General features: G+C 37.0%; 1 protein-coding gene and 1 long non-coding RNA gene across 4 annotated transcripts; one reads left to right on the top strand and one right to left on the bottom strand.

Moving 5' to 3' along the window:
• The first annotated feature begins 20236 nt into the window (after window positions 1-20236).
• On the top strand, window positions 20237-31429 carry SLITRK3 (SLIT and NTRK like family member 3). Of its 2 annotated transcripts, none has more exons than XM_043473830.1 (2): window positions 20237-20493; window positions 26111-31429. In XM_043473830.1, the coding sequence occupies exon 2, from the start codon at window positions 26129-26131 to the stop codon at window positions 29066-29068; it is 2940 nt and encodes a 979-aa protein (XP_043329765.1). In that variant the 5' UTR covers window positions 20237-20493; window positions 26111-26128; the 3' UTR covers window positions 29069-31429. The 2 variants fall into 2 exon arrangements, with proteins under 2 accessions (XP_043329765.1, XP_043329764.1); XM_043473829.1 differs by lacking the exon at window positions 20237-20493 and adding an exon at window positions 20922-21482.
• On the bottom strand, window positions 21874-51383 carry LOC122444971. Of its 2 annotated transcripts, XR_006270398.1 has the most exons (5): window positions 51255-51383; window positions 28994-29064; window positions 23734-23779; window positions 22322-22393; window positions 21874-22181 (listed from the first exon to the last, which is right to left on the bottom strand). It is a non-coding gene; the product is annotated as an uncharacterized LOC122444971 (long non-coding RNA). The 2 variants fall into 2 exon arrangements; XR_006270397.1 differs by lacking the exon at window positions 51255-51383 and having other exon boundaries at window positions 28994-29072.
• Between the last annotated feature and the right edge of the window lie 20706 nt (window positions 51384-72089).

A 72089-nucleotide genomic window follows, 5' to 3' on the forward strand; every position in this document is an offset into this window, starting at 1 on the left:
AAAGTGGCGATTACAATGCTGACCTTTATAGCTTATAGCATACCGAGGTCACTTTAGAAACGTTAATCCACTTCCATCTACAATTCCATTTTTTTCCTTTTTTATCTCCTTAAGCATGAGCCCATTTTAAAAGTCTTCTTTTAGCTTCTTTACTTATGAGTAGAAATGCATTACCACTTTTTAACAACCTTATGTTAATTAGTCATCTAAATATGATTATTTGGGAGGTACATCTGTTATGTAAACCACCATAACAAGCCTGTTCAAATAGGCTAAAATTGGAAACAATAGAATTTTCAAAATTAGGAGACTATTAAAGAAAGAGAAATTATTAATTAAAAGACCAGCCACACAGTGTAATAATATACAAGCACTAAATATTATAATTTGTAAAGAAATGCTGTCAAAATAATAGGCATAAAATAAGATGTGAATTACATGATTTCATTTTAAACTGTATGTACACATGCATGTGTATATATAAACATATATAATGGCAATTTTGCCAAAACATAGAAAGGAAATATCTCAAAGTAGTAATAGTAGTTATCTTTGGGTTTAATAATTATGTATTATTTTTGTTTTCTTCTTTGTAGCTTTTCTGATTTTATACATTTTCTACAAAATTATGTGTACATTTTACAGAGAGAAAAAGTAAACATTATTAAAATAAAATTTATAAGTAAGTTCAGTTCAGTCACTCAGTCATGTCTAACTCTTTGTGACCCCATGGACTGAAGCATGCCAGGCTTCCCTGTCCATCAACAACTTTACTTACTTATAAACCAAAAAATGCTTCAAAATATTAGAATGGGCCATGCAATCACTTGCTTCTTTTTATTCTGGCATCCATAACAAAAATACATTTCTTACAAGGGTTTTTTAGTTTCTGTTCTACCCAATACTGTAAAATACTTAATAAAAGATAAGGATCTTCTCTCAGATTATACACATTAGTTTTTCTCTGACCATATTTGGCTTCCATGAGAATTCTACAAATAAAATATCTGCAACAGAAGGCTCTGAAATCAGGGAACAAACTGTTCTTAACTGTGTGGGGTAATTTTTCATTTACATGAGAATCAGCCTTCCCAAAATAAAATGGCAATATTCACTCTCTCCTGGGCACTGTTCTTCTTTTCTTCTTCTTTTTTTTTAAATTATCCTCTCTGTGACCTTAGGCAAGTAATTTAACCTTTCTGTGTCTCTATTTCTTATATAGAATAGAATGATAATAGCATCAACTTGATAAGCCTTTTCATTTGAGAATTAAATCAGTTAATATTTAGAAAGCCCAGAAGAAAATGGTCATAAAATAGTAATAACAGATACTATTTTTAACCTTAACCACCTTTAAGAGGCAGGTATACCGCTGCCCCAGATAGTACATGGGGATTTGGAGACTAAGAAGCTGAGTTACTTCTCACCTTACACGTGACACTGAGAGTCAAATGCAACTTTTACTGACATCGAAGCCCACACGTGGTCATTAAACCATCAGGCGACAGACAATATTCATAAATATTAACCAGCCTATTGTAAGCCAGACACAGACACTGAACAATACTGTGCAAGGCTCAGCTCTTGCCTTCAGTCTAATAAGGGCTAGCAGGTCTTTGAGCATGAAGTGGGACGGCAACCATGAGGATATGAGGCCATAATAGCAGAGAGAAAGGTGTTAAGTGTATTCTAGAGAGGTCAGACAAAGCAAACTGGAGGAAGCAGCCCTTCAGCAGAGATCTGAAGGATGAGCTAGAGTTAGCCAGCAAGCTGGTGAGGAACAATAATCAGTTGGCATTTGCTCCCTGGCGTTCTGTGCTGGAACTCCGGAGACGCCAGCGTTAACTTCATGCCAGGTGAAAAATGATGTGAGTGCCCACAGCTGCAGCTGCGGCTTTATACTCTATCCCTCCTACTTCCATCGTTAATGAGCCTGAGACCAGAAAAGAACACATCTTAGTAACTAAGGGCTCTTCTGTTAGTCTTTGGTCCAGAGACAGAAGGAAGTTCTTCACTTCTGTTAACGAAACAGCCACAGATCCTTTGCTACTTTGCTTTAGTTCTTTCTAAAATAGAAGTTTGAGGCCACTAACTCTCATTTTTATACATCTTGGTGGCAGGTGGCTGTATGCTCATAAATATACTGATTATAAAAATACATGAATTTTTTTTCCCCCAGGAATGGTTCTAAAGCATGTCAAAACTTCTAAGGTTCCTTAGGTTAACTCCTGCTGTTAGGAATTCTTCTGATTTGCCTGAACTTTTAGCAGTTCTGACTACTTGTAGTTACACAACACCCCAGAGACACAGGCATGCCAGAAGGTATTTATTCCAGATGTAAATAACTTTACTGAGTCAAGGTAAGTTTGGGGCCTTTATAGATATCTCCATATTTCAAATATTATTTTTAAAAAGATGTCTCATTTCAAAGTTTTATTTGAGGAGAAGCAACTTTCTTTTTCTGTTGTGGTGTGTCAGATATAGCCTCGGTATACAAAGTTTAGAAAGATTTCCATTTTGCTTTTAGACGTCACTTCTATATGACTGCAACCACTTATTTGAATTTGTATAAAAAAAAAAAAGAATTTCATCTTTTCTTTACTTAATCATCAATAAACAAACTTCAGTGCTGTTCTGGGCTGACAGTGTGAAATAGGAAGATTCAAAGGAAACACAGGATTCATTTCCTTTCTTTAAGGAGTTTGCATTATGGTGGAAAAGCTAAAAATCATCTTAAACTGATTTGGGGCACTGACCACAGAAAAGAGTAATATCAGGACACCAGAGGAAGAAAACTTTTCTCTACACTAAGAGGAGCATAACATGGGATCCGGTAGCAGCAGTTTTCTACTGTTTATATATTTTTTGTATCTGTGTTTTTTGAATCCCTAGTTTTGCAAATAAAGAAAAGTTTCTAGTATATTTTTCAAGGCAACGTATCTTTCAAAATGATCACTTAAATAAATTTAAAAAATGTACTCTCCTGAAATAAGTTTTTAAAAATGTATGTTAGAGAATCTTCACCAAACTAGTTGCAACATACCAAGAAAAGTATATTTCAATTGTTACAAGAAACAGCAGCTTTAATTCAACCACTAGGGGGGAAATCCTGCAGTAGTCACTGCAGTATATTTCTCTGAAGCTGAATTTTTAGCTTTATTTGAACAAGGTATGCTTCCCCTAAGCCGTTATTCTCTAGCCAAGCCAAGCTCGAAGGCTTAAAATAAGGTGAAAGTCTTGGGTCACTATATCTTACTACTTCTTCTCATATGGATTAAAAATAAAACAGTAACAGCAGATTCAACTCCAAGGAATGGTGTGGAAATTTGTCTTTTGGACACTGAAGAGAAGGCGACTGACTCTGTGCAGATGAGTCCACAGAGAAATTCTGCATCCTCACTTCAACTGACACTTAAAAATACCAACAAATTTTTTTAAGTTGAAGAATTCCACTCTTGCATAAATTTGGAGACATTATATAAAATCAAAACAAAAATAGCATCATCAAAGAAGAGAGGTCTGTCTTGGACAAAAGGGGAAATTCCAGGTCTTTGTATAATTTTTAATGCCGTGGATCCAATGACATTGCTTTGTAGCCTCTTTATTTGTAAGATACTACCCATCTATCTATAATTTGAGTAGATAACATTTATGTTTCTTTAAAATGTTTGTTTTTATTTAGTGTCATCTTTTCAAATAACACAAGTTTTTCTTTACATATGCCTATTACTCTCCATACAAGGTATAGATATCATTACACAAAGACAAAGAAAAGGACAGCCTGTGTGTGGAGGCTGGGATCCCAAGAATGATACCTCAGTGCTCCCCAGAACTATGCAAGCCAATACCTAAGGATCTCCCAAGAAATTACTTTGGACTCCTACAATTGTAAAAGAGCTGTAGAGGGTATGACCTAAACCATGTTGTGGACAACCAGATATTTGATCTTCGTGTAAAAAGAGCTTTTATTACAGGATGCAAAAATAGTCCTCAAACTCTTCAACTGTTTCCTTAAATGTATTGCTTTAACATGTGTTATATATCTACTCTATGCCTACTGAAGAGATGTAAAGATGAGCTGGTGAATTCTGCCTGAATAATTATACAATTTATAACTGTCTTAATAACCCTTTTAAAACCATGAAGGTAAGACTGAATGGTTAAAGACAGAGTAAGATTAAACATCAATAGTGGCTATCCTAGCCACTATTCTAACTTGCTCTGCCTTACTTGAGCCATAAAAGCAATCAACTAGAACAACAGCTCCAAAGAGCTTGGCACATTTTGAGGTTGTCCATCATTATTGAGTATTAGGAAATCTACATGTAAATAACATAGAAACCTGGCCTTGTCTTCATGCTACCATTCATCCATTATGGTAGATAAACACTTTTCAAGAAATTTATAGGTTCTGTGGATATAATATTGAAATACTTTGTGTTTTGGAACTTACATTCCAATATGGTAGATACACAATAAATTAATTACAAAATTACTGTAAAAATCTCATATTGGCTCTCACTGTTATGCACAGCCCTGTGTTTCTAAAAGAGTACTGAATGCCTATATTGATAGTGGCACTGGGCACAAACTAGTGATAAAATCCAAAAATTTCAGCCCAATGTTCAAGGCCATCTCCAATACTGCCTCACCCACCTGTATGATATGATCTCTTGCTGCTCACATCTAAGACCAGTGGAGCAGGCAGAACCCAACACAAATGAAATGTACAATCAGACATTATCATTTTCACCCACCAAAATTGCTCTTTCTATCCATCCCTTGAGACGACAGCCTTCCAATGTGGTGTCTACTAAATCCCTAAGTCCAACTTTTCCCTCCATTTAAATATTATACACCTTGTGTAGACTGTTCTCTAGTAGCATTTATTTTGATTTGTAATTTAGTGGGTACTCATATTCATAAATATGCCCATCCTAGTCATTTGACTGACCACTTTTTGAGGACAGGGACTGCCTCTAACTTTTTTTTGGCATCTCAGGCTTTTTTTTAGCATACTACCTTACATAGTTATCTACAGTGAAACAGATCACCAGCCCAGGTGGTATGCATGAGACAAGTACTCGGGCCTGGTGCACTGGGAAGACCCAGAGGAATCGGATGGAGAGGGAGGTGGGAGGGGGGATCGGGATGGGGAATACATGTAACTCCATGGCTGATTCATGTCAATGTATGACAAAACCCACTGAAATGTTGTGAAGTAATTAGCCTCCAACTAATTAAAAAAAAAACTCTCATTTCATATTTTTCATGTTGAATTGTGTTATATTTGCTTTTGTGTAATGGAAGCACATAAAATTCAGTACCTGCTTCATGTTACACATCTATTACAAGGGAATACATACAAGTTTATAAGTGGTCTAACAGTTTTAGAGTATTAATACTAAGAGTAAAACCTCAGCAACTCAACATCTGATATTTCCAATTTAATTCTGAACTTTTGAATCTTTCATTTTCTAATATGAACTCCTAGTCAGAACTCTCAAGTTTTCAGAGTTTTTGTGCATTTTGGCCATCTCAATTCTAAGGAACCTGAATTTATATATCTGTGCATCCTCTTTTCATATAATCATGTCAGCCAATATTTTCTGTTCAAAATATAAAAAACAACATTTCCCCAAAGTTTAACAGCAGAAAAAACTAAGCATACAACTGAATGAAACAGTGAAACAAGTACATTCTTTAAATTTCATGTTTGTCAATAGATAATCTTCAGACTAAGTTATCTAGCTAGAAATAGGTATGTGTATATGAAGGTGCAAAAACTCATCTAATATCCAACAAATTCATTTTTATAACTGCAATATTTCTGCACCAGAGTCACGTATACATGCTACTGACTACACACACAACACACATTTACATGACTTATTAGACCACACAAAATGTATATACACAAAACACATATTTTCCATCTTCATTGTTTTCATAGTTACACAACATTCTTTCTGGCACACAAATGTGAAAATCACTCATATTTTACAGGTGTGTCCATGCCTACACCTACAGGTAAAAGTGACTTAATATTTAGTCCCTGGTAGTTAAACATAAATTTTTTTTTTGGTTTTTAAAAGTCGATCTGGTAAAATTACATGGTAATATGGTTTAGGCTTACTTCCTTCTTTTTTTCTCCTCTGACAAGGAAATATAAAAGTATTTCGGTGCCACTGTCATTGTGTTTCTTGAGACCATCATTCGGGTCATATTTTATCAACAAACAATGTTCTGTAAAGCTTTTATTATATCATGTTGGAAAAATTAAAGATTGTTATCCCAAGCCCCCATGATCCAGGTGAAAATTAAATGAGTGTAGACACACAGGCACAATTCAGGACAGAGAACGTTTGGTACACAAAGAATAATCAGATGGGTTCCTACCCAGCACAATTCCATTCAGTAGTTTCTCTTGCACGTACCAGCTCAGCTGCCCTCGATCCATGCTGCTTTTAGATACTACAAAGCAATTTTCACTCCAGTTGCCGCCCGCTCAAGTTCTTCCTTTTGCACTCAGAAACGGATATGCTTGGACAGTGAGTGATGCCCTGTTGCAGCTGCCTCCCGGAATCCTTCAGCAACCCACCTCAGAGTAGCGCCGGGTTAAGCCCTGCCGCTAGCTCAAAGCTCCTTCTCCCCGGCAGCTGGTGGTATTCGGTCGGCCACTGGGCGGAGAGATCGAGCACTAGGGCGCCATCTGGAGGCGTCTTTAGGCAGCCGCAGCCAGTTTAAAACAACTAGGTGGAACAAAAATGTCAGCAAATTCTTTGTTAAATAAGCACACCATTCTATACACTTTGCTGCGACCATTTTTTTAAAAGACAGAAGAATGTAAGAGAGCCTCATTCTGTTCCCTATGAGCATTCTCTTTCTTTTACACATCACAATAAAGTGAAAACTTCTATCTCATTTAGGCACAGATATCAAGAGATGCCAAATTAATTATCTGCTTCTTCTTGTCTTATCTCAAAAGAAAATAATCAACACTGGCTACTATCAGAAATGTTCAATATTTTAGTAGCTAACTCAAAGGCAGCTTTTCAAAAGAGAAACATATGCCTCTGAACTAACATAATGTAAGCATGTTAAACATGCTCTGCTACTTAAAAAATTACAAAACTTACCTCCGGAAATGTTTAGTGTGTTCCTTATCAATGCAATATATTGACTTGAGAATGATAACAAGGAAAACCAGTTTCGGTTCTAGTGCATGTGATAAGGTGTTCATATGACTTTAATATTTCAACAAAAGCTCTTTGAATTAATTTCCCTCTAAATATCTCCCTAAGCTTCTTTCCCTTAAAGAGGATAATTTGTATACCTGAATGAGATATAAGCTTAATTAATTAATTGAATGGAGCACTTAAAGTCTTATCTACTGTGATATGCATTTAGAAATGTGATTATTGGATGTTTCATTACTCCCTACAGATCAAAATGAATATGCATCACCATCCCCAATCTCCATCCAACCACTAGTCCTACTTCCACTAAGTATCATGATTTGGTATTTCACTTTTCCTTTAAAATTAAAATTTGACTTTGAAACTATTTAGTAATAGACACATCTACAGTGATTTATAGTTTTCCAAGCAAATGTGGACTAGAGCTTGATTATATACTCTGTGAGACCCCTGTGGGAAATAGAAATTCTTAACACTTCACTTTCAAATCAGTGTTTGAGAATTTCTGTCAGGGTAAACAGAGAATAAATTTGTTTCATCAGTAGTTCATCTTAATTTTTATTTCTGTGTGTATGATAAATGAATGTACTGGCTTTTCAAAGGCATACCATTAAACATATTCTTATGAAAAATGAGATTTTCTTTTTCTTTTAAACAGAGCATGTACCAAATAGTCAAGCCATAATTTCTGTGAGTTTGTAAAGTCTCTAAAAATTTATGTACTGATGAGATTAAAAAAAATGTTAATTCTTCATGTCTCTATATCCTTGATTCTTACTATTGTGGAATATGAAAACATATTCGTTAACTGATTCCTAAATTATATGACTTACATGTTGCACTATGGTTAGTGCTGCACAGAACTTCTTAGACAACAAGACACTGAAATATATAGTTTAAGACAACAAGCAGAAAAATAATGCTTGGAAATTTACAAATAATAAAGTAATAAGCACTGACCAAACACAGATATGCCCAACTTTTACCAAGTAAAATTTTATACATGAAAATGTAAATGTAAGAAAGAGATAAATTAGAGGATAAATTTTCCCAGCATAAATTTTTGAACTTACAAAATCATTCTTTATGTAAAAAATCCCCAGAATCTCAAGAATGACTTTATTACATGCATAAACAGAAAAAAAGAGATATTAATGAGAAGAGTAGATGTGTGAATTTCATAGCCAGAGTTACTTTATCTATCCACATCATCACCAAAAGCTAAAATTGATAGAAGATGGATGCTGCATGTAAAAGAGATGATTATGTGGCCAGAAGGAGAAGAAGAGTATTACAATCATGTGCTGTCCCCTGAAAAAAAGTCTAAAATTAATCTCAAGACACTGAGAAAAGAGAAAAATATAGGAAAAGACTAAGTCCCCAAATAGGAGTATACTAAGGAAGTCAATTATTTCAATTTAGCATGTAAAACTTATAGAAAGCAAAAAGGTCCAAGTCAAAGTCACACATTGGAGTCTAAAAATGCAGGCAACATGTGGAGTCTAAACATCTGTCTTTTACAATGAACTAAGATAAAAGGTCTGCATTAGTGTTCTACTGCTATGTAACAATAACAAGTTAAATTTATTACCTGTCAGTTTTTGTAGGGCAGCCATCCACAGACAAAACTTTGATGAGTACTCAGCTCAGAGTCTCACAGGCTGCATCCAGGTATCAACTGGGCCATATTCTTGTCTGGAGACTTGATTGGGGAAGAATGTTTCTAAATTAAATCAGGTTATTGACAGAATTCATTTCCTTGACTTCTTCAAGGCCACCAGGAAAACATGTCTCCATTTCAGGGAAGCAGCGGTGTCTCTTTTAAGGGCTTTCACCTGAATAAGTCTGACTGACTCAGAATAACCTCCTTTTCAAGGAATTCAAGATCAACTAATTTGTGACTTTAACTACATCTGCAAATATCTTAGGTTTTCTTTTTTTTTTTTATTGGGTAGAAGCAAGTCACAGGTTCCAGTCATACTAAAGAAGAGGGAACTGTGTAAGGGTATTTACACATTGAGGGTCACCTTAGGGTGTGTCTACAATAGGATCTAGGTAGACACACTTGAGTTTTCTTGCTTACTGTCCAAAAACATGAGTGAAACAGCCTGATAGGAATGGGGGTGCATTTTGTTGCCTTTAGGATCAGGGCAGAAGCATATCATAGAGGTTTTGTAGATGCATGGTTATATCTAACAAAAAAATATAATAGCAACAACAACAACAAAAAAAACCTAGAGCAGTCATTTGATCAAGGACATGGAGGCAGAACGTAGGAGCCTTGAATTGAGGCGTGATATCAGACACATAAGCACGACTTGGGTCCGGGAAGAGCCCTGCTGCTGATGCAGTTTCAATGGTTATTTGTACTAGATCTTTTGTGTTGCCTGTTTGCCTGTCCACATCTCCTCACATCTAGTCATCCATACTCAGAAGTGACTCAGTCTTGTTAGACCAGGAATATATGCCTGAAGAGAGAAAACATCCAGAGATGGGCCAGAAACTTATGGGAAAAATATAAACCTGTCCAATTAGATTTTCAGGAATTTGAACTAAAGTAAAAGGGAGAAGTTGCCAGTTGGTGGAGAACACTGCAGCTGAAAGGCCACAGAGCAGTTAAGAACCATGTGTTAGCTGATGCAGAGAAAGAAGCTTAGCATAAAGGGAAAAAAAAAAAATGGTGCAGACTCAAAAACAAGTAGAGATTAGAGAAACCATTCATTCTCTTAATTCCTCTAATACATTCATATGGAGTTCCCACTGTGTACTAGGCACTGTTCTAGGTGCTAGGAATACCACAATGACTAAAGCAAAGACCCTGTTTTTGTGAAGCTTATTCTTGTAGTGGGAGATAGATGGTAAATATGTCCCAGCATATAAGTTATATTTCATTAGTTGAAAAAACTGTAGAAATAAAAACAAAGCAGGGAATGCAGTTTAAAAGTAATGGGGGAAATGCTACCTGGGGAAATGGTCAGGGATATTTGATCATGTGTCTTTTGAATGGAAACTTGAATGCCAACGATGGTGCCAGCCATGCTGATATTTGTGGAAAAGGGATATTGGGCAGAGTGCACAGCAGGGTACAAAAGCACTGAGACAAATGTGTGCTTGATGAGTCAAAGCAATAGCAAAAGCGGAAAACTGCCTGCTATAGTGAAAGCGAGAGAGCTGGCCATCGGATATGAAGTCAGATGTGGAGTGAGCAAGATCACACAGGGCTTGGGAACTTGTGTCAGAATGCTAGCTTTTACCTAGAGAGGCGAGGGTTACTAGAAGATAACATCAAGCTTACATTTTTATGTATTATTCTGGCTATTGTACAGAACAGATGGGAAGTGTGGTAGGTGACTAGGAGGCCATTTGGACCCTGAGACAGATGAAGTCTGGCCTAATTTCCAATTATGTTTCCCATGAGGTCTATATATTTGTTTCAGTCTTTGAATTTCCATGAGCCAACACTATATCCTTTTCTTCCAGAAAAAGAAGAAAAACCCTTTTCTTAAACTACATTGCTAAAGACTCTAAGGAATGTTAAAAGCATTCAAGACTTGGATATTTTGAATTTTTATATGCTTTGGCATAAGAGCTAAAAGGTACTAGTACTTTAAAATCATGATACCTTTTTTTTTTTTCTTTCTTTTATAAATGATAGAAAGTGCTTGCACATGGGCAGGTGATGTCAACCTATTGTTGAACAGAGTTATTTTTCCAGGGCATTGGCTTAAGCCAGAGAAAGGTCAGTTCCTAAAAATTATCTTCTGATTCTTTGTGGCATGAGTGTTTCAAGAGTTTTCAACACCATGGATATTATCATCCAATATCAATAAAAGAGTATATAAGATGTATATCTGAATTTTAATATTTTATGGATAACTATTTTGTTTGTTATATTGCGTGTATGCTAAGTTGCTTCAATTGTGTCTGACTCTCTGTGACGCTATGGACTATAGTGCATATAATGCACCAAGCCCCTCTGTCCATGGGATTCTCCAGGCAAGAATACTGGAATAGGTTGCCATGCCCTCCTCTGTGGGGTCTTCCCAACCCAGGGATTGAACCCATATCTTTTATGTCTCCTGCATTGGCAAGTGGGTTCTTTACCAATACTGCCACCTGGGAAGCCCTTGTTATATTATAGTTTTTAAAACTAGGTATGCCTTCCTTTTAGAAATAAAATAATTTTAGAGACAAAACAATTCAAATATTTTCTAAAGACTCTATTAATTTCCAATTGTATATCCTAATTCACACAAATACAGAAATACATGCAGATATGGGTCATTTGAATATGTGTAGACATATTTTGGCTACTTTTCATGCATTTCAAATGAAATTCTACAAAATCAGTCATAAAGTATTTCAAAATGAGAGGAAGTTGGGCAGTTAGCAAACACTCTGTCACTGTATTAAGCACATGAGACATCTCATCACTACCCTTTCAATAAAAATGTCCAGTTAAATCAAAAAATAAGAAAATTAGTGTTCAGATTATCTTTTGGAAATATTAAGAGTGCATTACATTAAAATACATGCTTAAATATACAAAATTCTTATATTTTATTTATATTTTTGGTGAAGCTTTCTAGAAGGTATTTAATTGTATTTTTTAGAGGGGAGTAAATTTATAGCCTCATCAGTTCCACATTGTTTGATAATCTTCTCATCATTAAAAACAGTGAATGATATCTTAGCTCTGCCACAAATGTTTATCTAATTTTTATTCTTATTTAAAACATTTCCTAAAGTAACATTCATAATAAACATTTCCCACTCATCAAGTTCTTAAAAATACCAACCATTAGAAGAAATAAAATTTAGACCACTATCTGTGAAAGAAGAGAATTTTGTTGGTACAAAGGTAAAAAAATAGCACCCATGCAATCATATATTTATTCTAAGATTTCCAAATGTAGAAGCAGACACAAAACATCAATTTTAACATAAAAAAGACAGACTTATAGATACAGTAATCAACTAAACATTGATTGGGGCCTTCCAGGTGACACTGTTGTAAGGAATTGGCCTGCCAGTGCAAGAGATGCAAGACCTCTGGGTCATGAAGATCCCCTGGAGTAGGAAATGGCAAGCTACTCCAGTATTCTTGCCTTGAAACTTCCATGTTCAGAGGACCCTGATGGGCTACGATCCATGAGCTCACAAAGAGTCAGACATGACTGAGCACACGGCACACACACCAAACACTGACTGGCAACAGAAATGTGAAGGGAGACTCATTAATAGATAGAACACAAAAATAGATATATTAATAGGACAAAAAAGATATCGTTATCATTACAGGGAACTAAAATGCAAAAGTACAAAGTCAAGAGACATCTGGAGTAACAAGCAAGTTTGGCCTTAGAGTACAACATGAAGCAGGACAAAGTCTAATAGAGTTCTGCCAAGAGATTGCACTGGTCATAGCAAACACTCTCTTCCAACAACACAAAAGATAACTCTACACATGGATATCAGCAGATGGCCAATACTGAAATCAGACTGATTATATTCTTTGCAGCCACAGATGGAGAAGCTCTATACGGTCAGCAAAAACAAGTTCTGGAGCTGACTGTGGCCCAGATCATTAGCTCCTTATTGCAAAATTCAAACTTAAATTGAAGAAAGTAGGGAAAACCACTAGGCCATTCAGGTATGATCTAAATCAAACTCCTTATGGTTATACAGTGGAGTTGACAAATAGGTTCAAGGGATTAGATCTGGTAGACAGAGTGCCTGAAGAACTATGGATGGAGGTTCATAACATTGTACAGGAGGCAGTAATCAAAACCATCCCCAAGAAAAAGAAATGCAAAAAGGCAAAATGGTCATCTGAGGAGGCCTTACAAACAGCTAAGAAAAGAAGGAAAGGAAAGATATATCCATCTGAATGCAGAGTTCCAAAGAATAGCAAGGAATGCAGAGTTTCAAAGAATAGCAAGGAGAGATAAGAAAGCCTTCCTCAGTGATCAATGCAAAGAAATAGAGGAAAATAATAGACTGGGAAAGACTTTCTCTTCAAGAAAATTAGAGATACCAAGGGAACATTTCATGAAAGATGGGCACAATAAAGGACAGATATGGTATGAACCTAACAGAAGCAGAAGATATTGAGAAGAGGTGGCAAGAATACCCAGAAGAACTATACAAAAAAGATCTTCATGACCCAGATAATCACCATCGTGTGATCACTCACCTAGAGTCAGACATCCTGGAATGTGAAGTCAAGTGGGCCTTAGGAAACATCACTATGAACAAAGCTAGTGGAGGTGATGGAATTCCAGTTGAGCTATTTCAAATCCTAAAAGATGATGCTGTGAAAGTGCTACACTCAATATGCCAGCAAATTTGGAAAACTCAGCAGTGGCCACAGGACTGGAAAAGGTCAGTTTTCATTCCAATCCCAAAGAAAGGCAATGCCAAAGAAGGTTCAAATTACCATAAAATTTCACTCACTTCATGTGCTAGCATGATTATGCTCAAAATCCTTCAAACTAGACTTCAGCAGCACTTGAACTGAGAAATTCCAGATGCACAAGTTGGATTTAGAAAAGGCAGAAGAACCAGAGATCAAATTGCCAACATTTGCTGGATCATAGAAAAAGCAAGGAAATTCCAAAGAAAAAAATCTACTTCTGCTTCATTGATTACACTGAAGTCTTTGACTGTATGGATCACAGCAAACTGGGAAATTCTTAAAGAGATGTGAGTATCATCAGACCACCTTACCTGTCTCCTGAGAAACCTGTATGCAGGACAAGAAGCAACAGTTAGAAATGGGTATAGAACAAAGGACTGGTTCCAAATTGGGAAAGGAGTAAGTCAAGGCTGTATGTTGTCACCCTGATTATTTAACTTATGTGTAGAGTAAATCATACAAAATGCCAGACTGGATGAATCACAAGCTGGAATCAAGACTGATGGGAGAAATATAAAAAAACCTCAGCTATGCAGTTAATAACACTTTAATGGCAGAAAGTAAAGAGGAACTAAAGAGCCTCTCGATGATGGTGAAGTGAGAGTGAAAAAGCTGGCTAAAATTCAACACACAAAAGCCAAGATCATGGCATCTGGTCCCATCACTTCAAGGAAAATAGATGGGGCAAAAGTGGAAACAGTGGCAGATTTTATTTCTTAGGCTCCAAAATCCTTGCAAATGGTGACTACAGCCAAAAAATTAAAAGACACTTGATCCTTGGAAGAAAAGCTATGACAAACATAGCATATTAAAAAGCAGAGACATCACTTTGCCACCAAAGGTCTATCTAATCAAAGCTATGGATTTTCCAGTGGTCATGTATGTTGTGAGTGTTGGACCATAAGGAAGGCTGAGTGCTGAAGAATTGATGCTTTCAAACTGTGGCACTGGAGAAGACTCTTGAGAGTCCCTTGTACAGCAAGGAGATCAAACCAGTCAATCCTAAAGGAAACCAACACTAAATATTTATTGGAAGGACTGATGCTGAAGCTGAAGCTCCAATATTTTGGTTACCTGATGCAAAGAGCCAACTCACTGGAAAAGTCTCATGCTGGGAAAAACTGAGGGCAGGAGAAGAAGGGGTGACAGAGGATGAGATGATTGGATGGTATTATGGACTCAATGGAGATGAGTTTGAGCAAGTTCTGGGAGATAGTGAAGGAAAGGGAAGCCTATCATGCTGCAGTTCATGGGGTTGCAAAGTTGGACACAACTTAGTCACTGAACAAAACAATAACATAAAAGCTAAAAGAAGTTACGTGGCTAAGCAACTAAGCAGAGTGATATAGGGGAGGTAGCCAAATTCAGGAAAATAATTTTTCTTTTTTATATAAGTCACTTTAGTAATTACTAACATTTATTTATATTCAATGTCTTATAACATTCTTGTTCTATCCCTAAAATGCAAGGTTCTACATAAGATTTTCACTATCTGTGATTTTGAGAACATCATGTTAAAGCCTTTAATCTTGTCCCATAGTTGCTGGGGAAAGCATTTTTCATCAGATTTATATTGAAACCAGTCTGATATAACAATATTGACTCCATACTCATGTTATCATTTAGAGATCAAAATTTCAAACACCATGGGAAATTTGATTTGACTTATAAACATCTACATGTATTGTTTTGGCTCTCTGGCTTCTTTAGCTGATGCCAAATGATATTCCTCTATGATGCTGCAGTTGATCTGAAATTATATTGAGGACACATATAGAACTTCAAATGTGGTCCCTTGGAGAGTTCCATAAAAATTAGCTTAAATATTTTGAATACTTCAGAAATAAATTTTAAGTCCTATAAAGTCCTCTAACATTTTCTCCCTTTAGTAGTTATTACAAATTCTATAGTTTCATGACTTCACATCAATTAAAATGACTCCTTCTTTAGCTCTAACTCATCTCTTGAAGATCTGGTTCTGCATTTCTACCTGTCAGGTGAGTTTCTCTGAGTAAATATAAACCTAACTCAAATAAATAGAAAGTTTATTACCTCAGATTTTTAAACAAATTCTCAAGAGGTAACTAATACAAATTAATAGGAAGTAGAAGATAACATTTTACTTTCAGTTTGCTTAAACATTTTTCTATTGATTGCTGCTGCTAAGTCACTTCAGTCGTGTCTGACTCTGTGCAACCCCATAGACCGCAGCCCACCAGGCTCCTCTGTCCCTGGGATTCTCCAGGATTTGTCCAAAAATAAAACGGGCTGCCCTGAAATGTACTATGCTACACATCCTAGGCAATCCTAAACAAGCACAGGCTAGATAACAACTTGGCAAGGGATGGTGAAGTAGGAGTTTGACTATCACATAGTAGATCAGACAAGATAAACTTTCGAGTCCCACTTAATTCTGAGGTTCTATTATGTTATACAATTACTCTTATACTCTTCTTTCATCACATATTTTTTGAAAACACTTCTTTCACTGATAAAACTTACATGGTTTACATTTTTCCATTACATATAACATGGATTTACTTCCTGATGTATTATTCAACAATTTAATTCATTTCAAAAAATATATTTGCTCCTAATTTGATCTCTTAAGGATTTTTTTTGTCTCTTAGTAAATTTAATCTTAATACCTATAATCTGTTAATTCCAAATAAATTTAGAAAATCTCTTAAAGAAGAAACAGTAACTTTCTAGGCCTGATCCAAATTACAATAAAAATCTGGAAATTTGTTCATATTGAAAGATTAACTAACACTAGGAATCCCAAAATAATTTACCTTTGAGATTAAAAGATGTGTTTACTTCAAAAATAAACTGAGATTTCGCTTGGCGGATGCCTATAAAGTGTGCCTAAATGTTTCAGTGAAGCAGGGTAGAAAAGATCACCGGCTAATTGAATATCTTGGAACTACTCCCTACTTACAGCTTGTTAGTTATAATAAAGTGCAGCTAACATTGCAAATCTAAGTTGATTTACTAAATTTTATAAGATGCTTTTGAAAAAAGTTATGAGTGCTTTTGAACTTTTTCTACATGATATAAAATGTTTGAAGCATGTTTCTTCTATGGAGGTTTAGAAAGATCTATACAAATAAATATTTATGTAAGAACATAATCTCAGTATTGGTTGATCAAGCCTTTGATTTCTCTCAATAAATACCAGTAAGCTCTAAAACAAAACAAAACTAAAAATATTTAATTTCTGTTTCCTCATACTTTTATTTGCCTATTTATTTTTGGCAGGCTAAATTCCCATTAAAAATTGTGTAAGTAATTGTATTTTCAATTGTTTCAATGATGGTCTAAAAAGTTGAGGAAATGAGTATACAATTAACATTTTTATAATTATCAAATATGTGGATTGTTGGCCTGAAAATTATTTGGAATGCACAAAGAAATAAAAGAAAGAAGTAGGGTTCACAATGCTTGTGCAATAGTTGAAAACAAATGAATACAATATTTAGATAATTTAGATATGCTGTATATAATCATAAATTGCCACAGTTGGAACTTTCTTGGGTTACTGTTCTATTATACAACAAACTCTCTAGTGCTACTTCAATTAGTTTTAAATCTTTCAAAAGATGTATTTATATAATTTAAATCAGAGTAAGTAAAATATATATTAGACAAAAGAAATATGCCTCCTTTATGCATTTAATACCTTTATCTTTTTCTAGAAAATGGCACAGTAGTAAAAAGGAACCTGTGAAGTACTATGAAGTCTTTGTAACTAAAAATATGTCAATCAACATTATAAACATTTAATTTTTACTGAACTGAAAACTACATTTTGTATGTTATAGCTACATTTTCCCTTTATCCGTTATGCATTTTTTAATAAAGAAGTTTTTTTCATAAGAGTTCTCCCTTTTCACAATGTAAATTTATGTGTAATTAAAACAAAACTAAGGACTTCTCAGGTGACGCTAGTGGTAAAGAATCCTCCTGCCAATGCAGGAGATGTAAGAGATGAGGGTTGGATCCCTGGGTCAGGGAGACTCTCCCGAAGAAAGGAATGGCAACCCACTCCAGTATTCTCGCCTGGAGAATCCCACGGACAGACGTGTCTGGTGGGCTATAGTCCATAGGGTTGCAAAGAGCTAGACACGACAGAAGAGACTTAGCACACAAAATAAAACTATGGACATATAAAGGGCTTTCCCAATGGCTCAGCAGGTAAAGAATCTGCTGCATAGGAGACACGGGAGACATGGATTTGATCACTGAGTTGAGAAGATCCCCTGGAGAAGGAAATGGCAACCCACTCCAGTATTCTTGCCTGAAAAACCCCATGAATGGAGGAGTCTGGCAGGCTACAGCCCAACAGGTGGCAAAGAGACTGACATAACTGGGCAATTAAGCACACACAAGCATGGACATATAAATGCCTTCACAGAATCCACTAAAAACTCACAATACAGAATCACTCCAAGGCCCATCAAATTTACCTACCCTGCTGCTGCTGCTAAGTCGCTTCAGTCATGTCCAACTCTGTGCAACCCCATAGATGGCAGCCCACTAGGCTCCTCCATCCCTGGAACTCTCCAGGCAAGAATACTGGAGTAGGTTGCCATTTCCTTCTCCAATGCATGCTAAGTCACTTCAGTCATGTCTGACTCTGCGACCCTATGGACAGCAGCCCACCAGGCTCCTCCGTCCACAGGATTCTCCAGGCAAGAATACTGGAGTGGGTTGCCATTGTCTTCTCCACAGCATTTTTATAGCCTGAAATATTTGTGTTGGAGGTACTCGACACTAACAACCTGCCTTCGCTATTCAGTCTTCTATGGCTCCCCAGTACCACCAAGCCATACCAAAATCTGCTCAGTATTAACATGTTCAGGGTCCTCTCATCAACAAATAACTTTGAAAATCAAATAAAATGAAATTTTTTGGAAAAAAGTTAAAGAGATTCAACTGTTTTAGAAATGATGTTGCCTGATGGCTTTCAGGGTTACCCTAATATCCTCCAGTCCTAAAGCGCAGGGTGTGGATGTGATTTCACACCTGCCCACATAGAATATGGTGTACTCAGGAGTGATTCTCCTCAAATTGAGCAACCACCTGAAAAGGCCAGAAACATGTCTATGACTCATCAGCTTACTGATGTAGCTTGGTTTCCTCTAAATCAGACTGATCTGTTATAGGAATGGATCTTTTTTGCAACCTTCCCTGGATATAGCTCTTTAAAACTGAACTTGAAGACTTAATGACTGTGAAATCTGAGACAAATGTTCTTTTCATATCCAAGTTTTCACATATGTAAAATTCATATGCAAGTATTTATTACCTAAGAAAATACTGAAGAAATGTTTGGAATTCATGACAGTAGATGTGCAAAGCTACATTTACAGGAATAGGTTTTGATATCATGGTACTCTTTTATCACTTTCTTGGTTCCTATAGATATCTTGTTAATCTAAATAGTTTTAAAGGAAACAGTATTTTGGAGAACAAATTGGAACATTGCAATTATGTTATTTAAAAAAATATGTATTCATACTTTGTACATAACTGATACAGTTAGTATACTGACTTCTGCATATATTTGATCCAAAAAAAAATTCACAAGCCTCTTGTTTTCACTATAACCAATTCCATCCTTGTCATTTTTTAATGAAGGTAATATGGGCACTAGACTTCTCATACGCATATAATAAAGAGTAACAATGATATAACACAGGAAATAGAATCCATTAAATAAAGGCTAAAATCCTATCTTGAGACCTGTTCCTCAGAGATTTTCATATATAAAAGCACTGTCTCTTAGCAAGGGTTGAGTTAGAGTTCCTTTGAAAGCTTTTGAAAATAGGGTGAGTTCATATTACATCTACAATTGTAATAGCTGCATAACTTCCCTTGTCTTGGACAATTTATTGCTTTCACTTCAGGAAGGAACGGTAAGAGATACAGAGATGATTCTCCAGACTCTGTCCTATTCCGTTTGGCAGCTAGTGGAAGACTGCCCTCTCTACCAACACAAGTCTCTGATGAACAGGATCTATTAAGAACTGCGTTGGTTTACACTGCAGATTGAATGGAGCATTAAGTGACTGCGTTAGTATGACTGCAGTGAGGGCAATGGTCGCCTTCAGTGGGTATATAATGTTGCAATAATACTTTCACATAGGTGCAACAATTGTTCAAGTGTCCTTAATTTGTCACTATCCAGCATATATCCGTTAAATTCCCCCACCTTCCTCCACTCTACAGTCTTATTTTCTTCCTTCTTAACAGGTGTAAACAGATGAGAAAATACATGTACTCTCAAACTGTCACTTATGTATAATGAAGGTGGAGGTCTACTGCAAATAACTTGAAAACTGCTTCTAGGAGGCATTTAGCGATACCGCCCACCGAGACAGGTCAGATGCGCTTAATTTGATCACCCCCACCCCCTCAGGCCTGGGCTGTAATTTTCCAAACAACCATCTCTCATTTGCAAATAAAAGTTAAAATCAATCCAGAAATACAGAATGCTAACTTCTTGTTAGTCAAATTTACAGGGTTTTTCTTTGTAGAGCTGCCAGATTGTGACCGATCAAAAGAGGAGAGAGAGAGAGAATATGAATATCACTTGCTCCTTGCTCCCTAAGCAGGGATTTGCCTGCGATGCGCGGCGAGAGGACTGCGGCGGCTGATTTACACAGTTGGAGCGGAGGAGGGGCCGGGGGTGCTGGGGGGACAAGCTGGCGGAGGCTCTGGTGATGGGCTGATCTGGGGGCTCCAGAGCGCCGCTCCCTCCGTGAGCGATTTGGGGGCGGCTGATGGATTTGCATTCGGGTTCCAGCCTGGCGTTCGGTATATTGTCTCCTAACACCCGACCTGGTGCTCCCAGTTTGGGTGCAGACGTTGGTAAGTAACGTGTAATCCGATTTTAGTTATTTCCTAGGCCATTAAAGTGGCACTTTTAAAGCAGGTCAGTCTTAAATGAGGCTGCCGCCGAGAGCGTCTCCTTGGCCTGAAGCATTCCGCGATCCCCTTCCCTGCCCCCCACCCTCTCCCGCTCCAGAAGTGAGGGCGCTTGAATGGTGAGCTGTCAGGGGGCTCACTCTCTGCCAACCGGATCGCTTCACCTTGGTGCTTTACCCGAGATCCCCCAAATTCAAGTCGAATTTGGAGCGTACAGCCATACTGTTGTATTTGTATCCCGTCTCTCTTTTTCTCCCCTCCTCCCCCCGCCCCCACCTTCGCTGTCTGGCCAATGCTGGGATCTGGGATCTGGGCACCCCCTTCCAGCCTGCTTCCCACTCCACCCCATCCTCTTCTTCGCTCATCTACACAGTACCCACCCCCACTTCCACCTACCCAAAGGGTCAAGAGCAAAGACACCCGGAGAAGGCAAGGTCTAATCCCAGCTCTCTTTAGGGAAGGAGGCCTCGGAAAGGGATTGCGCTTTGAGTGACAACCTTTCAGGAAGCGAGAGAGAAAAACCCGAAGACCGAGCCAGGGTTCTCGGGGACCGTGGAGCTCACAGCTGAATCGAGATCACCGAAATCTGAAATCAAAGAGCCCAGTCCTGGGACACTCACGCTGCCTGCCTGCCATCGAGGGTATATAGAGCTGTGGTCCTGAGTGTCTGTCACCGGCATTGCCGCGCTAGGTGAGCGCCCGGCTCTCCCATTGGTATGCAGCGACCATTTCCCTGCGAGTCTCAAAGGTGGAAACACTTGAAAGGATTACAAGCGTGATTTGGTGGCCTTTCTGAAAGTTGGTGGCCTGAGGAGGAGAAACTGCAGGCTACGGCATGATGGATATAATTCTGCCTCCCAGAGAGTTTGCAGCTCTCGCTGGGAAGCCCCTTGGAGTAAACCTCGGAGATCGAGAGCGCTCTGCACTGATAGGTACTCGCCGCCATCCTTTCTTACTTTGCCTAATTGAAACCAGTGTTCTCGCGTGTAAGGATGTTCTTTGTAGAGCATATAGTTTGGCCGCCGTGGCTTCTTCTGTACGCTCACAGGTGCCAGAGGGTTGTACCTTTGAACCGGATCATTTAGCTGTAAGGACGATGATAGAAAGAGTGTTACTGGAGACTAAAATACCCTCGGACCCCTTTTCTTGGGGGTGTAAATCGTAAGTAACTCCAACAAATAGGCCAGGTGGCAGAGCGAAGAGCCCCTCCCCCAGCGGATCGCTCGTGTTGTAAAGGATAGAAGGAAAATGGCTTGAGCTTTTTAATCATTTTCTATTTCTAAACAGACCCATTGTGCGTTTCGCCTGGCGACAGATTAGAAAAGGACCTCAGGAAGGATCAGGGCTTTTCAGAAAATGAATGATGCAGCATTTTAATTATTTGTTCTAGGGAAGATCATTTTGCTTCCATATTGGAATATTTAATCTTAGATATGGAGAGATTAGTGGGCTCGGAGATCCAGCAAAGGGGAGGGGGAGGTGGGAGGGGGCACTGTGGGGAGAAAGGGCTTCTTGTCCTCCCTGTGGACAAACAAATGATGCTGGGCGCTCACAGCAGGAAGCGGTCGAAATCCGGGCTCCAGGGCCCTTCATCTCCTAACTTTTGGAGCTCTTGCTATCGCTTAGATACCCTGCACCGAGATAAAGGAAAGGAAAATGGTGAAATGTCCTTTAAGACATGTCCCAAATCAAGAACTTGGAGCGGGATGGGGGTGGAGGGGGGAGGATGTAGTTCAAGAACAGAGAATGATTACAGAGGAGAGCCATTTACTGTCACTGGGAGCGCAGGGAAGCCTCCCGGTTAACCATCGATTCCATCGCATCTTGGGTTCCGATAAGATTCCTGAAATAGTCACCATCTCTGCACGTTGGGTACAGGAAGGTGGTGTTGGGGGCTGGTGGGGGGGGGGGGCAGCTGGTGAAAGAGATGGGACTGCTCTGTTCTGAGCTCAGCTTCTTGGCTGAGACCGATATAGATAGGGTGGGTCTGGAATGTTAAGGTTGGGGAACGTTAAGAGAATCCGGCCCTCCTGCTTACTTAGTCTCTAACAGCCACTGTGGAGTGGCAGACACAGGTGCGGTCACTTCTAATGCAAAATATGCAAATATCCTATGACTGATTTTTAAGTAACGGTTTTGTTGTTAGATTATTTATATGTATTTATAATGGTAATGACATATACATCTGGTCTCGTAAAAAAGTGCTTTAAGTAAAGCTCACCTCTACGGGCTAGCTAACTTTGAGCCCTTGGGCAAGTCCAGCTCTTTAGCGATCATAAAGCCTTTCCCTTCCCCGTGAGATGGTGACAGGATTCGTGTGTGTTGCGGGGGCGGGGGCGACATCCCCGAGGCACAGTTGTCGCTAACTAGACTCCTTTGCTGCACACTTGCCTCTCTCCAGTTTCCCTACTAAGGTGCATTTTCGCCCCAGCAGGTAGGACTGTAAAACCATCAGCTGAGGCTTTAAAAACTCTTAGAGAATCCTGTGAGCTCTGATCTGGCGGCTCCTCTTCACTGAAACGTCTTCCCTCAATCAACCCCACCCCCAGGACTCTCTACCATCCTCTTCCCGAAAATACCACGGAGAAATATGAGGGGGTTGGGGGCGGGGGGGAGAGGCGGGGCAAAGAAACGAAAGGGAAAAAAAAAAGAAAAGAATCTAAACCCTGAAATGCTGCCCCCTATCCCCGCGAGGTCTTTCCTGGTGGAAGAAGTGAAATGTGTCATTGTTACCCAAGTGGTCTGCGTATCCTTCCAGAGCACTGGCTTGTCTCTGGTTTATAAAAGGTGGAAACAGCCAGAACTGTTGAATCCAGGGGAAATCGAAGGCTCCGAACTGCCGCACAACAAAAGGATTCTTGGTGCAAAGAAATCGAAGCAAAATGCAGGAGAAACTCGGTCCAAGTCTCTCAGGCTGCCTGAGCTCTCACTCAGGACACCCAAGCAGAATCAGCTAGATTCAGCCCTTCTGCTTTGGAGACCTGAATTTCCCTTTATCCCCGTCTTTGGCAGTAAGTGTGTGGGTTGTGAAAAGGATGATTCCAAAGGACAGCCTTACTTTTCAAACTGTCTACACTAGAGAGCGGAGATTTGGGAACTAGAGGAGCAAACTAGTCAGGCAATGGTTTCCTCCAGAGTTAAATTAGGAAATCAAAATTTTAAAAAAAGCTAACAACCCCTTACCCCGTCCCGACCAAAGGCATGTTTCCTCTTGGTTGATCTCTTCTTTCTTTAAAAAAAAAAAAAAAAAATTGACAGTTTGTCATCTTGACCCCTCCACTTCTTTTCTCTTCCCTTAAACACACACACACACACACACACACACACACACACACAACTGTATAGTCACGGCTTCCTAGTGCTCGCGCCCGACCCCATCCATGGTAAGCGCGTTCCCCTTCTCGGGGCTCATTTTCATGACGTGGACAACCGGATCCAGGGTTACAGCACATTAAAAAAAAAAAAAAGAAGAAGAAGCCAGCGCAAGAGAAGTCCGCGATTCTGCACGGTGACTGAGCCTGCCCTCCTCCCTGCCTCCCTCCCGCCCTTCCTCCAAGTGCCCAATGATGTGCTGCCGGTACCCAGGGAGAGCGGCGGCGGCGGCGGCGGCGAAGCTGGAAGGCTGCAGCAGCCCCCGCTCTCTCCGAGTGTGCCAAGCGGCAGTTCTGCATTCTAAAGAAACCCATTGAAAGGCCCCTTGCATTCCCAGCACGTCTCAAGCTTGCTGCCTTTTATTTTTTTTCTGTGGTCTCTTCCCCCTACCCCCCAACTATCCCCCTTTGCTTCAGCTTCAGCTAAAGGAAGGAAGGGGGAGGGAAAGAGAGAATCCTTAAACTCAAGCTGCTGCTGCTTCTTTTTTTCTCCCCCCCCCCCACCCCCGACGATCAATGCTTTAAAAAAAAAAAAAAAAATCCTGCAAAATAGGTAAGTCAAAGCCATCTGGAGCTTTTCTTGTCTAAATCTCAGGGACCTCAAAAACAAGGAAAAACAGGAAAAAAAAAAAAAAAGAATGGCGAAAATGAAAGAACTTAAGTAGGTTTTAATATTTTAAAAGGGATATAAAGAAGACTAACTGATACTGCAGCGTAGCCTCATCTGCCTTCTTTTTTCATTTAATTGTTTCCAAAAATTGAGTACTGCATGCCTGAGGCAAATTTCTCTTTGCTTTCTTAAGGGTTCTCCTTTCCCTACAGCTGTGTACATCATATGCAAGCTGAATGTGGAGATTTATTCTTTTCACTATCCCTATAAGTTATATCGTTGTGTTTTAAGTTAGAAGGTTGACAAAATATTTCCTTAATGGATGCATCTGTGTGGAAAAAAAATACATACTAAGAACTCTGGTTTATTTTTATTGATCAAAAACAATTCAATTTTGATTGATATTTCAGTGACTTAGAAGGGCAATCTAATATAACTGCATTATAATTTATTTATATACACATTTTCATATATGGATATTAGGCTCCAAGAGAGCCATGGAGAAAAGCTCCATATTATTAGAATAGTGCACTGTATTTGTTTCTTCTCATTGGAAAAGAGCAATATCTTTCTGAAATGTATTTCATGTGATAAGTCATTTATCAGCATGTAAGAATCCAGGTTTCCACTATTTCTTGCCTTTACCCAAACCTCCTCTACAAACCACCTGCCATTCCATCTTTTTGCAGGATTCCTCAGTTGATCCTGAAGGAACAGATATACATTCCAAACTAAGCTCTGCAAGTGTTTTAATACTGACACTCCCAGGCTCAGCACCCTTTAGATGTGACTATCTTTAGCTCTGACAACTGCATGGGCTTTTTCTTTAGAAAGGCTAATCACGCCTAAAGGATTGAAACAGCCAAATGATACACATATGTAGAAATCATTTAATTAAAGGAGATGTTAATAATCTGTGCTTGGGCAAAAGGGTTTGGGGTACAGTGAGTTACTGGGCATGCACTAAAATTAAGCATATTGTGCTCACTTCTTAAGAGAAATCTTGGGTTTTCCTGAGATACCAATCATCTTACACAGCTTAACATCTGATGTTGGTCCAAGGGCTCATAATCTATCATACTCTTTAATCTAATAACTTTGGGGCATGCCATGTCTTTTTATGAACAGAAACCCATAGTTTAAAGAACATCTTCTTCCATCAGAGTTTCAATCAGATCCATAATAGGCACCTCTGACAGCAATGTGAGTTTTAACAGGCAAACAAGTGTAATGGCCAAATAATTGTCATTTTTACTGAATCTGCCTATCCCTAAGAGGAATCACTGTATGCCAGTTTCCTTGCTTGCTACAAGAGACAACAAAGGCTGCTCTTGATTTAATGATACGCCCTTCACCAAGTATGGCTTGATTCAGGAAAATGTCATCGCATGGCACAATACTTCAGTCTCCTAATTTTAAGATATAGGACATATTAAGCATGTTGATAGGTCATTTTGAGTGTCAATTCAACGATTACTAAAGTTGTTATATCACTCTTAAAAAGCTCCACATATAGGAGTCAATTAGAGTAGTGTATATGATGAAAAGCTAAAAATCTGCATCTTTATTTCTGTTGCAGTTTTGTAATCAACCGCGAATGATGAAACCTTCTATAGCCAAGATGCTTCACAGAGGGAGGATGTTGTGGATAATTCTTCTAAGCACAATTGCTTTAGGATGGACTACCCCGATTCCCCTGATAGAGGACTCAGAGGAAATAGATGAGCCCTGTTTTGATCCATGCTACTGTGAAGTTAAAGAAAGCCTCTTTCATATACATTGTGACAGCAAAGGATTTACAAATATTAGTCAGATTACTGAGTTCTGGTCAAGACCTTTTAAATTGTATCTGCAGAGAAATTCAATGAGGAAATTGTACACCAACAGTTTTCTTCATTTGAATAATGCTGTGTCCATTAACCTTGGGAACAATGCATTGCAGGACATTCAAACAGGAGCCTTCAACGGTCTTAAGATTTTAAAGAGACTATATCTTCACGAGAACAAATTAGATGTCTTCAGAAATGACACCTTCCTTGGCTTGGAAAGTCTGGAATATCTTCAGGCAGACTACAATGTCATTAAACGTATTGAGAGTGGGGCATTTCGGAATCTAAGTAAATTGAGAGTTCTGATTTTAAATGATAATCTCATTCCCATGCTTCCGACAAATTTATTTAAGGCTGTCTCCTTAACCCACTTGGACCTGCGTGGAAACAGGTTGAAAGTTCTTTTTTACCGAGGAATGCTAGACCACATTGGCAGAAGCCTGATGGAGCTCCAGCTGGAAGAAAATCCCTGGAACTGTACATGTGAAATCGTGCAACTGAAGAGTTGGCTGGAACGCATTCCTTACACTGCCCTGGTGGGAGATATCACTTGCGAGACTCCTTTCCATTTTCATGGAAAGGACCTGCGAGAAATCAGGAAAACAGAACTCTGCCCCTTGTTGTCTGACTCTGAGGTGGAGGCTAGTTTGGGCATTCCCCACCTGTCATCAAACAAGGAGAATGCATGGCCAACTAAGCCTTCCTCGATGCTGTCCTCTGTCCATTTTACTGCTTCTTCTGTTGAATACAAGTCCTCAAATAAACAGCCCAAACCCACCAAACAGCCTCGAACACCAAGGCCACCGTCCACATCTCAAGCTTTATACCCTGGTCCAAACCAACCTCCTATTGCTCCTTATCAGACCAGACCACCCATTCCCATTATATGCCCTACTGGGTGTACCTGTAATTTGCATATCAATGACCTTGGTTTGACTGTCAACTGCAAAGAGCGAGGATTTAATAACATTTCTGAACTTCTTCCAAGGCCTCTGAATGCCAAGAAATTGTACCTGAGTAGCAATCTGATTCAGAAAATATACCGTTCTGATTTTTGGAATTTCTCTTCCTTGGATCTCTTACATCTGGGGAACAATCGTATTTCTTATGTCCAGGATGGGGCCTTCATCAACCTGCCTAACCTAAAGAGCCTCTTTCTCAACGGCAACGATATCGAGAAGCTGACTCCAGGAATGTTCCGAGGTCTACAGAGTCTGCACTACTTGTACTTTGAGTTCAACGTCATCCGGGAAATCCAGCCTGCAGCCTTCAGCCTCATGCCCAACTTGAAGCTGCTATTCCTCAACAATAACTTGCTGAGGACCCTGCCAACAGATGCCTTTGCAGGCACATCCCTGGCTCGGCTCAACTTGAGAAAGAACTACTTCCTCTATCTTCCAGTGGCTGGTGTCCTAGAACACTTGAATGCCATTGTCCAGATAGACCTCAATGAGAATCCTTGGGACTGTACCTGTGACCTGGTTCCCTTCAAACAGTGGATCGAAACCATCAGCTCAGTCAGTGTGGTGGGTGATGTCCTATGCAGGAGCCCCGAGAACCTCACCCACCGAGACGTGCGCACTATTGAACTGGAAGTTCTCTGCCCAGAGATGCTGCACATGGCACCAGCTGGAGCATCCCCAGCTCAGCCCGGAGATGCTCAGCTTGCTGGGGGGCCGACGAGTGCATCACCTTATGAGTTCTCTCCCCCTGGGGGTCCTGTGCCACTCTCTGTGTTGATTCTCAGCCTGCTGGTTCTGTTTTTTTCAGCAGTCTTTGTTGCTGCAGGCCTCTTTGCCTATGTCCTCCGACGACGCCGGAAGAAGCTGCCCTTTAGAAGCAAGAGGCAGGAAGGCGTGGACCTCACTGGCATCCAGATGCAATGCCACCGACTTTTTGAGGATGGTGGAGGTGGTGGAGGTGGAAATGCAGGTGGGGGCCGACCAACTCTTTCCTCTCCAGAGAAGGCCCCTCCTGTGGGTCACGTATACGAGTACATTCCTCATCCCGTTACTCAGATGTGCAACAACCCCATCTACAAGCCTCGCGAGGAGGAGGAGGTGGCTGTTTCATCCGGGCCAGAGGCAGGGGGTGCAGAACGTGGGGCTCCTGCAACACAACCCCCGGGAATGGGGGAGGTTCTCCTAGGAAGTGAGCAGTTTGCTGAGACACCCAAGGAGAACCACAGCAACTACCGGACCTTGCTAGAAAAAGAAAAGGAGTGGGCGCTGGCAGTGTCCAGCTCCCAGCTCAATACCATAGTGACCATGAATCATCATCATCCTCACCCTCACCACGCAGCAGTCGGTGGGGTTTCCGGGGTCGTTGCGGGAACTGGGGGAGACTTGGTTGGGTTCCGCCACCACGAGAATGGCGGGGTGGTGCTGTTTCCTCCCGGGGGAGGTTGTGGCGGCGGCAGTATGCTGCTAGACCGAGAGAGGCCACAGCCAGCCCCCTGTACGGTGGGGTTCGCGGACTGCCTCTACGGCACAGTGCCCAAGTTAAAGGAACTGCATGTCCATCCCCCTGGCATGCAGTACCCAGACTTACAGCAGGACGCCAGGCTCAAGGAAACCCTTCTCTTCTCGGCTGGAAAGGGCTTCACAGACCACCAAACGCAAAAAAGTGATTACCTCGAGTTAAGGGCCAAACTTCAAACCAAGCCGGATTACCTCGAAGTCCTGGAGAAGACAACATATAGGTTCTAACAGAAAAAGAAAAAATACATTAGTGCTTTTTTTTTTTTTTTCAAAAGAAAAGAAAAATAAAAGAAACATATCCCTCGCTCCCGTTACACTTGTCCCAATAACTCCATCCTCACAAACTTCCCTGCCCTGAACAGAACTGAAACCGCATGATAACTAGAAAATACAGATGTATGCTCTCCCCACTCAGATGTGATTTGGAGGAAGGGCCATACACAGATCATTAATCAATGAAGTGCCTTCGCAGACTTTTGCCAGCAAATGTTATCATTATTTTTTTATACTGAAACTTGAGACTTTGACTGTGCCATGTATAAGGTATATTGGGGATCATTGTATTGATCCTAATTAAGTAAAATTCAATGTGTCTTTTTATTTTCAGTAAATTTTTTTTTCAGTTGTAGTTTTGTTTTGACAGGAAGGGGGGAAAACAGATTGACATTTGTGGTTTTCGTTCCTCTTCCCATCATGGCACAGATTCTGTACATGTATTAACAATGCAGTTTGCTGCATGCCTGGAAACTGCAAGACGGGGAGGGAGGGGGCGGGCTTTGCTGGAATGTTCTCACCCACTCGTTTTTCTCTCACACACATACCCACGTGCATATCACAAATCCTTGCACATAGTTAGGTCCCTAAACCTGCAGTTTCTTCCTTCTGGTGTAGGTACACACATGCACACATACACACACATACCCATCATCCATTCAACCCAATCTAATTAGTTCGGGTTTGATCCTTTCCTAAACTCTCCATAGTTTCACCTTCCTTTCTCCCCTAGTGTACAGTTCAAAACATCTCTCCTACCACCCTGGAAAAGTCATCTTCTAGGCTGGAGCCTACTGAAGTGGAGGCCTGGTGGTTTAACAGCTGGAGGCACTCACCTAGGGATGAGCACCTTCTTTCTGACACTTCATCCTGATGCCAAGATTTTTTGGAGAACATCTGCACTTTCTTATATATATATATAATATAAAAAACATAAAGAGCAACTGGGTATATATCACTAACAGCTTTGTAGGAAGCACTTTTAATGTTTTCTCTCTCACACACAAAGATTCAAAAGAAATGTGCATATATTTATTCTGTAATTTCAGTGATTATAAATTGTAAAGGTAATGTTTAATCATTGTATAGTGATTATGCGTCTGGTATAGCTTTCCTAATAAAAAGTTTTTGAAAAACATAATACATTATATATAGAGGATACAAAGCTTGAACTTTAAACTCCAGCTATGCCATGCCTTTCGTGCTCCCATTTTTAAAAAAATCTTTCTTTTACTTCTTATACAGAAAGCTAGTTTATTAACAAGTTGATGCACTGTGATGTTAATAAATCTTGTAACTCACCACACCCATTCCACACACTAGGATACAAATGGGACATAAAAAATGTGATTTATCAATATATAGTTCACTTCTTTCTCTCGAATTATGAATTTCAAACTTAGTACTCCAATGATGTATTATTTTTCCTAGGCAGGATGAAATTGGGAGAGACTGTAAATATGTGTTAAGAAGTACAGGATTAATTAGAAGACAGTGATCAAGAATCCATGAATCGTGTGATAGTTAAAAACTTAAAGGAAAAGTGAATTTGCTATACTTTTTAAAAATATGCACTAAAATTACTTACACACACACACACACACACACACCCCAGCCAATCAAAATATAAGGCCTGGGAGCCAATTTGACTGTCAGCATTCTCTTATCTCTGAAAGCTGTCATTGTTATATTTTAGCCCTTGCTTTTATCAACCACTTACTGCAACCGACCCCAAATATGCTTGAACTAAGACAGGATGCTGAATGAGTTTATCTTTCTGTATGACACTAAAATGATGTTGCAAAATTAATTTGACAATAATTTGAGTTATGATCCATTTACATGTGAGCGAAACCAAAGAAAATTGTATTTTTAAGGTGCCAGTATCTTGTTTGTGAAGGAAACTAAACTAATACAAAGAAACCAGAGCTTTGAGACAGGCATTTATCTCATCAGGCCAGTAGAGGACAGCAGAGCTCCAGAGATTCATAGACCCTGCAACTGCAGAGCTGGGCAGTGAGGCCCGCGTTCTCTGCTAGTGTTTCCTCCAGTTGCCCTTAGTAGAAATTATCATTATGCTCTGAATGTAATTCACTGCAGGCCCTGATGCCTTACATCACATTTTTTTTTTCCATAAAAAAGAAGACTAGTGGCTTCTAAAGCTCCATAACTGATACAAAACTAAGGCATTGTACTTTAAAAAGCCCCATGAATGTCTAGAATAACATATTTGTATATTTCTTGATTAATTATATATGAGTAGTATCATAGATATGCATAAAATAAAAAACACAAGTATATCAATGTAAAATGCAACTTTTCAGGACTACCTTGTATTTGGTACATTATACCTAAAACTTTCTTCCTCCATTATTTGAAGTATATTTTGGAATTAGTTCAGATGATGCAAAGCCCATGGGCATAATTCACTATTTCTCTATATACAATATTGAAATACAGTTCTTCTTATGCAAGAGGAGCAGGTCCACTGTTACATAGCTGTCATTCTTTGTTTCTTCTTTTTTTTTCACTTTCTCAGAAGTTACCTTTTTTAAAGTTATTTCACCTTCCTTGTTCTTTCTAATCATCTCTTCATCCTTTACCTGAAGTTTTCTTTTTTTTTTTTTTTAAGGCACAGAAAGTTAGTATTAACCTTTAAGTGGCTTACTATCAGACTTATGAAGTCCCTCTAGACTAGGTATTTATCATGTCCGCATTCCTCCTAATCAAATGTTTTGATAATTAGCAGAAAGCATGTGCATAATAAAACTCAGAGTGCAAAGCAAGATACTTCTAATATTATCATCATTTCCTTAACAACTATGCATACAATCATAACATGACATGTTATACAAATCAGACTATAGTACAATCCCTAATAATACCAGATCTTTTAACATTTGAAAAGTGTCCATAAACCATATCAAATTATAACTTGATAATTATGATGTTTATATTTATTAAATACAGAAAGTAAGACTGTCTTGTCTTAAATATAGGTATAAATTTTTTCCTTGAATTAAGAATAAATTTATTTAATGAAAATAAATTTATATGAGAATGAAATTTTGTATCAAAGGAGATAATATTTTGCTTCCATGGAGTTTTCTATCCTCTTGGCAAAGCCACTTATTTTAGCTGTGCATTAAAAATAGTTAAGTTAGCTTCAATTTATGATAACAGATACATTTTCTTCAAGCACCATGGGTATTAACATAGGTCCCATGATTAGGATTTGTTCTATGCTTTTGCTGCAGTAATGATTTTGCTGCAGTAAAATGATTATTTTTTTTAAAAGACAGATTATTAATTCACTTCATAGTAATGGTCAGTTAGACTGAAGCAGTCCCAGATCTGACTAATACCTGCTTATATTCTTTGTTGTTTTAGTACAAATTAGAATAACAATATTTGACAGTAATAACATGTATTGTTTTGTCCCTTTAACTATGACATGGTGAGTAGAAAATACTTGAAAGTGAAATGTTAGTTTGACTCACTACTAGTTTTAACACATTATTTTTCTATACAGTATTATTATGTGAATACTTTTAGGTTTTTACTTAAAAAGTATTATTTCATCTAATTGCAAAATACTAAAAAATGTAAGGATAATGACCACCATATATTAAATAAAAGTTTAGAAAGAGAGATCACAAGGAAAAAGTTTACTGAGTTTGAAAAGTTTTTTTTTTCCCTTATCTAGGAATCCTAGTTTTAAATTCTTGCTATCTACAAAGAATATTTGTGTTTAGAATTATGAAAATTGATAATGCAATCACAGAACATAACTTTTCTTTGACCATTGTAACACATTATTTTGACCCACTTAGTATACATTCATTGCTCATACAGTCCTAACCTTTTGTAATTATGCTGTCTAAGCCAATAGATGTATTTTTTTGTAAAATGGCTATGACAAAGGAATCATTAACAAGATGCTCCACAAAACGTAAGACATATGACTGTAATGAGTTAAGATAATAGAGAGGAAATGACTATAAGAAGATTTCATCTTAAGTGACTTGAGCAGTTGAATTTGAGCTTAAACATTTTCTTTTCTTTTTTTCCTTTTTGCCGCACCATGCGGCATGAGGAACTTCCCTGACCAGGGATGGAACCTGTGCCCCCTGCAGTCGAAGTGTAGAGTCTTAACCACTGGATCTCCAGGGAAGTCTGAGCTTAGGCATTTCTAACATGTTTAGCTCAAAAGTTTCAGCTGTGAAAATTCAGGTAAACAGAACATAAATAACTATCAAAAATTTTACTATGTAAGTATTCTGCGTAACAAATATACTATATGCCTTTTTAAATAGGAGCAATAACACATGTGTAATTGGGCAATCATGTGTGTGTGTATATAAATATAGTACTATTATATATGTATATACATTGTATATACATGTATATAGTTTATATATGCTGGATTATACATACATGTAAATTATGGATATTTTTCTTTCATGTATAATAATTTCAGTTTTATGCATTTACTTTCCTTGCTTCTGTTTAGCTACCGTCCAAGTAAAGCTGGATGAAATTATGAGTCTTCACTTTGGGAATATTCACATGTAAAAAGTAACTCTGTAATTAGTATCTTTGAATTTAAAAGTCTTTTATCTTCCAATTTGTTTCATTTTATTATTTAAGTCATAGGGGACAAATCTCAGTCAAACTGTGATTCAAGTCAAGTCCTCACAGAAAAGAAACTAATCTCTTATAAATATGCAACACAAGTCAAATGAAAAGCAAGTGTTTTTTTCATTTTTTTATTTCCAAAATAAATTTTACAGGTAAAAACAATTTCAGCAGCTTTATTAATTTGATAAGATCTTTGTAATTTATTTAGATACATAGAAAAAAATGAAATCTTAAAGGTAAATATAAGTAAAGGACTTAAGACATTCAGCATCCTATTTTACTTTTTTAAATAACATCCTTGATATATAATATATAATACTAGTAATAATAATCAGACGTAATCATTTCTAGCATGATTTTACAAAATATAAATTGAAGGCAAAGATTTTCAATCAAGAAGGAAGGTATACACCAGGTCTGCTAGTTGTGAAGAGGTAATGGTTTGACTATACTCTTTAATTCTGATAATATTTGCTCCTGAAAATAATATACATATTTTTGAGAATACATATTGTTTCTTCTGTATTGCATAGATATAGATGGTTTTTCGTATGATTTTAAAATTTTAATAGAAACTGATACTTGTGATGAACTTCAAAGATATATAGCCAGGAAGACTTTATCATAAATTTATGGGTGACCCAAACCCTCCAATACCTTCAAACATTAAAACATAGACGAACACTAGTAAAAAGAAGGCTTTCTTCATTAACACCCAGTATAAAAAGGCCCAGCACACATAATTAAATATTGCTTTAGTGTATTAATTCATCCATGTGTTTATGAGTATAGTGAACTGATAGAATTTACAGTGTATTCAATTGTATCAAAAAAAGTTTCATCAAAAAGAATGTGCTAATAACCAGTTAAAAACAAACCTGAGTACTTCATTTTAATTCAATTGTAATAATTAGCAGACCATTCTCCTGAAGAGGAATTAGCAGACCATTCTCGTGAAGAGGAAAAGTACCACATTACCGATACCATATTATATCTGAATTCAGGGTTTTTGTGCTTTTGACCTACTGTACTAGGAACTTTTGGGGTTTAGAGTTTATTTTCATGATGAAAGACTACATAATGATTTTTGGTAGAATTTAAAACAAGAGCATTACTTGTCTAACCTGGGGTGGCAAAGTTAGCTCTGAAAAAGGATGCTGAAACAAGGTTGTCATCTGATTATGTGAAGGAATGAAAAGTTCTCTTCTTGCTCCTGATCTTATTCCTTTCACTATTCCTGACAGCTCTGCTTCTACTTCTGTTTCTGACTCACTAACAAGATATTCTTGTAACTAAGGGCACCATCACTAAGCTCAGATCAGGTGCTAAGGAAAAACGAGGGAATGATGAGAAACCCCTCACCCAATGGCAGTGTTCAATTCACTTATCTGGCACCTGAAGCTGAGAAAATAATTCAACATATCTCACTTCACTGTGAAATCATTTATAAGTCCAGTGAAAAAAGTCAGAACCTAAAATAATAAACTTAGAACCACTTCTGAAGATCAAGAGAGAACCACCAAATGCTTTAAAAATGTGGACCTTACCTTTAAAATCTCAAAGCCCTGCTTTTCCTACTCTAAAATGCCCTCTGTCTTTGCCATGGCATTCAAAATATTGGTTTAATCAAACATAATAATGTAAAATACCTGTATTACAACCCATTCTTCCTACTGGAATCCACACATTTTCAGCAGATTTCCCTTATTTGCAATTTAAACTTTCCATTTAGCTGTTATATTGTTCATTTGAATTCTAAAGGTTTTTTTTCCCTGAAGAATTATGGCAATTTATCTTAAAATGTCTCTTTTTTTGCCTTTCATAACTAGCTTTATAATAAAACAAGTCTTTCAATATGTAAACTATTAACCATATACTGTAATTTGCAGGAAAAAAAAACAAAACAAAACTAAAATGTACCTAAATTGGGCATGTTATATGCACTGAATTGAATTGGGATTTTTTTTTTTACTTGCTTATGCTCTTCTTCACAAAATTTGTATTCAAAAGTGAAATCTAGTCCTTTATTTCTAATTAATGGTTTATTAGATGCTTTATATTTCCAGCAGGTAATAAGAGGAAGGTGGGCAAAGAAAATATTAATGGGTAAAAATAATCTGTCTGTGGAATAATTTAGGTCCATGACCTCTCCTTTTTCCTTTAGTAAAACTTCCTCAACAAGAAGGACAATGGAAAGAGAAGAGAAAAAAATAAAAAATGTTTTCTCTTTTTGAAGACCATTTGATAATGTCTTAGCAGAGAAAGTCTGAACTAGATTTTCATAATAATTTTTTGATGTTCTACCTTTGGAGGAGTTAAACCCCAAAGTTGGTTCACTGTATCTTCCAATGTGATTCTAAGCCATTTCAATTTCCATTATTTGACATAGTCATTGGACATGAAATCAACCCTTAACAATAATTAAACCAATCATAATTAAAAGTAAGTATTTTGTGTGTATATATCACTCTCAGTCTCCCAATTTATCCCTCCCCTCCTTACACCATAATTTTGTTTTCTAAATCTGTAACTCAATTTCTGTTTTGTAGATAAGTTCATTTGTACCCTTTGTTAAGATTCCATGTATAAGTGATATTGTAGATATGTCTTTCTGTGTCTGACTTAAGCTCACTCAGTAGGACAATCTCTAGGTTGATACATGTTGCTGCAAGTGGCATTACTTTGCTCTTTTTTATGGCTGAGTAATATTTCAATGAATATATGCACCACATTTTCTTTATCCATTCATCTGTTGATGGACATTAAGGTTGCTTCCATGCCCTCACTATTGTCAATAGTGCTGTCATGAACATTGGGGTGCATGTATCTTTCCAAATTATAATTTTCTCTGGATATATACTCAGGAGTGGGATTGCTGGATCATATGAGAGTTCTATTTTCAGTTGTGTAAGGAATCTCCAGACTGGTCTCCATAATGGCTGTACCAATTTACATTCCCAACAGCATGGTAGGAGAGTTCCTTTTCTCCACACCCTTTCCAGAATTTATTGTTTGTAAATTTTTTGATGATGGCCATTCTGACTGCTGTGAGGTGATACTACATTGTAGTCTTAATTTGTATTTCTCTAATAATTAGTGATGTTGAGCTTGTGTTCATGTGCTTTTTTTTAAACATCTGTATGTCTTTGGAGAAATATTAGATCTTCTGCCCATTTATTTATTGCTTTTTTTTTTTTTGATACTAAGCTACATGAGCTGTTTGTATATTTCAGAGATTAATCCCTTGTGGGTTGCTTCATTTGCAAATATTTCCTTCCATTTTGATAAATGTTTTCTCTTGTTTATGGTTTTCTTTGCTGTGCAAAAATGTTTAAGATTAATTAGGTCCTGTTTATTATGTTCTATTTATTTATTTTACTCTAGGAGGTGGATCAAAAAAGATACTGCTGCAATTTATGTCAAAGAGTGTTCTGCATGTTTTTTCCTTGTGGCTCTAGCAGTAAAGAACCTGTCTGCCAATGCAGTAGACGTTAGAGACATGGGTTCCATCCCTGTGTTGGAAAGATCCCCTGAAGGAAGGCATGGCAACCCACTCCAGTATTCTTGCCTGGAGAATCCCATTGACAGAGTAGCCTGGAGAGCTACAGTCCAGGGAGTCGCAAAGAGTCAGTTCAGTTCAGTTCAGTTCAGTCGCTCAGTCGTGTCCGACTCTTTGCGACCCCATAAATCGCAGAGTCAAACATGACTGAAAACGACTTAGCAGGCACAAGAGTTTCATAGTATACAAACTTCCATTTAGGTCTCCAATCCATTTTGAATTTATTTTTGTGTATGATGTCAGGGAGCACAAAAAGTATATTTTAATGCAAAAGAAATTATAAGGATAAATGGAGGTAATGATGCAAACTAAGACAATTCGCTTAATTCATGTTATAGACGTGTAAAATGAAGTTCTCTCTTTTAATTAGTGTTTTTTCCAAATAATACTTAAATCATTACAACACAGTAATTGGGGGCTGTGTTAGCATAATTTTTTCCTTTACCCCATATCAGAGTTTATTTAAGGAACATAACCCAATTATGAATACTTTTAAAAAATAATTATTTATTAAAAATTTACTGTGATTTGTCATGTAATATATCCTAGATCTATGACTATTCCAGAACCAAATATATGTAATTTTAAATAGTTTTCATTGTTGTTCTTGTTCAGTCAGTCATGTCTGAATCTTTGTGACCCCATTACCACATGCGAGGCTTCCCTGTCCTTCACTATCTCCAAGAGCTTTCTCAAGCTCATGTCCAATGAGTCGGTGATGCCAACCAACCATCTCATCCTTTGTTGTCCCCTTCTCCTCCTGCCTTCAATCTCTCCCAGCACCAGGATCTTTTCTAATGAGTTGGCTCTTTGCATCAGTTGGCTGAAGTATTGGAGCTTCAGCTTTAGCATCAGTCCTTCCAATGAATATTCAGGATTGATTTCCTTTAGAATTGACTGGTTTGATCTCCTTGCAGTCCAATGGACCCTCAAGAGTATTCTCCAGCACCACAGTTAAAGCATCAATTCTTTGGCACTCAGCCTTCTTTATGGTCCACATCTCACCTCCATACATGACTACTGGAAATACCATAGCTTTGATTATATGGTACTTTGTTGGCAAACTATCTGCTTTTTACTATACTGTCTACATTTATCATAGCTTTTCTTCCAAGGAGCAAGTGTCTTTTAATTTCATGGCTGCAGTCACCACCTGCAGTGATTTTGGAGCCCAAGAAAATAAAATCTCTCACTGTTTCCATTGTTTCCCCATCTATTTGCCATGAAGTGATTGGACCAGATGCCAGGATCTTCAGTTTTTTGAATGCTGAGTTTTAAGCCAGCTTTTTTACTCTGCTCTTTCCTTTCATCAAGGAGCTCTTTAGTTCATCTTCGCTTTGTGCTATAAGGGTGGTATCATCTGCATATATGAGGTTATCGATATTTCTCCCAGCATTCTTGATTCCAGTCTGTGCTTCATCCAGTCCACCATTTCGCATGATGTATTCTGCATATAAGTTAAATAGGCAGGGGGGCAATATACAGCCTTGATGTACTCCTTTCTTAATTTGGAACCAGTCTGTTGTTCCATGTCCAGTTCTAACTGTTGCTTCTTGACCTGCATACAGATTTCTCAAGAGGCAGGTAAGGTGGTCTAGTATTCCCATCTCTTGAAGAATTTTCCAGTTTGTTGTGATCCACACAGTCAAAGACTTTGGCATAGTCAATAAACCAGAAGTAGATGTTTTTCTGGAACTCTCTTGCTTTTTGTATGATCCAACGGATGTTGGCAATTTGATTCTTGACCTGCATACAAGTTTTTCAAGAGGCAGGTAAGGTGGTCTCTTTAAGGAATTTTCCACAGTTTGTTGTGATCCACACAAAGGCTTTAGCATAATCAATGAAGCAGAAATAGATGTTTTTCTGGAATTCTCTTGCTTTTTCTATGATTCAACAGATGTTGGCAATTTGTCATGCAATATATCCTTGATTTATGATTATTCCTGTTTAAATATGTAATTTAAACAGTTTTCATTAGCTATAATATTGTTCTTCTCTATCGGTATTTTTAACTTAAACTTTATCAAATGATACTGAAATTACTCCTTAATCTGGATCATAAACTCTTCTCTCTTTATAAATGTAGATAACTGATATCTGAGTACTGCTTTAATAACTTTAAAATACATATATTTTGTACATATAAATATATACACACATATATGGATTTTATTTACTAACAACTTTATCAAATAAACATACATAATGCATCACTGCACAGATGAAATTTTAAGAAGATTTAAATTAAAGGTTAAAAATAGGGTAAAATATACTGTAGAATGCTGAATAATACATAAAGTCTGGTTACTAATGTTTTATTTGTTAAACAAACCAGGCTTAAGTTTGACAATAAATCACTTCTCTTCTTGTTAATTTAAACATGGCCACCCCACTTTGAGATGATAAATGCACTACTTCTACCCCATTTCAAAATTAAATTAGCATTTCTATAAATCACTTGTCTAAAGAAGGGATATCAATTTTGGGAAATTTCTCTGCAAACTACTCTCTGCCTATGCTAACTGCAACATGCAGAGTTCCAATCTTATTTCCACTACAAAAGGCATCACAAAAAGGTAATAAACAAATATATATTGCACACAGAAAACCAAACGAGAGAGAAGACAGGGTGTAGTCAGTGGAAAAAGCTCCTAAGGTAGTTCTGACATACTCACTCATCAACCTGAACTTAGAGATCTACTGTTCTCAGCAAGCATCTTTAGTTGCATCCAAGTAAATCCTTTATCTTTCAGTGTTTGTAATTTGCTAATTTCCATGTTTGTACAAATCACAGTGGTTATCCTTTTATTTTCTGAAAATACACATCTCTCATGAACACCTAAATTTACTTTCAAACTTCCATCATCCAGCAGACCTTTACTGATACAACAAAATGTTGATATTCTCTCAAATACTCATGTATGCAATTTATGCTATGCTGATTTAGATAAAATATGTTGGAATATTTTACCCTAAGTGTCCTTCAGTCACTTTGCCTGTCTATACCAAGAATTATTGACTTATCCATTATATTATAAGCAATTGAGAATACAGACTCTCTTTAAGTCTTCTGTAGCTCTTGTCTAGGACCATATTTTGCATAGCTATGGAAAATGCATTCTGATCAAACTTCTGAGCTTTATGGATCCTATCTTGTTTGTAGAATAGCTACAATACTATCATTTCCCCCCATTATTTTGAATACACAGCCTTCATGACAACAGACAGTATGTAAATATTTGTTGACTAAATACATGAACAAAGTTTTAAAATATGTAAGGCCTATGAATTCTTGCAAAAGTTTACAGCCTTTTGGTATGTAACCCAGGGCAAAGATGAGAAGAGATAGAGGGGGATGGAGTGGGGAAGAGGTGGCAAGAACTATGACTGTATGGGAAATTAGTAACTTCTTGTACTTTTCTTGCGTTTTTGTACTAGTAATATACACACTGACCTAAAGGAAATAAGGCTGAAGAAACTGAGTAATGTGAGCTTGTCTCTGGGGAGAAAATAGTGAAAAGAAAGACAGGAAAGATGGGAGGGAGGAAGGAAGGAAAAGAGGGACAGAGGGAAAGAGAGAGGATCTACAAAACTTAGTTTTATCTTCCTCAACAGCACCCAAAGCAAAGGAATTTCCCTAGTAGTGCACAGATGTGCATTAGTGAAGCTTGTGCTCAGTTGTTTAAATGTTTATAAATAAGAGCAATAATTTAATAGGCTTTGTTGATGTCTTCACTGTTATCATTGCTTAGCTGATAGTTTTAACATTTTACTGAAAATTCTATTGAAATATTAATCCAGCCAAGAGTGGTAAATAAAGTAGGGCATACATATACAAATTTTATGCACAACTTTCCTTTAAAGAGATGTGCAATTTAATTTTTTTATTTCTTCTATACCATCCAAATATATCACTACAAGATTTCACACTTAGTGACAGATGATGACTATCTCTACTCATATATTTCAGTCTCTGATCCTGTTGTGGATAATGGTGAGGTAAATTTAGCTGATGAGTGAAGAAGTGCATGGCTCATCATATGAATAATATATAAAATATATTTCTATCTTATAAGATTCAAATATTAATGCATAGCTAACCACGTTTTCACTTAGGTAATGTCAGACTTTAAAAAAAGAACAAAAGTCGTTTACATTCTTACTAACATTTGAATCTTTTTTGTTATTTTTTTTTAACTTTTTATTTTGTATTGGGGTATATAGCTGATTAACAAACAATGTTGTGATAGTTTCAAGTGAACAAAGAAAGGACTCAGTCATACATATGCATGTATTCATTCTCCCACAAAATCCCCTGCCATCCAGGTTGTGACATAACATTGAGCAGAGTTCCATGTTCTATATAGCACTTTTGGTTGTCCATTTTTAAGTATAGCATGTGCACATATTCATCCCAAACTTCCTAGCTATCCCTTCCCCATGTCCTTTCCCCCAGCAACCAAAACTCTTTCTCTTAAGTCTGTAAGTCTGTTTTGTAACTAAGTTAATTTGTATTATTTCTTTTCAGATTCCACAATTAAGAGATGTCATACAATATTTTCCCTTCTCTGTCTGACTTACTTCACTAAGGATGACACTCTCTAGGTTCATCCATGTTGCTGCAAATGGCATTATTTCATTCTTTTTAATGGCTGAGTCATATTCCATTGCGTATATATACCACTTCTTTTTTTATCCATTCCTCTGTCAATGGACCTCTGTCAATGGACATTTAGGTTGCTTCCATGTCTTGGCTATTGTAAACAGTGCTGTGAGGATATTGGGGCACATGTATCCTTTCAGATCATGTTCTTCTCTGAATATATGCAGGGTCATATGATAGCTCTATTTTTATTTTTTTAAGGAACCTCCATACTGGTCTCCACAGTGGCTGTAGCAGTTTACAATTTACCTTCCCATCAACAATGTAGAGAGTTTTCCTTCTCACCACACCCTCTCCAGCATTTACTCTTTGGGGATTTTTTGATGATAGCCAGTCTGGCTGGTGTGAGGTGATACCTCATTGTAGTTTTGATGTGCATTTCTCTAATAATCAGTGATGCTGAACATTTTTTCATGTACCTATTGGTCATCTGTATGTCTTCTTTGGAGGAGTGTCTACTTTAAGTCTTCTGCCCATTTGTTGAGTGGGTTGTTTTTTTGATGTTGCTAAGCATCTTTGAAGACTAATCTCTAATCAATCACATCATTAGCAAGTATTTTCTCACAACCTGTGGATTGCTTTTCTGTTTTGTTATTGTTTCCTCTGTTAAGCAAAAGCTTTTGATTTATTTAGGTTCCATTTCTTTAATTTTGGTTTTATTTCCATTATTCTGGGAAGCACATCAAAATAAATATTGCTGTGATTTCCTAGGAATTTTACAGTGTCTGGGTCACAGTTAGGTCTTTAATCCATTTTGAGCTTATTTTTTGTGTATCAAGTTAAAGAATGATCTAATTTCATTTTTTTCACATGTAGCTGTCCAGTTTTCCCAGCACCATTTGTTAAAGAGACTGTATTTCTGATATTATGCAGTCTTGCCTCTTTTGTCATAACCATATGTGCATGGGCTTATTTCTGGATTTTCTATCCTGTTCCATTGATCTATATTTCCACTTTTGTGCCAGTACCATACTATTTTGATGACTGCAGCTTTGTAGTATAGTCTGGAGTCAGGGAGCCTGATTCCTCCAGCTCTGTTTTCCTTTCTCAAGACTGCTTTGGCTATTTGAGGTCTTTTGTGTCTCTACAAATTTTAAGAATTTTTTGTTCCACTTCTGTGAAAAATGTCATTGGTAATTTCATAGGGATTGCACTGAATCTGTAGATTGCCTTAGGTAGTATAGTCATTTGACAATACTGATTATTCCAATCCACAAACATGATATATCTTTCCATCTGTTTTTGTCTTCTTTGCTTTCCTTCACAGGCTTCTTACAGTTTTCTGAGTACAGGACTTTTGTTTCCTTAAGTAGGTTTATTCCTAGGTATTTTATTGTTTTTGATGCAATGGCAGGTGGAATTGTTTCTTGAATTTATCTTTCTGATCTTTCATTGTACTAATGTTTGCTTTGAAATGCTACTATGATCACATTCTATTCTCTCCTACCAAAGGAAACAATAAGGCAATCAACGAAAATTTAGCTGATGGTAAAATTAGACCAAAAGTAAACATGTAAGGCAAATACAATGACATACTTTTAAAATAATTTGCAGGTATTTATTTATTTTCAGCTTATGTAAATTCAGAGTTCTTTTTTGGCTATAAGGAAGCTTGCTACTGTGGTGCTACACTTTAGCTGTCTTGAATGTTGACTTTGCACTAAAACTGCATATCCCTGTTGGCATTTTATGGGGTTCTTGAAATATACAGTGTTTGAATTCTAATTCTATTAGAAAAAAATGATCCTAAATTGTACATTTGCATCTTTTAATACATCTAGAGTATAATTCATTCAAATATCTTAGAAGTTATTGTGTGAAAGAATTGCAGAACTTCAAATGGCTGTCAAACCAAATAAATGATATATAGTACACTGTGTTTTAGAAGATGTAACATAAGGATATCTTGCTTATTAAATAGAATCAGGGATGTAGAGATAATGAATCACTCAAATGTAAAGTAAGCTTATATAAAATTAAAATATAAAAATATGATATTAAGGACTATTTAATATATTGGGATTTTAAAGTAAAACCTTCAAATATATAGCTATATGTACCTATATTCAACATGCTTTTATTACTATTTCCATTAATAAAAATGCTACAAACATATGTAAAAAAGTTAACATACAACTTACAAAAGCTATGAACATGAGACACGGATTGAGATTCGTATCTTGACCCAGTGTAAAAGTCAGTAAGCATATCAACTTGAATTTTTCTGAATAACTAGCTTACGTAAAAACATGATATTGTATAGAGGGCAGATATGGTAATAATTAATAACGCACAGGGAAAACTTTCCCATGCCTTGCAAATGCTCATAAACAATATATTTCACTGGAGCTTTACAGCATGCTAAAATCTAAGAAACACAAAAGGCCTTTTGCATCTCCTAATAAAATGCATTTTTTGATTGCTTATAGTTATGAAATTGCAACATGATCAGATTTGTTTTAAAGAGCTGAGGATCTCCAACTATCACTGTGGTATGTAGATTCTGCTCTGAGTCATTATTATTTTTGTAATATTGTGGATTATGCTCTTATCTTAAAAGATGAAAATGTCAAAACAAATGAAAAATATAAAAACACAAATCCCAACAACTAAAAATCTTTGTTAAATGAGTACTATAGGCATTAAGATTTCCTCTGTTTTCTGCAATTAACAACTGAAGTGACAACTAGAAGCAAAGACTACTGTAGTTTGTAATCTTATCCTTTTGTCCAAGTTTCTTCACTAAAATTACCATGGTTCAAGAGAAAGTTAGTCTAATGAGGATCCCACAGATAACCAGAGATGATAGGTCTCAGGGTTAAATATCTTCCACCCCATGAAAACCGAACCTGGAATATTAGGGCTCTTTGTTATTGTTGTCCTGTCACTCAGCTGTGTCCAACTCTTTGCAGCCCCATGGACTGCAGCATGCCAGGCCTCCCTGTCCCTCACAACCTCCTGAAGTTTGCCCAAGTTCATGTCCATTGCATCAGTGGTGCCGTCCAGTCACCTCAAGCTCTGACGTTCTCTTTTCCTTCTGCCCTTGATCTTTCCCAGATCAGGGACTTTTCCAATGAGTCAGCTGTTCACATCAGATAACCCAAATACTGTAGTTTCACCTTTAGCATCAGTTCTTCCGTGGAGTATTCAGGGTTTATTTCCCTCAAGATTGACTAGTTTGATCTCCTTGCTGTCCAAGGGACTCTCAGGAGTCTTCTCCAGCACCACAGTTTGAAGACATCAATTTTTTTGGGCTCTGCCTTCTTTATGGTCCACCTCTTATGACCATATGTGACCACTGGGACGACCATAGCCTTAACTATACGGACCTTTGTTGGCAGAGTAATTTCCCTGTTTTTCAACACACTGTCTAGACTTGTCACAGCTTTCCTCTGTCTTCTGCTATTGACAACTGAAGTGACAACTGGACAAGAAAAGACTACTGTAGCTTGCAATCTCATATTTTTGTCCAAGTTTCTCCACTAAAGCTACTATGGGTCAACAGAAAGCTAAGGTTAATGAGGATCGTGCAGATAACCAGAGATCATAGGTCTCATTGCTAAATGCCTTCCCTCTGTGAAAACAGAACTTGGGATATTAGGGGTCTTTGACCTAATACTAAGCTGAGTAGCCTATAGTAATACAGCTTGAAAATCCTTGTCTTTTTTTTAAACATAGTTTTAGTTCCCCATTAAACTGGGCCTAAACTACAAAGGATGTCTTCATGATTCAGCTACTGCTTCATAAGGAAGGGGAGAATGAAGCTCAGTATTCAGGATGTGGAACCTCTGCTAATGACCCTTTTGATAGTGTATCCTTTTGAATGTCCATCCCTGTAAGCCATCATGGTGAAGGCAATTGTGACTACTGTAATAACCTTGCAGAAAGACTTTTATCACACCTTGATAAAAATCTCAGACACTGCATTGTAGCTGAAAAACATTAAAAAAAACAAAACAAAACACCTTTTTCTCACTCTCTTACCTAGCAGTTTAGTTGGTATTGATGTGGATTTCTTAGGATTTTGATTCAGACTGAATTATACCATGAGTGGGACATATGCAAAGCTGAGAGACACTGATTTTTTTGTGATTCATATTGAGTTTACAGCTCACATAGAGAACCCAGGAGTAAAATGCTTAAGATACAGTGAATTCTGTCAGATCTGGGTGAGACTCCCTGTTCAGCCATTAATACCAATATAATCTTGGACAGGTTGTTTTAATCTTTCTGAGATGCTTAAACTCTCTAAGTTACATGGCCAAATTTATGTTATGAAAAGATCACTCTAGCAACTGTGAAAAATGGACTGAGGGGAACTAGATAGCAGCTAAGAAAGTAGGGTTTATAAAATAATTTTTCTTTGCAATAATTTTAGATGTACAGAAAAGCTGCAAAAATAGTAAAGAGAATTTCATGTGTATCATTCAACCAGGCTCCCCTAACAATATCTCATGAACTAATGATGCAATTGTCAAAATTAAAAATTGGTACACCATTATTAGTTCAACTACAACTTTATATTTCAACAGTTTTTTTTTCCTCACAGTTTCCTTTTTTTTTTTTTTTCTGATCTAGGATCCAACTCAGGATATCATATTGCATTTAATAGCATTGCTTTTACTTTTTAAATTTTATTTTCTTCCACATACCAGCCTAGACTTGTTGGTAGCAGTGAAGATTGAAGGAAGCAGATGTGAAATATATGCTGAAGATAGAAACAATGGGTGAAGTTACTAATAGATATAAATCATGAGCAAAGGAAAGAATCAAAGATGTTTTTATACCTTCTGGCTAGAAGAACTGAGTGGATGGTGGTGACTTTTACTGAGACAGGTGACTAGAGGGAAGGTGGGGTTGAAAACATGACTAGAATAAAAATCATGAGTTTCATGTTAGCCTTGTTAAGATGTATTAGCAATAATGTACATAAAACTTTTAGATCAATGGCTGTCCCACAGTATGTGTCCTAAAAATGATGGCCATTACACAGTTATGATGATAATCACCACCATCATCCTTATCATCATTATTGTTATCAGAAAGTAATTTTGATATTGCTTCAGATTGCAAAGAAGTCTTCTATCAGATGCCAGTTAGAGACATTCCTGTTTGGTTCTATACTTTTCTCTGTAGAGTATATTCAGAGACCTATCCAAGGTAAGTGTAATCTCAAAATGCCAGGCCTTGTTCGGGGCCACAGAAGGATATGCATATTAACATTCCCTAATTAAGGACCCTATAGTACTAGGACTCCACTGTAAAATCCCAAGTTGAGAGTAACTGCACAACTTGAACAAAGGCACAGGGGTATAAAAGGGAACAAAATGTTATGACAACTGAAGAGTTTTGGTGAGTTGAAAGGAATAAAGATGAAACTGGTAAGGCAGATTGGGGTCATACTGGGAAGGGCTTAAATGCATACTAAGGAGTTTGGAATTTATGGTGCCTCAGATGTTAAAGAATCCTCCTACCAGGAGACCCGATCCCTGGGTCAGGAAGATCCCCTGGAGAAGAAAGTGGCAACCTACTCCAGTCTTCTTTGCCTGGGAAATCCTGTGAATAGAGGAGCCTGGTGGGCTACGGTCCATGGGGTTGCAAAGAGTCAGATATGACCGAGTGACTAACACTTTCACTTTCAGAGGGGAGAGTATATAATTTTTAATATCAAGATCCTTCTCAGTGGGAAAACTACTACATCAATGTAATAATGGAATTCAAAGTAAAAAAAAAAAGAAATCCTTATAAGGAACATGATTTCCTATATATAGTCCATCACTAATCATATAGTGCTTTTCAGAGCAGTAAGAAAGGATATTCTGAGGATGAGAATGGTGAATTTAGCAAAAGGAGTCACATCTGCTTTTGATAGAAATATTTAGTAGCTTCCTATGCTGGAAAAGGCCCAGGGCTGCTGGAAATGTTCAATTATGAAGTGCTTTTCCTCTGTCCATCTAAAACCATTCTCAAGTCAGAGAGTGAGAAGACTAACATGCCAAGAATGAGGGACTGCTCTTAATCTTCTTTGAAGGAAGGTAAAATATTTTAAACCCTGGCATAAGTTTTATCCAGTGCCAAGAAGTAAATTCTGGCTGAGCCAAGGAATGAGTCATATCCAGAGTAAGAAAGGGCAGTATCTCTTCATGATGCTACAGGATACTTCCTTTGTGCTGTGCATAACCAAAATACCCAGAATTTGCTGATTACCTGATTTTAAAAGTATCATCATGTATCTAGACTCCATGCTAATCATAAGGTAGTCTGATTGGAATTGTATGTTATATTTAATCTTGTGGCAAGTTCATTATACATGTGACTTGAACACTGAAGAGGGACAAAAGGGTAGCCTCAAAGTACTACTGAATGTGAAAACAGGAAATGAGTTGTATACATACTAAAATACTAACAATTAAGAGTTATTCTACCATTCATTAGATGGAAGGTGGGCACATACAAGTTGGTAGAATAAAAAGCAAAGGAGCAAAGATTGCTTCTTAACTACGAATAATCTTTCAAACTCTAGTCATATTTCCCCTGTGCTAGCATTATTGGGCATCAGACACATTCCCTAGAATTATTTTATTGTGTTGACATAGGTCCTGAGACTCAGATTCTTCAGTGTGAACAGCAGAGAAAGGACTGGAGCTGAACTTCACTTATCCTTCTGCTCTGTTTATCCTTCTGTTTATAGCTTATGTTTGTACTTTTCTATCTGCTTATATTTTATTCTCTGAGCACACATACAAGCTAAACAGAAAAGAATAATAAGTTTTAAAGCATTCACAAACAAAGGAATGTTTTTAAGAAAATGAATATTTTCATTTAGAGTTAGCATGGTAGAATCCAGGCCATGAATCCCATTAGTTGATTTAGTCCTTTAACTGCAGCCCATGGGGATAGATAAAAATGCCAATAAAGACTGACTTCACATACATATATGAAGGATGAGAGTGTGAATGTTTAAAAACATCCCACTTCTTCCTCATGCAAAAGGTTATTTAATCTTACTGGTGTTTCAGGAATAATGGTCTCAACTCTCTCCTTTGCTTTCCTATGCAGACACAGCCACCATAGCGCTGAGTGGAGAACCTACTGTTTTCATAATTTAAGTATTGTTAGAATAAAAATAGGAGATGAGCCTTCAATAACATGTGTACTATTTAAAAATATCTTTGGAAGTTCTCTGAATGATTTTCTATAGGCTTCTTTCTTAAAGTAAGAGGTGTCATTTTTAAAAGGCTTAATTCTGAATGACTTTAACACTGCTGTCTGTGATACTGGTGCCTGATCTTTCTCAGTTTCATTTAGTCCAGTTTCTGAACCAGTAATTACCCCCTAATCCTATTTGTATCTTGTTTTGAGTGAAGATTTTAATTATATCAGTTTAAATTTTAAACTCGCCATAAAACAGGCAACAGTGGCAGGGATTTTATGACTAAAATGATACAACATGATGCTTCTTAAATGATGTTTAAAAATGTGACTTTCAGGTGTCCTAGGAACGATGCAAAGTTACTTATCAAGAAGTATGTGAGGTACTGACAAGGATATATAGCTCCATATTTTGCATAGGGCTACTAAACATCTGCTTGAAGGCAAGTCACTATGAATACAAAACAATTATCTCAAGGAAATGACAGCCTAGTTTTTGGAGATGTCATCTACACATGCAAAATCTTTTAAAGGTTTAAAAACTACTGCTATAGATAAAACAGTATAGGAATTAAGAAGGAGTTAATTACTGTTTGATACCTTGATATGTAATCTAATGTCTTCAACAAAAAGGTCAGCCCTTGGCAAGAACCTTTTGAAATTTAAAGAACACAGCCCTAGCTCCCTGTTCACAGCTCATTTTTGTTTCAGTTTGTATTAGCTTGAATCAACTATTAAGTGTATAAAACAGCAAAGTCTGTAACTTATTTGAAGGAAAAGATTAACCATGACCTGACGCTTTCAAGTCCTGAGGTGCAAGTCACTTAATGATTCAGTTATAATTATTTAAACTACTGTATATTATTAAAGTGTTCTAAATAGATTTAGAAAAATGCTGACTTGTTCAAACAACTGCATCTGAAATCATTACACTCTTTTTGCAAGAAAAAAAATAATCTCATATCATCATGTTTTAAAATATTCATTTAAGCATACTTTATGGAAATAAACTCCACAGTTTCCTGAATTTGGTTGCCTTGCCATCTTTATCTCTGAACTGATTCATAATCATTGTTTCCATGCAGCCTTCTGTGAATGGTAGAAAAGGACTCACACTGCTATGAAAGAATGACTGAAGTTATAGTGGTTGTACAGTTGGGAATCAGGTCAGGTTTTCCCAAAATCTTCTAGGTTGCTATGACTACACTCACCACTATGCACATTTCAATAAATAATTATTGATCTCTGCAATAAATCTATAGGAGTCAGCAATATTCTACTCCTTAGAACTTAAAAAGAGGCTCTTAAAGTAAAAATCATAAGCATAATGCAATCATTCATAATGAAAAATGTTATCCATCTGCAGAATAACTCAGGCAGTTATTTCTGTTGTGAGTTTCTTATATAATCATATTTGGTCAGAATGATTTAAGTGTAGTCTCAGGAATCCATGGCAAGAAAAAACAGCCTATTGATTTTTATATCCTTGATATTTCTGGAACTGTTTTTATCTACGACTAGAAAACCATTCTTTAAGCCATAATAATTTATTCCTAAACTAAGCAATAGCTGATTATTTCTAACAGTTTTCACTCTTGACCCTAACCACATAAATACTTGATAGCAGTAGCAGTTAAACTGATAATTTTAAAATGGAATTCTAACTAGTTTCTTCCTTGCTTAAAAACCCTTCAACAACTTCTTAGAAAGTTCGAAATCTGTAATACATTCAGGAATGCCCTGCATGGTCTCCACTTCCCATATCCTCACCTCTGCCCTTCATTATTAATCATGTTTTCCTTCATTCACTAAGCTTCTGTATATCTACTCTCTGTTAATTACTTAAAATACCCAAGTTATTTCCCACTGGGGACCTTGCTCCATGTCCCCACTGCTTAAAAGTCTCTTCCTCTACTTCTCTGTCATGCTATAAATGCTAAAGTGAAAGTTGCTCAGTGGTATCCGACTTTTTGTGACCCCATGGACTGTGTCCAAGGAATTCTCCAGGCTAGAATGCTGGAGTGGGTAGCTTTCACTTCTCCAGGGGATCTTCTTAACCCAGGGATCAAACCCAGGTCTCCCGCACTGCAGGCAGATTCTTTACTAGAGTCACAAAGGAAGCCTACCTTAAAAAATCTCTTCCACAGGAAAGTCTCCTCTGACTTCCCACAGAAAACTGGGTCCTCTGTTTTGCAACCTCACAACACCACTCACTTTTTCTTCAGAGTAATGAAGGCAGCTGTAAATCATTTTCTTGTGGTTACTTCTTTAGTAACTGACTCCATCACTAAACTCTAAGTTCAGTGAGGACAGAAACTATGTCTGCCTTGTTAATATGGTGTCTTCATGATTTACTCAGTGCTTAGCACATAGTATGTGTTGAATAAATATCTTTAAATGAATTAGTCAATGAATAAATGAAAACAAAAACCTAATCAAGTTAGAGGAATAACTACTAAAGCCAAATATTAACTAAAGTCAGTGAATGAGAACTTACCACTACTTCACTGACACTGTGTCAGGAATGTAGGTGCCTCCTGAGGAAACAGTGTCCTGCTGTGGATAAGAATGCATTATCCATTAAGATTATCCAGCTACTATTCTTGCTTGATCCTATGCCCATCAAACAACACTCTCTTTTCAATTTTTTCTTACCTTGCTTTTTTTTTTTTAGTTAATTAATTTATTTTACTTTACAACATTGTATTGGTTTTGCCATACATTGACTTGAATCTGCCACGGGTGTACATGTGTTCCCCATCCTGAAACCCCCCCTCCCACTTCCCTCCCCATCCCATCCCTCTGGGTCATCCCAGTGCACCAGCCCCGAGCATCCTGTATCATGAATTGAACCTGGACTGGCGATTCATTTCACATATGATAATTTACATGTTTCAATGCCATTCTCCCATATCATCCCGCCCTCGCCCTCCCCCACTGAGTCGAAAAGCTTCAATACATCTGTGTCTCTTCTGCTGTCTCGCATACAGGGTTATCATTGCCATCTTTCTAAATTCCATATATATGCGTTAGTATACTGTATTGGTGTTTTTCTTTCCGGCTTACTTCACTCTGTATAATAGGCTCCAGTTTCATCCACCTCATTAGAACTGATTCAAATGTTTTCTTTTTAATGGCTGAGTAATATTCCATTGTGTATATGTACCACAGCTTTCTTAGCCATTCGTCTGCTGACGGACATCTAGGTTGCTTCCATGTCCTGGCTATTATAAACCTTGCTATTTTTTTCAGAAAGAAATGCCACTGTGAAACATGGTACTATCCTGATTTCTGTGACACAGTTCTCACTGTAAATAAAATATATTAATATTCTAGTTTATACATAATCCCTTATAATTGAATTAATATGACTCAGTCACACAAATCCAAATACCCCTCCCCTGGTGGACAGAATGAAGATGAGCTAAGAAAACAGGATTTTGAAGAAAGGAACCTCACTCACAGCTGAAGTGGGCCTTAAATCAAAGGCATAAGCACAATCTATGACAGTTTAAAAAAAAAAAAGTTAAATGTCTAGAAGGGACTTCAAATATATAGAATAGAAACTGTTACAAATGCAGGATATGGAGCTAAGAATTCAACAGTCAAAGCAATAAAAATGAGAGGAGGTTGAGTAGAACTAGAGTGGTCTGGGCAAATTGTATGCCAAAAACACTGTTCTTCATAGCACAATAACAGAAGTACTGTGTTGTGGCTGCTTGGTCATCTGCACTTAAAGCACAGCATGCTTGAGCGGCACTAAAGACTGGACATAAATGAAGCAACACAAATGCAGAATCACAAGATAGGGTCACAGGAGATCTAAAAGTATGCCAGTTAAAAACCAATCAATCTCTTTAGGGAGGCAGGAGGTGAAGTCACAGAGTGCTTGAGTAAGAGATGGGATCTAGAGTTAGAATGCCTAGTACTGAGTCCCAGACCTCCACTAACAGTTATGTGACCTTCAACAAGTGACTTTACACTGTTAAACATTAGTTTCTTATTTTATAAAAGGGTAATAATAGTGATAGTGTCAACTTGTGAAAATTTGATGGGAATTTACGTATACACTGTTATTTAGCATGGTTCATGGGACAAAATAATGTTTGTAATTGTAACAGTTCCCTAAATAAAATGACCTACTATCTTCAGAGCACTGTAATAATTATTCACAGGAGGAGGTAAGGGAGGGTGAAGGAAGATAAATTTGGAGATAATGAGACTGGGCTCCTATCATATGTTTACGATTTAACAAGAGAGACTATCTGGTTAAAATGAAACAAGAGCTTGTCCTGTCACTGTTTGACCAGGACAAATTCTTCTGGCAGATGGACTTAGTTATACAAGAAGGAGAAAAGATAAAGTACAGAGATTAACTTGTTAGATTTATTTAACCTTTTGGTATAACTGAATTAATAACATTTAGTAGAAGACATGTAGCAAAGTCATTTAGGGACATGAAAAGTTGAATTTCTGTCTAAACAGAAATACTATTTCATACTAAAATTAAGACTGGATGTAAAAGCTCACTTAAATAAAAGTAATGTGTTTTTTGAATTACTAATGTGTATAATTACACAATAACAAATAAATGATGCATACCTCCTTTGAAAAATTCTGAGCAATATTTATGGGATATTTATGTAATAGGGGCTTCCCTGGTGACTCAGATGGTAAAAGCGTCTGCCTGCAATGCTGGAGACCCAGGTTCGATCCCAGGGTCAGAAAGATCCCCTGGAGAAGAAAATGGCAACCCACTCCAGTACTCTTGCCTGGAAAATTCCATGGATGGAGGAGCCTGGTGGGTTATAGTCCATGGGGCCAGAGTCAGACACAACTGAGCAGCTTCACTTTCTCTATATTTTATATAATAGAGAAATTAAAGCTTTAAAAAAATAGACACAGCATCAGAGGAAAGAGAAGGAATACTGTGAAGAAAATAAGAGAATGGTGGTTGACCATTTGGGACAAAATATACCAGTACCTACTGAAACAGTAAATCATAAGAGGAAGGTTATCAAGTTAGTATTTTACATAAAGCACAGAGTAATGATTTTGTAATATGAAGAAATCTTGAGCGCTTGAAAACACTTTGAAATAGCAAGTGTTACAGGCAAAGCTGGATTTAGAAAAGGCAGAGGAATCAGATCAAATTGCCAACATCCACTGGATCATAGAAAAAGCAAGAGAGTTCCAGAAAAATATCGACTTCTGCTTTATTGACTACACTAAAGCCTTTAAATATCTGGATCACAACAAAATGTGGAAAATTCTAAAAGACATGGGAATACCAGATCACCTTCCTGTCTCCTGCAGAACCTGTATGAAGGTCAAGACGCAATGGTTAGAACCAGACCTGGAACAACAGGCAGGCTCAAAATTGGGAAAGGAGTACGTCAAGGCTGTATATTGTCACCCTGCTTATTTAACTTATATGCAAAGGACATCATGTGAAATGCCGGGCTGGATGAACACAAGCTGGAATCAAGATTGCCGGGAAAAATATCAATGAACTCCGATATGCAGATGAAACCACCCTTAATGGTAGTCAAAGCTATTATTTTTCCAGTAGTCATGTACGGTTGTGAGAGTTGGACCATAAAGAAAACTGAGTGTTGAAGAATTGATGTTTTTGAAGTGTAGTATTGTAGAAGACTCTTGAGAGTCCCTTGGACTGCAAGGAGATCCAACCAGTCCATCCTGAAGGAAATCAGTCCTGAATATTCATTGGAAAGTCTGATGCTGAAGCTGAAGTTCCAATACTTTGGCCATCTCATATGAAGAGCCAACTCATTTGAAAAGACCTTGATGCTGGAAAAGACTGAGGGCAGGAGGAGAAGCGGGTGACGGTGGTCAGTGGATGAGATGGCTGGATGACATCACTGACTCAATGGACATGAGTTTGAGTAAACTTTGGGAGACAGTGAAGGACAAGGAAGTCTGATGTGCTGCAATCCATGGGGTCTCCAGGAGTCAGACACAGCTTCGCTACTGAACGGCAACAAGCAATGCAGTAAGTCAGCATGGTAAGAAGCATGTATAAGTAAGCCAAACATTGGTTTTCAGTTTTTGATTGAAACCACCTACTGAAAACTCAATAATGGGACTGAAAAGAATGATAAAGTATTACAGAATATACCTGTAGGTCAGGAAAGTGTACGTGTGTGTGTAAAGGTATACATGACTGAAAATTCAACTGTCTAATAAGAATAAACCAAGGATAGTCAAAATAAAAAAAAATTATGTAAGGAACATGGCCTTGACCACATAAAGTGACACTACAAGTGTGATAAAAGTTTCCCACTCCCCAAACCTGCTACAAATAATAGATTATTTACCTCATTTACCAAGGGATCGCATCTACCAAGATCCAAGACTTAGAATATAGGATGAATTTCAATTCAGCAAAACTAAACAGACCTAGAAGCAAATTTACTGATTAAAGAAATGCCAAACCATGTCTAATGTTACCAGTTATTCAGGTGTTTTGATCAAGATGTTATAAATTCAAAACATAATCCCTTAAACTATATGTAGAGTCCTTGAGAAGTAAAATTCTCTTACTTCCAAGGACCTTTCCATATTCTGAGCAGTAGTTAATGGTAATAACGAAATTTGTTTGACTGCTGGGTGTTTGTATGTGTGAGAATACTAGTACCAAATTCAAACTGCAACATTTGAATTCCACATAATTATTCTGCTCTAAATATTGTCTAAGGGATTACCTTAATATATTTGCCTTTTTGTCAAAAGCATTTATTTTGCTTAATACTTTTAAACTTGTGAATCATTATGGTACATTTTATCAACTGAGGTTCTATCTTCCAAGCTTTCTATAGACATATGTGTTTAAAAAGTTTTTAAATACTGACTCATTGCGGGAAGATCTCCTGGAGAAGGAAATGGCAACACACTCCAGTACTCTTGTCTAGAAAATTCCACGGATGGAGGAGCCTGGTGGGCTACAGTTCATGGGGTCGCAAATAGCTGGACATGACTGAGTGGCTTCACTTTCACTTTCATTATGTTTTTAATTTCAATTTTTTAGTTTATTGTAGGTTGCACTGAAACCAGTACAAAGTTTCATTTTATTTGTTTTTAATGTAACTTGCCTTTAAACATTTATTTCAAATGAATAATAAAAGGCAACTCCATTTACCCCATCAAACACTAAGTATAAATAAAGTCTCTTTTCACAGAAAAATCTATGGCAAAATTAGATGCTGGAGAAGAGACAGGTACCCTGTGTACCTATGAAAGCAAAGACCAAAACATACCGAGGTCCTTTACCCATTCTAGTAGGACAGCAACAAGTAATGGTCTTGCCTTTCTCAAAGAACAATTTTAATACCATTTTCAGAAGGTCATATCCAGCAATCAGTTTCACAGAATTCCCCTCTTATTATTTAAAATGGGATTTCAGAAGTTCATGGGAGAGCAAAATCTACCCTTTAAGATACATGCTCATCAATGTTTCATTGAAGGAAAAAAAATACAGAATGTAGTTCTGACAAAACCTATTAATACAATTAATCTTTTACATGATATGGAATGTTCTAAACTTTCAAAAAAAATTTTTTTTTAAGCCAAGATTTTTAAGAAACTCGCCTTAATCATTCAGCCTTAGTGGAAAAGAGCTTCAATACTATGGCTTCTTAAAACTGTGTTTTATGATCCTAGCCATTTATGAAATGTTATGTTATGGATTAGAGAGATGAAATCATGAATTATTTTAAAATATGTGTCTCCCTTGTTTTAAGATTGAAATACACATGGGATGATCATTTTATATATAATTTTAAAGCACAGAGAGATGAATACTGCTCTCCTCCAACCAAGAAATTTCTCCTAAGGGGTAGAAATGCTAGTGGGAAAATATTTATTTGTACTTGTCTTTAATACTTCATCACTAAATATGTTAGTATGTTATCCATGTGCTTAAAGGGGAAACTTCTATTTTTATACAAGTGCCTAATATATATTCAGGAAATCTGCTAACAGTGCACTGTCTGGATATAAAAAAGAAAATTTATATCAGCACATTTTTATTCCTAAACTAATAGAAAAATATATGAACTACTATTCTCTAGCATAATAAAGAGAGCAAAAATTTATAAAAATGATTCACTCTGAATCTGTACTCAAGAAAAGGGTAGTACACCCTGTAGAAGGCTGGATTTCGAGGGTTCATATTGATGGGGTTGCTATGCTAATCCTCAGAATATATCCCAACTAGGTGGGCTGGTATTCTTTCTACAAATGTGCTATACAGACTGAATGCATCTTTCCCAAACTCATATATATTAAATCTTAATGCCCAATGTGATGCTATTAGGTGATGGGGCCTTTGGAGAGTGTTTATTTAGATTATAAGGGTAGAACACTCATGAATGGGATTTGTGCCCTCAAAAAGGGAACCCAGAGAGCTCCCTTGCCCTTTCTACCATATGAGAACTCAGACTATGAGAACTCAGACTATGGTCTAAGAGTTAGAAAATGGGATCTTTCCAGACATGAATCTGTCAGTGCCATGATTTTAGACTTCCCAGCCTTCAGAACTGTAAGAAATAAATTTCCATTTTTTACAGGCTACTTAGTCTATAATAATTTTTAGAGCAGCCCAAATGGACTAGAACAGAATGACTAGGATTGATATGAAATATGTGTATTTTGTATCATTCCATTAAACAATGACTTAATAATTTCTGCTTGAGCCAGGCTTCAGAAATGAGAAGAAAGTCCAGAAGAACAGACCAAAAATAGGTTATCAGGCTATATACGGTTGTATGTGTCAGTCTTAACAGATCAAGGTTTTCCTAAAAGTTGAAAAAAAAAAAAGTCTGGATGTCCCTTTCTGTCTCTATCTCTTTCTTGCTGTTTTGTCAATGTTTGCTTGCAACTTTCAGAGCTTACACAGATAGGGATAAGACATCACCGACTCGATGGACATGACTTTGAGCACATTTCAGGAGTTGGTGATAGACAGGGAAGCCTGGTGTGCTGCAGTCCATGGGGTCACAAAGAGTTGGACATGACTGAGGACTGAACTGAAGACATTACAGACTTTAATATTCCTGGGAAATTTCCATTTTGGTGTGACAATTTATCTCCATTGGCTGTAAAATTCATGTTACTTTTACCACCACAAAGATTATGAGAATGTATGATTTTTTTTTTTTTTTTTCAGGGAGACATATAAGGTGGGACACATGTGAATTTAGTTTTTTTTTCAGCTGGGTAGGATTCCACAGATTTCGACAGACTAAACTAAGGCTTAGAAGGTGCTGGGATATGGCAATAAGCTTTCATTAGACCAGAGACAGGAAGAGCTTTCCCCAGACCAAACAAAAGAGATTATTTTAGCAGGATTAGACTAAAGTGAAAATCAGAATTGAGAGTGTCTAAAATAGTGCCTGAATGGGATGAGATAACTGATAGTCTCAAAGGAGAACTGAGATGAGACAGGACTTTAGAATTGGGTAGTTATTGCTTTTTGTAGGTTACTTCCATAAATTGATGTTTAAATGTTAGTGATTGGGATGATAAGAGAAAGATTAGAATTAACCTATATCATGCTTTCTGTGTCAACTAGTAAATTTTTTAATCTGTATTCATGATAGTTTAATAGTCTGTAAACATATGTCACACCATACATTTGTGCTGAAATGCAACAGGATAAATACTTTACTTGAAAATATGTTATTTGAATTTAATGCACTTCTTTCAATTTCAGGGAGTAGAAATTGACCTATTACTGTCAATTCATTATAAAAATTTTTAGCACTAAAACTTACTAAAAGCCATTTAAACTCACTAATAGGACTCTAACTTTTCAAGCATCCACTGAGGTTAAAAATAATAACAGGAAAATTAACTTTGATGGTATAATATATGATTTATATTATTTAATACCTAAAAACAGAAGCATAAGTGTTCTAGGTTAGAAGGAGGTAGGTTACATTCTAGGTTAGAATGTAAACATCATAAACACCCAGCGACAATGAAATAAACTCTTATAGGCAGGGCCTGAGGTTAGTAAAGTACTAGCATAACTTCACTAAACATGTGCTAGGAATAATTTTGGAAGCCATAAAACAGGAAGAAGGAACACATTCCAAAGGTTTTAGAGGGAACTGGATTGCAAATTGTTTTTTAAAAGTTGAGTATAAAATTGGAATTATTGATATGCCTGCTCTAAACTCAGATCTAAATTCTAGGAAGGAATCAGTGAGAAGAATCAGAAGTTCAGAAGTCCCAAATAGGGCCTGCATTCTTTCTCCTTCAACATGAACTAAAAAAAATTCTCCTACTAAAATAATACCTTTTCCCACTTGACTGTTACTTCTTCCTAGTCAGAGGCTGTTCACATCTTTGTACCTAGCAGAGTTTCTGGTATATAACACACTGAAAAAATGGTGTGTTCTTGTTATTCCCAGTAGTAATTTTCTATAAAGGTTAGGGAAACACTGAGTTAGTAAATATTGAACTTTTGCTTCTAGGAGAAATACATATATATGTATACATCCATGCATGCAATGCACACACATATCATGTATAAAGTGTAATACTAAATCCTAAAAACAACTCATTCTGGTAAATTCTATTTTATTTTGCAAAAAAGAAAATGATGTTGAGAAATCAGTCAGAAAGTAACTTTCCTGAGGCTGCCCCATTAATTCGTGCCAGAGTCCAGATCCAAATCTCACCCAATGGGCCCAAAATCTAGAGCATCTTGCAATATACTGCACTGCCCCCTACTCTCTCCATCTCCTGGTCATCTCTGAATAAAAGCTGAATCTAGGTAGTGTGCTGCCATGTTTGACCTCAGCTGAATATATGTATGTTTGTAGGGCTCTAAGCATGTCCAGCAATTACCCTAGAAACTGCCTCAAGTATTAACCTTGAGGTTACAAACAAATTTCAGTAAGAAGGTGAATTCACTAACAGAGAACCCAAAAATAACAAGGATATGTTATGAATGAATTGATAACATATCCTTGTTATTTTATCTCTTCCTCTGCTTTTAAGTACACTAATCCTATCAAGAGAGTCCCTTCCTCATGACCTCATCTAAATGGCATTATCTCTCAAAGCTTCTACCTCTAAATACACCATTGGAGGGGTTAGGGCTTTCAAGACATGAATTTGGAGAGGAGGTATAGTCAATAACATATTCTAAATAGTATTTGTGCTCTATTTTCATTAATTAGAGAAATAGTAAAATTTGAATTTGCAAGGTGAAATGCAATTTTTAATGGTCGATACATAAGAAGATCACAGAGAAAAAAAAAAGATCACAGAGATAAAGTGCCATGTTCATCTCATCATATTAAGCGTACTCACAATCAACATGATTTATGACTATTGATATTGAACTTGATCCCTTGGCTGAAGTACTGTAAGGTTTCTCCATTGTAAAATTACTGTTTATTTCTTCCTTTCCATATTGCACACTTTGTGCAGCATACTCCTTTAGGGCAAGGTTCTGTATAATTTGTTTGAAATTCTTCTCCATGAGGGATTTTTTTTTTGTGGTCTAAATATTTACTTTATTTTTTTCCAAATTATTTTTATTAGTTGGAGGCTAATTACTTTACAATATTGTATCTTTTTTCCTCCATTTGTTAACTTAGTCAATCATTTCAATATGGAATCATATATATTTATTTTATACTCCTGGTTATAATCCAATACTAACTTATTTTCAAATCTTTCACTTAACTCCTTTGCCCTTTTGATACATTTATATCCTCATTAATGGGATGTTTTAGCACTTCCTTAACTTTCTAAGATGCTCCTGCTTGAGGCTCATCTTATTTATTTCCTGTCACAATCATTTCTAAAAGAAACCCTGGTTCCTTTTAGTGGTGAATGGTATTAGAAACCAAGATCTAGGTTCCAGTCATGCTCATTTCTCCTGGGCTGCCTTTTCTTTAAAGCCCTCTCAACTGATAAAGAAAATAAATCTATCTTTATACACTAATGTATAGATGCACACCTATGAATATTTCTGTATTTAACCATCAGTGAACTCGGTTAAACATGAGTTCTGATTACTCTTCAGTTCAGTTCAGTTGCTCAGTCACGTCCGACTCTTTGCAACCCCATGAACTGCAGCATGCCAGGCCTCCTTGTCTATCACCAATTCCCGGAGTCCACCCAAACCCATGTCCATTGTGTCAGTGATGCCATCCAACCATCTCATCCTCTGTCGTCCCCTTCTCCTCCTGCCCTCAATCTTTCCCAGCATCAGGGTCTTTTCAAATGAGTTAGCTCTTCGCATCAGGTGGCCAAAGTATTGGAGTTTCAGCTTCAACATCAGTCCTTCCAATGAACACCCAGGACTGATCTCCTTTAGGATGGACTGGTTGGATCTCCTTGCAGTCCAAGGGACTCTCAAGAGTCTTCTCCAACATCACAGTTCAAAAGCACCAATTCTTCAGTGCTCAGCTTTCTTTATAGTCCAACTCTCACATCCATACATGACCACTGGAAAAACTATATCCTTGACTAGATGGACCTTTGTTGACAAAGTAATGTCTCTCTCTGCTTTTTAATATGCTATCTAGGTTGGTCATACTTTCCTTCCAAGGAATAAGTGTCTTTTAATTTCATGGCTGCAGTCACTATCTGCAGTGATTTTGGAGCCCAGAAAAACAGTCAGCCACTGTTTCCACTGTCTCCCCATCTATTTGCCATTAAGTGATGGAACCGGATGCCATGATCTTAGTTTTCTGAATGCTGATTACTCTTACCCCATCAATAATCTTGGTGTCTTCTGTCTTGATAATTTGTAAATTCCCACTTCAATAGTGATAAGCCTTGCTCCCATCAACCACCATGCAATTACCTATTGGATTTCAGAATCATGTACAGTAGTTTCAGATATATAACCTGTACTCCTGTGGGAAAAAATAAATTATCAACCAGAGTACAGTGTTTATGGGCAGGTCCTTTTACACTTAATTTTACAGATTCCATTCATTTCCAAAGTTACTTAGGTCAGCACCTCCACCCTACAACCCCTCCGTAAGGTTGTTTTTTATATTTGTAACTCAATTAGATCCCCTTGTCACAGTGTTCATTCTTCCCTAGGACTTGCTGATTTCCTAAATTATTATTTAAAATTGCATACTTATGTCTCACTCTGTGTTGTAAAGTTTCATGGGCTTTTGAAAATATGTAATATCATATCCACCCAATATTCATTTAATTGTGTCACACTCCCAAAATACATGTTTGAGTTCTACCCCCAACCCAGTACCTCGAAATGTGATCTTATTTGAGAAACAGCCTTACAGAGATGATACATAAAATAAGGTCACTGAGGTGAGACCTACCCCAATAAAGCTAGCATCCTTATAAAAAGAGTAAACTTAGATACAGGCACACACAGGGAGATGCCACATTAAGGTGAGTGGCAGGGATCATAGAGATGCACTACAAGCCAAAGGACGCAAAATCTTCTGGCAAACCACCAGAAGCTAGGAGACAGTCATGAAACAGACTCTCCCTCATAGCCCTCCAAAGGAACTAAACATGTCAATACCTTGATTTCAGACTTCTAGCCTTCAGGACTGTTGTTCTAAGCCACCCAGTTTTTGGTAATTTGTTAGGTAGGTCCAGGAATCTAACACATCCACTATTACATATAGAATAGTTTCAGTGCTTAAAAATGTCCTGTGTGTCACTTATTCACCTCTCACTCCTTCCTCCTGAGTCCCTCACCATCACTGATATGTTCAATGGTTCTATTGTTCTGCCTGTGGAATGTAATTTTTAACTAGGACTTTAGATAATCATGGGCAACTAAAAAAGGAAAGAGAAAAGAGAGAAGAAAAGCACTACTGTTACATCTAGGTATTTGTTGAAAGTTTCAGGAATAATTAACTGTGGAAACTAAGTAGTATAAAAAGAACTGTCAGAGCAAAGAATCCTTCCGTTTTTTCAGGCTACATGTGGAGTAAGGTAAAACAACAGGTGTTGCTGGAAAATAGTAAAATCTTAAGTACAAAATATTATGTCAGTTATAAAACTTACTACTGAGGTCAAATATAGCAGAGTATTCATCCTATCAAAGCAATGATACATTAATTGGATTAATGGAATGCATAGCAAAATATTTTATTGCCTTTACTACATCACCTGGGCCATACATTTATATTTAAGTTTATTAACAAAGTATATAACGTGCAGAACCTAAAATATATAATGCTCATTTTGCATCTGTAAATGAGTATTATATATTTTAGGTGCTAAGCAAAAAATGTCAAAATTTATCAATAACTTCTCTTAAAATGTACATAGAAATGAAAGAAAATAAAGATTACACTCTTTCAATGGGCAGAAATAACTTTACAATGAATATTAATTAAATGTTCAATCCTTTATTCTCTCTTTTTCATCTAAAATTCATTGCTGCATGGAGAACCACACCAAAAGTTCAGGCATCAATTGATCACTTACTAGAGGTGCAGACTGTCTCTAGTCACTTTTAGGGAAAACTGACTCAAGAAAAATGAGTGAACTATGGTTTGGTTTTAGTAATTCCATCCAACTCATCTGGTTTTCATACACGATTGATTATTTTCTTTTAAGAAGTGAGCATATTATTTTGCTATCACATAGGGGGTTTTGACACTGTGGCATGAAACTCACTATATTACACACAACCACTCGTTTATGTGTGTAGCACTGTGTGTGTGTCATCTATCTCCTCTGCTGCACAGTGGGATTTGAAAAAGGCAGGGATCATGTTTTATTTATCTTAAATTACCAAATACTTTAAACTTGGAATGCAGTATACATTCAGTAAACACATCATTTTCTCCTTCTTAGTCTAAGATTATTTAAAAAGTTGAAATACAGAAAAATATAAAGCAAAATATTTAAATAACCAGTTAAGATTACAAATCAAAATTACTTACATTTTGATATATATTCTTCTTTTTAAAACTGCACATGTACTTACATATCTATATGTAGATATCACTCGAATCAGATGATAAATTCTGCTTAGAGCTTCCCTATTTTGCTTATGAGTATACATGCTATTTTAATAATATCATTAATCATTTAAATATATCTTTAATGGCTGTGCAATATACACTGATTTATTTAACCATTCTCACGTTGACTAATGTTTTAAATTAAAATTTATACTGTATATAATTTCATGATGAAACAATATGGTCTGACTCTATGAGTAGATAACATTATTATGGCTTAGCAAATGTTTGTTTTTTTATTGAAGTACAGTTGATTTACAATGTTATGCTAAATACTGCTGTATGGCAAAGTGACTCAGTTATACACACACACACACACATGCACACACACATATATATACATATATATATATAAACACATTATTTTTCATATTATTTCCCATTTTGCTTTAATCACAGGATATTGAATATAGTTCCCTGTGCTATATAGTACAACCTTATTGTTTATTCGATTCTATATATACCAGTTTGCATCTGCTAATCCCAAACTCCTAATTGATCCTTCTCTCATCTCCCTATCCCTTGACAACCACCAATCTACTCCCTATGTCCATGACTCTGTTTCTGTTTTTAGGTTCCATATACAAGTGATATCATATTTATCTCTCTCATTTTTACTTACTTCACTTAGTTTGATAATCTCTAGTTGCATCCATGTTGCTGCAAATGGCATTATTTCATTCTTTTTTATGGCTGAGTAGTATCCCATTCTTTATATGTATCACATTTTATTTATTTATCCTTCTGTTGATGGACATTTAGGTTGCTTCCATGTCCAGGCTATTGTAAATAGTGCTGCTATGACCAGAGGGGTGCATATGTATTTTTGGGTTAGAGTTTTGTCTGAATATATGTCCAGGAGTGGGATTGCTGGATCATAAGATAATTCTATTTTTAGTTTTTTGAGGAAGTTCTGTACTGCTTTTCATAGTGGCTGTAACAACTTACATTCCCACTAACATGTAGCAGGGTTTCCTTTTCTCCACACTCTCTCTTTAGCATTTGTTATTTGCAGACTTTTTAATGATGGCTATTCTGACCAAGATGAGGCAGTATCTCATTGCAGTTTTGATTTACATTTCTCTAATAATCAGTGATGTTGAGCATCTTTTCATGTGCCTATTGGCAATCTGTATTTCTTCTCTGGAGAAATGTCTCTTTAGGTCTTTTTCCCACTTTTTAATAGGGTTGTTTGTTTTCTGCTGTTGTTGAGTTGTATGAGCTGTTTGTATATTTCAGAAATTAAGCCTCTGTCAGTCAGATCATTTGCAAATGTTTTCTCCCATTCTGCAAGTTCTTTTTTGTTTGCTTGTTTTGTGTATGGTTTCCTTTGCTGTGCAAAAGTTAGATGTTTGATTGCATCTCATTTGTTTATTTTTGCTTTCATTTTTATTTATCTATTTATTATTTTTATTTATCTATTTATTTTTGGCTGTGCTAAGTATTTGTTGTTTTGCATGGACTTTCTCTAGTTGCAACTCTGTAGTTGAGGTGCACAGGTTTCTCACTGTGCTGGCTTCTTTTGTTGCAGATCACTGGCTCTAGGTGTGCGGGCTCAGTAATCATGGCATGCAGGCTCCAGGGCATGTGGACTTCAGTAGTTGTGGTTTGTGGACCCTAGAACATGTGGACTTCAGTAGTTAGGGCTCTTGGGCTTAGGTGCTCTGTGGCATGTTGATTCTACCTGAATCAGTGATCAATTCCATGCCCCCTGCATTGGCAAGTTGATACTTATTCACTGTACCACAAGAAAAGTCCTATTTTGTTCTTATTTGTATTGCTTTGGGAGACTTACCTAAGAAAACATTGATATCATTTATGTCATAAAATGTTTTATATTATTTTTTATGAGTTTTATGGTATCATGTCTTATGTTTAGGTCTTTAGGCCACTTTGAGTTTATTTTTGTGTATGATGAGGGTGTTGCCTAACTTCATTGATTTACATGCAGTTGTCCAACTTTTCAAACACCAGTTGCTGAAGAGATTGTCTTTGTCCTCCTTTGTTGAAGATTAATTGGTTCTAGGTGTGTGGGTTTATTTCCAGGCTCTATTCTGTTCCATTGATCCATATGTCTATTTTTGTGTCAATACTATGCTGTTTTGATTACTACAGATTCACAATATTGTCTGAAGTATGGGATGGTTATGCCTCCTGTTTTATTCTTTTTCTTTTTTTTTTTCAGGATTGCTTGGGCAAGCCTGGGTCTTTTAAGGTTCCATATGAATTTTAGGATTATTTGTTTTAGTTCTGTGAAAAATGTCTTGGGTAATTTGATAGGGATAGAGTTAAATCTATAGATTGCTTTTGGTAATATGGCCATTCTAACAATATTAATTCTTCCAATCCAAGAGCATGGGATATCTTTCCATTTCTCTGAATCATCTTCAATATCCTTTATTAATGTTTTATAGCTCTCAACAAATAAGTTTTATTAATGTTTTATAGTTCTCAACAAATAAGTCTTTCACCTCCTTGATGAAGTTTATTCCTAAGTATCTTATTGTTTGGGTGGCATTGCAAGTGTTTCTAATTTTATGGTGCATTAATTTTTACAAGATTTTTAGACTATATTATTAAATTTGATAAATGATAGGGCTAAGGCTATGGCCAGGTGAGACAAGCAAAGTGCCTAAGGCAAAAATTTAAGGAGATACTCTTCGGTGCAAATGCTGAACCTGCACCTAAATGAACCAAGTGTCAGTAAGTCCTTAAATTTTGTACTAGTTCCCTTGTTTGCCTAACCCTAATTATTCTTTTGCTCAGTCACTCAGTCGTGTCTGACTCTTTGCATCTCCATGGACTACAGCATGCAGAGCTGCCCTGTCCTTCACCATCTCCCAGAGCTTGCTCAAACTCATGTCCATTGAGTCAGTGATGTCATCAACCATCTCGTCCTCTGACATCTGCTTCTCCTCCTGCCTTCAATCTTTCTCAACATCAGGGTATTTTCCAATTAGTTGGCTCTTCGCATCAGGTGGTCAAAATATCGGAGCTTCAGCTTTGGCATCAGTCTTTCCAATGAATACTCAGGACTGATTTCCGTTAGGAATGACTGGTTTGATATCCTTGCAGTCCAAGGGACTTTCAAGAGTCTTCTCCAACACCACCGTTCAAAAGCATCAATTCTTTGGCACTCAGCCTTCTTTATGGTCCAACTCTGACATCCATACATGACTAGTAGAAAAACCATAGCTTTGACTAAACATACCTTTGTGGGCAAAGTAATTTTAATATGTGGTCTAGGTTAGTCACAGCTTTTCTTCCAAGGAGTGAGCATCTTTTAATTTCATGGCTGTAATCACCAGCTGCAGTGATTTTGGAGCCCAGGAAAATAAAGTCTATCTCTGTTTCCATTGCTTCCCATCTATTTGCCATGAAGTGATGGGACCGGATGCCATGACCTTAGTTTTTTGAGTGTTGAGTTTTAAGCCAACTTTTCACTCTCCTCTTTCACCTTCATCAAGAGGCTCTTTAGTTCCTTTTTGCTTCCTGCCATAAGGGCAGTGTCATCTGAATATCTGAGATTATTGATACGCTACTGGAAAAGAACAGAGAAATAGCTTCACAAGGAATAAAGAGGCTGAGCCAAAGCAGAATCAATGTCCAGTTATGGATGTGGACGTATCATCTGGTGGTGAAAGTAAAGTCCGATGCTGTAAAGAACAATGTTGTACAGGAATCTGGAATGTTAGTTCCATGAATCAAGGTAAATTGTAAGTAGTCAAACTGGAGATGGGAAGAGTGAATATCAACATTTTCGGAATCAGTGAACTAAAATGGACAGAATGGGTGAATTTAATTCAGATGGCCATTGTATCTACTATTTTGGGCAAGAAACCTATAGACAAAATGGAGTATCCCTCATAGTCAATGAAACAGTTTGAAATTCAGTATTCCAGTGCAATCTAAAAAACAGCAGAATGATCTCAGTTCATTTCAAGGGCAAACCACTCAATATCACATAACCCAAGTCTATGCCCCAATCACTGATGCCAAAGAAGTGGAAGTTGAACAGTTTTATGAAGACCTACCTATAAGACCTTCTAGAACAAATAGCAAAAAATGATGTTCTCATCACAGGGGACTGAAATGTGAAGTGAGTCAGAAAGAGAAAGATAAATACAGTATTCTAGCTCATATATACGGAATCTAGAAAAATGGTACTGAAGAATTTATTTACATGGCAACAGTGGAGAAACCAACATAGAGAATAGACTTACGGATATGGGGAGAGGGGAGGGAGGGTGAGATGTATGGAAAGAGTAACATGGAAACTTACATTATCATATGTAAAACAGATAGACAATGGGAATTTGCTGTATGGCTCAGGAAACTCAAACAGCGGCTCTGTATCAACCTAGAGGGGTGGGATGGGGAGAGAAATGGGAGGGAGGTTCAAAAGGGAGGGGATATATGTATACCTATGGCTGATTCATGTTGAGGTTTGACAGAAAACAGCAAAATTCTGTAAAGCAATTATCCTTCAATTAAAAAATAATTTAATTTTTAAAAAGTACAAAGTAAAGAGATACTTGGAGTAACAGGCAAGTTTGGCCTTGGAATACAAAATGAAGCAGGGCAAAGGCTAACAGAGTTTTGCCAAGAGAGTGTACTGGTCATAGCAAACACCCGTTTCCAACAACACCAGAGACAACTCTACAAATGGACATCATCAGATGGTCAATACTGAAATCAGATTGGTTATATTCTTGGCAGCTGAAGATGGAGAAGTTCTATACACTCAGAAAAAACAAGACCGGGAGCTGACTGTGGCTCAGATCATGAACTACTCATTGCAGTCTTAGTTAGGTACCTGATTAAATGTTCGTCTTAATTCTTGCAGCATCCTAAAAATATACAATGTGAGAAGTATTGGGCTATTCTGTTCCTGAAACCTAACCTCTAACTTCACATTTGGAAGAAATCTTTTAAATCATTATCTTTTCATATGGAGTTCATCAGTATATATTATTACTTCTAAGTCAGGATCTTTAAATTTTCCTGTTATGTTATTATGTATAAAGTTCAATTTAATTGTACTGTGCTGGAGAGGTCGATAGGACTTTCATAAGGGAAGATCAAGTAACACAGTTCTGAGAAATGTTGTGGGAGTTAAGAATTTGGCAGTGATCAGCACAGAGCTAGTTAGTCAGGTCTATTTTTTAAAGAGATCCCCTAAAAATATTATAAGAAAAAGAAGATAAGCAAAAATGATAGAACTCTGGTGATGAAATGCAATTGCTTGGTAGAAAATGAAAATCCTGAAACTGAAAAGCACTTGGTAGTTTATAATGACAAGACCTTTGAAAGGGAATGTGATGACAGAGAAAGTGTCATTTGATTCAGCATTTACAAGGCATTGAGTGTCGGACTTTTGAGATCAGGGAAGAAATGTGAATAGATAGCCAGTGCAAAAATGTAATGATAATGTGTAAGAAACTGAAGCACCAAATGACATGTAATAAGTTCAAGAAATTTGGTGGTAAGTTTAAATGGGACCTGAAATACAGAGGAGAATTTTTTCATTAATTATTAAAAACATGAACCTGTTTACAGATCTCTTTAATAGTGGCTTGACATCTGACTGTCGATAGTAAAATAAATTATTGGTACAGTTGAAGGTTTCTCTGAAATTACATGACTTCTTAGGGGATTCAATCAGCAATTAGGTGACTCTTCTGTACTGCTTAGAACTGTGGGACTTAATAGAATGGTGGGGGGGGGGGGCAGACATGAATTCAGTGAACCTAGTGGAGAAAATGAATCCAGTGCAGTACAAATGAATGTGCTAATCATCGGGCAACTGCACGCATCTCCCATGCTAGTAAGGTCATGCTTAAAATCTTGCATGCTAGGCTTCAGCATTATGCAAACCAAGAACTTCCAGATGTCCAAGCTGGGTTTAGAAAAGGAAGAGGAACTAGTGACCAAATTGCCAACATTCTCTAGATTATAGATAAAGCAAGAAAATTTCAGAAAAACATCTATCTCTGTTTCATTGACTATGCTAGCCTTTGACTGTGTGGATCATGACAAACTGTGGAAAACTTTTAGAGAGATAGGAATACCAGACCATCTTATCTGTCTCCTGAGAAACCTGTATATGGGTCAAAAAGCAACAGTTAGAACCCTGTAAAGAACAACTGACTGGTTCAAGATCAAGAAAGGAGTACCACAGAACTGTCTGCTGTCACCCTGTTTGTTTAACCTAAATTTTGAGCCCATCATGAGAAATGTTGGGCTGGATGAATCACAAGCTGGAATCAAGATAGGCGGGAGAAATATCAACATCCTCAGATATGTGGATGATATCATTCTATTGGCAGAAAGCAAAGAGGAACTAAAGAGCCTCTTGACGAGAGTAAAGGAGGAGAGTGAAAGAGCCTGCATAAGACTAAACATTAAAACAAATCTAAGATCATGGCATCCAGCCCCATTACTGCATGGCAAATAGAAAGGTGGAAGTAGTGACAGGTTTTCTCTTCTTGGGCTCAAAAATCACTGCAAACAGTGAATACAACCATGAAATCATAAGATGATAGCTTCTTGGCTATCAATGGCAAGAAAGCAATGACAAACCTAGAGTGTGTGTTGAAAAGCAGAGACATTACTCAGCTGACAAAGGTCCGTATAGTCAAAGCTATGATCTTCCCAGTGGTCACATATGGTTGTGAAAGCTGGACCATAAAGAAGGCAGACCACCAAAGATTGATGCCTTTGAACTGTGGCACTGGAGAAGACTCCTGAAAGTCTCTCGGACAGCAAGCAGATCAAAACAGTCAATCTTAAGGGAGCTCAACCCTGAATATTCTCTGGAAGGACTGAAGCTAAAGCGCCAGTATTTTGGTCATCTAATGAGATCAAATGATTCATTGGTAAAGTTCTTGATGTTGGAATAGATTGAGGGCAGAATGAGAAGAGGGTGTCAGAGGATGAGATGGCTGGATGGCAGCCATCACCAATGCAATGAACATGAACTTGGGCAAACTCCAGGAGATGGTGAGGGACAGGGAATCCTGGGGTGCTGCACTCTATGGGTTTGCAAAGAGTTGAACACAACTGGGTGACTGAACAACAAAAGGAGAAGGAATGGTGGGAATATGAAAGTGGCAGGGAAATATTCTAAGTTTAATATCATGGAAGTAGAGCAGTTCTAATTGATAATCAGGCCAAAGAGGCAACTGTGCATGTAAGCGGTAACTGTTTGGCATAGAGGACTTGCCAAAGTGAACTATAAAGTGAAGCTGCAGGAAAAGGCACCAAGGTGAAGCAATGGGGTATATATAACTGGGTATGGCTGTGATAAAGCAGAATGAAACATTCTTTTAATGATGGAATTTGACCCTTGGTATTTTACCACAAATAACTAAACTACAAATAAGTGAATCTGAGTCATAAAATCATAAAGCTTTAAAACTGAAATGAATATCTAAGATAGACTTACTGAACTGCCATCATTTTACAGTTGAGGAAGTGGTGAAAATATGAGTTGTCAGAGGTCACATTTCTAGTGAGTAAGAAATTTAAGCCTACACAAAAACTTAGTACTTCATGGACGAACTTAAATATTATCATACTAAGTGAAGTAAGTCAGACAGAGAAATAAAAATATCATCTGAAATAAAAATATCATTCCATATTACCTATATGTGGAATCTAATAAAAAAATCATACAAATGAAACTTTTTACAAACAGAAGCAGACTGATAGATCTCAAAATCAAATCTATGGTTACTGAAGGAGAAAGGTGGTGAGACATGATAAATTAGGAGACTGGGGTTAACATATGTAAAATAAATAACTAACAAACATCTGTCATTAGCACAGAGAACTCTACTCAATATTCTATAATAACCTATGTGGGAAAAGAATCTGAAAAAGTTTGTGTGTGTACAGATATATATATGTAGTGTATAGATATATATATATACATATATATATATGACTGAT

The sequence above is a fragment of the Cervus canadensis genome, chromosome 7, assembly GCF_019320065.1.
Source record: "Cervus canadensis isolate Bull #8, Minnesota chromosome 7, ASM1932006v1, whole genome shotgun sequence".
NCBI lineage: Eukaryota > Metazoa > Chordata > Mammalia > Artiodactyla > Cervidae > Cervus > Cervus canadensis.

What these genes read in the sequence shown, in the direction of transcription:
- SLITRK3 (XM_043473830.1), top strand. Translation starts at nt 26,129, where the DNA reads ATGATGAAACCTTCTATAGCCAAGATGCTTCACAGAGGGAGGATGTTG.